General features: G+C 41.5%; 1 protein-coding gene and 1 pseudogene across 2 annotated transcripts; one reads left to right on the forward strand and one right to left on the reverse strand.

Moving 5' to 3' along the window:
* Positions 1-22,049: 22,049 nt before the first annotated feature.
* Positions 22,050-22,583, forward strand: LOC148802508 (uncharacterized). The gene has a single exon (XM_088897912.1). It carries the CDS (start codon positions 22,050-22,052, stop codon positions 22,581-22,583), a length of 534 nt encoding a protein of 177 aa, XP_088754038.1.
* A 19,774-nt stretch (positions 22,584-42,357) lies between these two features.
* LOC104590057 (UDP-glycosyltransferase 88F3 pseudogene) lies at positions 42,358-44,623 on the reverse strand (annotated as a pseudogene). Its single transcript, XR_016082926.1, has one exon. The product of XR_016082926.1 is annotated as a UDP-glycosyltransferase 88F3 pseudogene (transcript).
* Positions 44,624-72,089: the final 27,466 nt, after the last annotated feature.

Consider the following 72,089-nt stretch of genomic DNA (forward strand, 5'->3'; position numbering starts at 1 on the left):
ATCATTGAAAATTGGTTTTTGAGTTAGGTCTAGTAACATAATCCCAGTGGAGTCGCCATCTATGGCTATTTGAACCAAAGGGGGATGATGGATGGATGAAGTCCCCACCTAAATTTTTGGAAAATGGGAATTTAAGAAAAGCCAAAATTTTGCAAGAAAAACATTTTTTCTTGGTGATTCATTTTCTAATGGGATAGAAATCTTTAGGGTCTAGGGACCAAGATATGGTGTGAGAAGTTGTTAAACCGGCCTCTACTTCACTAATGTTCCAAAGAAAATTTTGATGATCTTAGGCATTAATTGAAAACACACATTGGAACTAAGTAAATGAATATAAAATAACTAAGAAACTTGGGGTATCATGAAATGAAAAAGAACTTTATGTGAAATTAACAATAGCATGAATACAAAGAAACTTTAGGTATTGAATTAGTGCAATAGTAAAAAATTCTAAACACGACTAATATTGAGATCACCTAACTGCTATGCAATTTAATTACAAACTGAAACCAAATGTATAACATGTTTACTATTGGGAGGAGTTATCATGGAATCAATCCCATAATGAAATGCTTTAGCTTTCTAATGTAGGAACTACAGAAATAAAAGAAGATGTGCAAAAAAATAGTGCACAAGGGACAATGTCAAGAGATATCTAAAATGGATTTGGCTTTTAAGAGACCTTTCAATTAATAGGATTGAATTTCCAATGAGAACCACCGAATTAATAAAGGTTGACCATTAAATGATAAAATTGGAAAGACATCATGAAAATAAACTAAAAGAGAAAAGATATATCATACAAATCGACTAGTTAAGTGGAATACATGGATGACATATTTGATAAATTGTGTTGTTTGTGATTGTGCTCTTAAACCACAAGATTTTGACATTCAAAGACTACTATGGAGCCCACTTAAGGCTTAACTACTAGACTGTAAACAAAATAGAAAGACTAAAACATGCCTTTTGATGTAGCACAATCTGGAAGCTCCCTTGTGTTTGATGACTCGGACTCCGATTTGGATATTTCCTGGTCAGGGCTGAGCTGTGCTAGGCCGAGATGAAAGGTGGCTGAGCTGATATGTATTGCAAGAAGAAGAGAATTAGAGTGCCCGGGTGTCTTTTACCTGGGGAGAGCACTTTGATGCTTAAGTCAATGAGTGTTCGAGAGTTCTTTGAGAGGTTGAGAGAGGTGAGTGCCTTTTATAGGCACCAGTGATCTGAGCCCTCTTGTAACGGGCCTGAACTTCTCGTAGAGCTATTTCTGCTTTGTTAGGCGCGTTAATGTGCTGGTTGTGAGATCCCCGTGGAGGTTACGATCTACCCAAGTATTTCTGAGGCGTGCAATATGGTAGGCCGTTCTAATGGTTGAGATATCGATGCTCTTGGTAGCGTTCTACTAGAGATGGTTAGCGAGCTCTTCCATTCTGATCGTCTCGAATCCCTACAGCTCGGCCGGTTCCTAGGATAGGTCATCGTAATCTTACGGGGTCTACTAGTTTGGCCTTGTCGAGGTGGAGGTCGGCCTAGGCAAGGTGCTCCAAGCTAACCTACTGAGCTAGTTTTCTAACTCAGCGTCGAGGTGTCATCCAAAGGTTACGTGTCACTATATGATTGGGATGACCAAATTACCCCTCACCAATTGCCCCCCACTCTCGAGTTGGCATTAGCTTGGCGAAGGGAGTATCTCTCAAAAAAGGTAATTGCTCCGACTAGTTCACTCTTTCTTGACCCAGACCGAGGTAGAGCTGGTCTATAGCGGATTTTCAAATTTCAAACTCCAGGAAGGGGTGCGCTTTGTGAAACTTTTGAAAAGACGCATGTGAAGGGCGCACTAATTTCAATTTTTGAACAAAAGGAGCATACCCTTGAGCTGCGCAAATTTCAAATTCAAATTAGGAGCGCACTCCTAAGGTGCACAAATTTCGAATTTAAAACTCCTCGCGCACATTGTCGATCATGGATTCATTGTAGGTGCATCTCCATCGCTCATTTCCTTGTCCAATGGGTTATAAGTAAGGGGTCCCCTATCGAGGTCCCCACTTGTACTATTTCTTTTTGGAACTTTCTGGAGTGGTTCTTGATTGGAGGAGGTCAAATTTCCCACTTTGTTGTAGGTGTTAGACAGTTTTGTATGCCCTTAGCTTCAATTAGAATGATGTACATTATGAGTTTATTGTAAATGAATAAAAACACATATTTGATTCACGTTCCCTTGGTATGTTTCTGTGTAATACCCTTAAACTGGACACTTAATGAGACACGTGTTGGTTTAGAATGTTCACAGCCAGTGGGTCGGTCTGGGGAGACCTATCCTGATAAGATTGACACTGATGTGCCACCAAGTCGGTTGGGGTGGCCTATCTCAGCTGCCAGGGTGAGACCCTAGGCACATACAGTGTAGGATCAATTGAATCTTTGAACTGGACTAGATTTTCAGTGTTGCCCAGGACCTTGGAGATTAATGAGCAAAACTGGAAAGTTACACCTGACCCCTAGATTCGATTATGATACTGCACTAGGTGTCGGATTGGGCTGTCTTTGATGTACCAACCAGTGAGATCCTTAGCGGGGGTCGAAACCTGGGTATGTTGGGACAGTTTGAGAAATCATCTGAGTGGGTGATCATAGTGACAGGATCAGCCCCTTTGTCGGACAAAGGTAATGATCGGGGATGCACTCTCATTGATGGAAACCAAGACTACCGGCAGCCGATTTCAATCGTTGAGATTTGTTTTGCAAAATATATTTTATATGAGATATAAAAGTATACATATATATATATAATATATGTTATGGTTTCGAAATGATTTGCGAAAGGTTTTAATTCCTGGGATCCATGTAAGTAGAGAGTGCAACACTGTTCCTTACAGCCGAGGGAGAGGTCCTCTCTTGTCGGGCAGTGTATGATCATTATGGGCTGAGAGGTTGAGTGTAAGACCATTGAGGATAATACCTAATGGGCTAATCTTGCATCTGCCCACAGTCCTTGAGTGTTACTTAAGGTAAGTGTTGGGCCCATAGAGCCCATTTGATGGGTTTCGGGGGGTGCACTATCCATAATAGTGTATTTGACCAGGCCTTGTAACAAAGGCTGGGCTGAACCCATGTGGCTAATGTGTAGATCAATGCTTGGGTCCCACGCCATATAAGGAAACCCAACTAGGCAGCAGTTAGGAAGGCTAAGTGAGCACATAACCTTAATAGGCCTCAAGCCCATTTCGAACTGGGCTAATTTAATGAGTTAAGGATGGGGCGAATTCTGAGATGGATTAGCAGATAGGATATGGTCTTAATCCTATCCACTCAGAGAGTCCAAACCTGAATGTGATTCAGATATGGAAACCTCCTAATGAGATTAGGAGAAGGTTGATCTAATCTGCAGATAAGATAAGGGTTTATCCTTATCACCTAAAGGGATGTCTGATCCAAATATGATTTGGATCAGAAACTCTTAATTGGATTAGGGACTGATCCTTTAGGGTTACAAAGGAAGGAAGGGGTGGCAGCCTTTAGAAGATAGATATTCGCATCCTCTTAGTGCTGAAATCATAGAAAAAAGAATTAAGCAACCCTACAGAATCTTTCTTGCCGCCTCCTTCTTCTTGCCACCTACCTTGCCAGTTCGATCTCCAGACCAGTGGGAGAAGTCAAGATTTGATCTTGATATCAGTTCTTTGTGAAAGGACTGATAGGAAGCTGTGCTCACGTGCCATTCTGTTGTTTCTTGCGAAGGACTTGGTTCTTGGAGAAGAACACTGTTGATTCTACTCCATCCTGTACTACGCCATCTTCAGTGGAAGCAGTCTTTGGATCCTTCCTTGGGCGTGAATACCTCCATTGGGAGATATTACTTCTCCGTATCAGGTATAATTCTCTCCTACTGCTTTTGTTCAGATCTGGTTCAGTTTATAATTCAAGATTGATCCTTGAAAATATGATTTTCTAAATAGGGAAATCGATTCCCAATTGAAAGGGAAAGAAAAATGTTTGTAATTCGCCTACCTTATTCCGCAAGATTTGGGCATCCATACAATGGATCTCTCATCCCTTCAGTAGGCGCATCTACTCTTTGTCTGGATTCCATAGTTGTCGTCACCGGTCTTCTATTACTTTTTCAGTGAGTATTATGGTTTTTTCGATGTCCCACAGTCCATATGAGAGTAGGTCATCCGACTAGAGGTTGGACAGTGAGGTGAGCTCCTCGGGGGAGGACTCCTACAAAGAGTATTGTGTTGGATCCTTAGTTGGAAAAAAGCACGAAGTTGAGCAGGTCGTATCTATGTTTGATCCGACCGAGTTGTCTAGGGAGTGGATAATCGAGCTGTGTCATATGTATTAGATCCTGAACAAGTACAATTGTGTCGAGCAACGCGCCAATCAATACCCTTGGGACCATGATCGAGATGCATTGTGTGTTTATGAAGAGGCGCTGGTCGCCGGTCTCCACTTCTCCCATCACCCTTCATCATTTCTACTTTGAGGCATTACGATATATCTCTGGGTCAGCTCGGCCCTAATGCAATCCAAACTCTAGTGGGGTTGATCAGCTTATGCCACCATTGTAACTTCCCACTAAACCTTAAGGTCTTCTCCACTTTAGTTCATATGAAGAGAGTTTCCAGTCCTTTCTGCTTCTATCTTCCTTTTCGTAACGGGTACAAGGTGCTGGTTGACTTCCCCAATATGGTTAAGGGGTGGAAAAACAAATTTTTCTTTCTTGCTAAGGACGACGGTTGGGATATGGACACCGTCTGGTATAGCAAATGTCGCGGCTTTGTTGAGAGCCAAGATGATGAACTGTGCACTGCGCTTCAGGAATTTGTCTGTGAAAAGGTCCGGGTAGAAAGTGTTCTGACCGAGCCTATGCTTATACAAGCCAGCCTGAGTCGCGTAGGTAGGTCAGTCATCAAGCCATCTATGTCTGCACTTTTTGTTCCGCTGATGTTTAGCTCATCTAACTGTTTTGTTCTTTTCTTCAGATATGGCGAGCATGGCTTCTATGTTGGCGCTTAACGTGGAGAAGAAAGCTTCGATGAAGAAGAGAAGGGCGGACCGCCGCTCCTCAATGGAGGGGACCCCAGCTAGTGCTGAGGTGAGGTCACCGCACCTTGCTCCTCATGTCGTAGACCTCGAGAGAGGTGGCGAGCCAATGAGTACCGACCAACACTCATTTGGTCCTTCTATCTTCCAACCTCAGGTCGGCCAGGAGGAACGTGAGGCCAACCCTTATGTCTCAAACATCCTTCCCTTCGTCCCCAATGTTGTCAATGTTTTTGTACTCGATCGCGTATTTGACCCTCGGGTGGCTATCTGGTTGGCTAGGGGGATGTTGCTCCCCGAGGTCATTCGCCACTTCCTCAGTCTGGACCCCAATGAAGCTGGAGCCCGTATGACTCACCATGTTGTTCAGGTTTGTCAATTTACAGCATTTTGTTTTTTTGTTTCTAGAAAATCTGTCTTGATCATACTTATTTTCTTTTGGGTAGGCGAGCTCCATTGGGCATGTCTTGCTGGACCATGTTCATGTGAGTGAAAAGGAGAGAGGTGAGATGTGGGTGAACATCAGCTCACTACAAGCCGAGATGCAGAGGATGCAACTCAACTCAGAGGAGGATCACCGCCAGTTTTATGAGTAGAACCAGAAAATCCAGCACGATTTAACTAAGACTCAATGTGAGTTGGCCAAAGCCCAGCGACAACTGGAGGAGAGGCGATCGAAGCATGCGCAGTACATCCGCTAAGCTGAGGAGGCAATTGTTGCCTGCTTCTTGAAGTCCCTGGAGTATGACAAGAAAAAGGCGGAGGATGGTCTTCCTATTATGAAGAGGGGCTTCAAACTTTGTCGTTGTTACCTGAAAATGTTGCATCCTTCTTTTGATGTTAGCCCACTCACTATGGGCAACATACCATTGGAGCTTGGTATGTCCGGAAGCGTGTCGTTAACCACTTCGGAACACCAGTTTTAATATTTATAAATTTTTCTGTTTCTCATAACAATTACAAACACAGTAAATGGTGAGAACGGGTCGTATCCACAGGGAAGCGAGGGAAAAATCGTTATGAACTTTAATCCGGATAAAAGAACACAAAGGGAAGTTGTAGAATCACAAAACTTTAATTAATTAAATTGGAATTCATTAAAAGCAAAATTCGAAAACTGTTAAAAGTGACAAGTGCATACAAATAAATAAATAAAAGAAATTAAATAAAAAAGTTTGTAATCCGATTAAAGGTAGTAGTCTCCAGATCTCTCCTTTGACCCTCAAACTTCTCGAGCTAGGTCTTCTGTCTTACCTGGCCGAATTCCATATCTGTAGAAAATAAACAAAGAAAAAATTAAACTAAATAAAAGTAAATTTGTAGGAAGGAAAAATCAGACTAGAAATTAAAGAACAAAAGTTAAATCTAAAACTGAATTAAAATGGTTGGGATCGGATTCAAGAGGTGGCAGTAGTGGCTTTGGCGAACTGCAAGAGAAACCCCTCCTCTTGCCTGGGCATTCTCTTCTTCCTCTACCCTTGAACTTCTCAATATCAGCCTTTCGTCTTACCTGGGAGCAGAATCCAACCCCTTCTCAGGAGCCCTTGGGTCTTTTTTATATAGAAGGGTGGATAAAACTAGGATTAGAGAGAAAGAGGAGGGTGGTAGATGGGTTTTAGCAAAAATATGGGTAACCTAGGGATTAGAATGAAGGGTTAGGATGGTTCTAAGGTGATCCTAAGGTTGAGAAGAGAAGGAGAGGGCGCCTAATATTATGTAGGGGTAAGATTTGGGCGCCCAGAATTGGATGATGGAGATTTGGGCGCCTAAGGCTGAAAGGTGGAGATTACAAGGAGTGGGTGGCACCATAGAGTGGATGGCTGAGATAGAGAATGGAATGGAGAGCTGAGATCTAGTGGCTAAAGGCTGAATTGTGAGGATTAGAAGTTAGGTGGCTCCCTAGGGTTAGAAAGATAAAAAGAGAGTGCCCTAGAATGAGTGGTGGAGAGTAAAAGAGATGGAAGGTAAAGATTAAGCAGTTAAGAGCGGCTAGGGTTTGGTAAGGATGAAAATAAGGAGTGGAAAAGCGCCCTAGGGTTTGCTAGGGAGAGGAGAGTATGCTAATATAGTAGGTGGGGCGCCATTCTGGGTTTAGCAAATATGAGCACCCTCTTGTGCTAAGTTTTTCACAAAAACATCCCCTCTCTCAGCTGGACTTCATACCAGCTTCACAAAAACTGCATTTCATCCATGAAACTTCCCCAGTTTTCCACAAGATTTGCAAAAAAACCTTCAGAGGTCACAATATTGAATTTAACTGGTAAAAAGGCGCATTTTGACTATTCTAAGGCCTAAAATACCCTTGAAATGATGCCCTTAAGGCATCAAAATACAGAGTTATCAGAGCTCGCCATTCAGGTTGATGAAGAGCCTCTAATGCCGAAAGAGGATAAGGAGAATGACGGTGAGTTTCAGGGCAGTGACAAATAAGGGGACGAAGAGGGTGACAATGATGAGGAGGTCTAGGATTGTAATGTTGAGTAGGCCGATCTGTCTGCTAATAACAACTACTTGATGTTTTCGGGAGCCTTCGGGTTCCTGTAAATTTCTCTTGGGTCTGTGTGCCCTTTTAACATCCAAACTGTTGAGAGTTTTTTTCTCATTTTTTGAGACACATATGTATGGCCATGGGCCTTTTTATTTCAATCTTAATGAAACTTACCTTTCGGTATTTGTTGCTTTGTTTTGGATGAAGCCCTTTCTCGCCTTTGTCGCTCAGCTCAAAACACTTTTCTGTTTAACTCGGCTAAATTGCTGCTATACCGGCCGAGTACCTTAGTAGGTTGTTATAGTTGTAGCTCGGCGAGTTTGCCTTTTGTGCTTCTTGGTTGAGTTGTTGGCCGGTTTGAGTGCCTTGGAAAAATTTAACAAACTTGTGGACGTGGCTCGGAACACTGTTCTTCAAAGATAATACCTATGTAGGTTATCTATATTCCATGCCCGGGGTACTACCTCCCTTTGAGTGCTTCGAGCTCGTACGCATTTCCACCTATAACTTTGGAGACCCTATAGGGGCCTTCCCAGTTCAGGCCAAGCTTTTGCATACTGGGCTCTAGCACCATAACTTTCTTAAGTACCAGGTAGGAGTGTAAACGGTTCAAATTCGATTTGGATTAGGCAATATCTGAATTCGAATCCGATTCAAAAATTTGATATCCGAATTCGAATCCAATTAAACATTCGAATATTCGATCCAATTCGAATTTGATTAATTAATTATTTTAGATAATTAATAAATATATAAAATAAATATTTTATTGATATAAAGTATATAAATATATAAATTATATAAAATATTTTATATATTATATATAAGAATTAAATAATTGATCAAATTCGGATATTTACCAAATCAAATCAGGTGATATTCAAATTCGAATTCGATTAACTATTCGGTAAGAATAGGATATCTGAATTCGACTGATTAGATATTCGAATTATCTGAATCCAATTCATTTATGTCAAATGATGAAATCGAAACCAGATTTTTGAATATCGTTGACACCCCTAGTACTAGGTTGCCAACTCTAAATTGGCATCTCTTCACTCGGGCATTATAATACTAAGCCACCCGCTATTAGTATACTGCAGTTTGAATGTAGGCTAGGTCTCTCACTTTTTCTACCGAGTCGAGATTTGCTCGCTGATCTTCTCTGTTGGTCTCTTCGTCAAAAGCTTCAAATCGTAGTGTCGGGACTTCCATTTCTATCGGTATTACAACCTCAGATCCATATGTCAGGTTAAAAGGCATTTCTGTCATCGTTTCAACACTTGTTTGGTAGGCTCATAACACACTGGGCAACTCATCCACCCATAAACCTTTAGCTTAGGATAGCCGAGCTTTAAGGCCATTGGCTTGGGGATGAGCGACCGAGGTGAAATTTTTCCTTATACCCATTTGCGTACACCAGTCTTGAAATTTGATATCTTCGAATTGTTTTCCATTGTCCGAGATCAATACCCTGGGCAGCCCGGATCTACATACGATGCTTCTCCAGAAAAAATTTTGAACATTGCAAGTTGTTATGGTGACCAGTGGCTTGACTTCTACCCAATTTGTGAAGTAGTCGACTACTATCACCGGAAACATCTTCTGTCCCTTCACTCATGGTAAATGGCCCAGCAAGTCTATCCCCCATTGTATGAATTGCCATGGACTGGTCAAGTACTTCAACTTGGCTGTTGATTGGTGTAAGTGAGCGTCGAAAAATGATTCACTTGCCACTTGGGCTAGAAATGGAGTCGCCACCCGTCAGTTTAGGAACTAGAGGTGATGGGACCTCCAACAATTATTTTCAAAAACGTTTTTATATTAGTAGTGACTCCAATAGCCCAAGGCACTGGATAAACCAGTCCGGGTAAGACTCGGATGGGAGAGGGAAGGGGTTAGTCATTCCTCTCTTGGGTCCAATAGGTGGGACCCATATGGGATCTCAATCAAGCACGATCACATATCTCAATCAAGTAAAATATTCTTATAAGAAATAAAAGAAACAAATCAAGCGAAATATTCTTATAATAATAAATAAAAGAAACAAAGCAAAAGATAAAAAAGCAGCTCAGGAGGGGCTGTTTATATACCTCAACGAATATAGTATGAAAAGCTAATATCTCAAGCATCAATAGACTTAACTAAATATAACATAAACATGAGATCGTATAAACCAGATTTATCTCTAGAACAAGCAACTTAGGATGATTAACAGAATCAAACTATAACTATTCTATCACAATATTCAAACAATGGAATTGATCTCAGATGTAAAAAAATAATAAAATAAAAAAAAACGGTCAAGCAACAAAAATTTGCATGATTAATTATGAAATTCAAAAGTAAAACAAATTTAAATCCCAAGAGCAGAAAATAAAAACCTAATCCTAAATCTGGACTGGTACCGAGAGGTACCTGAGCTGAGATAGCCCATTCCCTTGCTCCAGACGTCGATAAAACGCCAAGAGGAAGAAAGCCAATACACAGAACGAGAGGAATTACCTGAGGAGAGTGTGGCCTGAGAACTGTCTACACAGGAATACTGACGATGCCTGACGTGTGACAAAGAAGCGAATGAGATTGATCTTCAAGCTAGCGATGACTGTTGAGGTCGAGTTCAATCTAACATGACCAGATGGGGAATCTTCAACTGAGTTTCAGCCTTCCAAGCACCAATGACAAGCTTCTGGAAAACAACTTTCAAAAAGGGGATATTGAGAAGCAGAAAGACGTCAATCTGTGGCACTGATGAGCGAACTGATGATGAAGATAGAGGTGAAACATCCGATAATTGGACGTGAAACATTTTGTCACCGGTTTAATGAGTGGAGATGGCAAAAAAAAAAAAACAAAATTAAAGGAACCACAAAAAACAGGGGAGAAAACAACGAATCGTAAGAAGAAGAAGAGAAAGGAGAAAAGGAGAAAAACGATGGAAGAAAGAGAGAGAGGGAGCAAAGGTTAGAGGGGGAGGCGCCGATGGTTCAGCGGTGACAGTCCCTTCCCGCATGAAGAAATATATCTTCATCATCAGTTTCAACCTTCTAAGCACCAATGACAAGCTTCTGGAGAACAACTTTCAAACAGGGGATATTGAGAAGCAGAAAGACGTCAATCTGTGGCACTGATGAGCGAACTGATGATGAAGATAGAGGTGAAACATCCGATAATTGGATGTGAAACATTTTGTCACCGGTTTAATGAGTGGAGATGGCAAAAAAAAAAAACAAAATTAAAGGAACCACGAAAAACAGGGGAGAAAACAACGAATCGTAAGAAGAAGAAGAGAAAGGAAAAAAGGAGAAAAACGATGGAAGAAAGAGAGAGAGGGAGCAAAGGTTAGAGGGGGAGGTGCCGATGGTTCAGCGGTGACAGTCCCTTCCCGCATGAAGAAATATATCTTCATCATCAGTTTCAACCTTCTAAGCACCAATGACAAGCTTCTGGAGAACAACTTTCAAACAGGGATATTGAGAAGCAGAAAGACGTCAATCTGTGGCACTGATGAGCGAACTGATGATGAAGATAGAGGTGAAACATCCGATAATTGGACGTGAAACGTTTTGTCACCGGTTTAATGAGTGGAGACGGCAAAAAAACGAAAATAAAGGAACCACGAAAAACAGGGGAGAAAACAACGAATCGTAAGAAGAAGAAGAGAAAGGAAAAAAAGGATAAAAACGATGGAAGAAAGAGAGAGAGGGAGCAAAGGTTAGAGGGGGAGGCGCCGATGGTTCAGCGGTGACAGTCCCTTCCCGCATGAAGAAATGTATGGTTAAATATTAGGGAATAAGGGTTGTTTCTTAATTTTTGGGAACTTCGGGGGTATTTTTATAATTTCGAAGAACTTTGGTCAAACTGGGTCAAAGGATGGTCAAACCAGCGTTCTAGATGGATAGTTGAGATCTTGGCTCAGAAATTGGGGATTGAGATGGTTCTGAGTGTTGAAGAGGTTTGTGTGAGTGGATTGACAAGATTAATCAAAATGGAATCTTTTTAGATGTACAGGTAAATGTGGGTATTTTGGGCTAAAATTTAGCAAGGTGGGGTTTTCGAGGATTTTGGGTTGATTATTGGGGTCAGATTGACCCAAATGGGCCCTGATCAAGCTGATTTAGAAAGGGTTTGATTTGGCTAATCTAGAGCCTCATAATGAAATCTATACTCAATGAGGAGGTAAACGAAGGTAGTATCGGGTGAAATTTCATAGGGTAGGGTTTCTGGATAGTTTGATGTGATTGGTAAGGTTAAATTAGGCCAACTGAGCTGGGATCGGGTGGATTTGGAATCCGGTCAATTTGGAGCCTTAAAATGGAACCATGATGCAATAGAGGGGTAAGCAAAGGTGTTTTGGGATGAAATTTTACAGGTGGTTGTTTTTGGAGGTCCTGGGTCTAATGGTGGGGTCAGATCTAGTGGTTGAGGTGTAAGTAGGGGTCAATTGGGGCCACCGGATTGGTATCATACAGGTTTAACGGTGGATCTAAGGGCTCTCAGGGTGAAATTTGGGTTTGCTGGATTTTTGGATGTTTCAGAGAGGTCGGAAAGGTCTGATCGGGTGTTTGGAGTGAATTGAAGGCTCAGGCGGTGGACCGAGCAAAAATCGGGTGCTAACGGCGTAGTATGTTGGTGCCTGCCTTCTTGGTGGGCCAATAGTACCCTTGTTGCAAAGCTTTTTTAGTGAAGGACCCGCCCCCCAAGTGTCTTCCACAACGTCCTTCGTGGATTTTGTGTAATAACCAATTTGCTTCAGTTCGGCGTAGGCACCGCAAATAGGGCAATGTGAAATACCTTTTGTAGAGTTGCTTGGCTACGATCACGTAGCGAGATGCTTGTCGTTCTATTCGTCGAGTTGTGTTTCGTTCATTTGGCAATATGCCTTGGTGTAAGTAGTTGATGAGTGGATCTATCTAGCTTGGCTCTGTTGGTATTCCGGTGACCTCCTCTACCGCCTTTTCTCTATTGAAGGGCAATGGAAGCTAAGCAGGAGTTCCCTTACCTTAGCCAGATAGTCCAACGTTGTGGGTTCTCATGCCTCATACTCGCTATTCACCTGGTTTACCACAAGTTATGAGTCGCTACAAACCACAAGATGCTTGTTCCCAACTTCCTTTGCTAATGACAGCCTGACTATGAGCGCCTCAACATACATTGTCTAAGGACATACACTGTCTAACAGGACCAAATTACCCCTCATCACCTTTAAAATCATATTAATCTCTAGCTATGCAATGATGCTGCATGAAATTGAAAATTAAAGACACTATTTGTTATTCTAATTTTATAAAGATATGAGTGTAAGATGGTGCTACAAGAAATGTACTTACAAAACTAAAAACTAGTATTCTTCATGGTCGTAGGGGTGTCAATTGGACTGGATTTAGTCCAATCTGATCCAGTCCAATGTGAGTCCATTATAAATGAACCAGGTCTAATCCAATCCAATGAATGTTTTGGACCAATTTGGTCTGGTCTAATTCAATGTCTGGACCGTCCAATCTATTCAAATTCATTTTGATTTAGATTGGTTTCAACCCAAACCCGATCCATTAACACATATATTCTTATCTTATATCAAGGGACTAGATATTGGCTTAATCCAACCCAATCCAATATAAATTTGTTACGGATGGACCAGGTCCAATCCAATCTAATAAATATTTTGGACCGGATTGCTCCAATTCAATAATGTCTTATTGGTCTATCCAATCCATTCAAATTGATTTTGGACTGGACGGGACCTAATCTAAAACCAGTCCAGACACCCTTACATGTCTACTAGCAAAGATGAGAGAATCAAAGTATTCATACGGGTGTTACCACGTTTCTACTATGCACATGAAAGATTACACTAGTTAATAACTAGTGCATGTAATAATCTACTAATACCTGAAAGAACAAGCCTATGAGAATTCCAGAATAAGTATGAGTCATGAACATACCTGAGATATGCCTTAAAAGTCCAAGCATGATCCAAACAGCCTTTAATGTTTGGAAGTTCCCCTAGGAAGGATCTTTGGTCGTTGTTGGATTGTTATTGGGTATGGTAGGTAGCCCAAGATATGAGAAAATCTGCTTCATGGTGCATCATTTCTGCTATAACTATTTGAGTTCAAGCATGCTTCACGCTTAGCTCCATGGTTTCCAAGGATGATTTTTGTGTTTCAAGGACGTGTGGAGCTGAAGAAAATATTTTTTTAGAGTGAAGTATGTGGATGCGAGAGAGAGGGAGCTTAAGGACGTGATAAGGAGGTTCTAAGCTCATGTGTGTTCTCCCTTTAGGCTAGAACGTCTCTCTAGATTAGAATGTGTGTTCTTTGTGTGAGTAGGGGTGAGTATTTATGGATTTTTGGCGAGGATTCTAGAGAGGAATGGAGGGCTGAGATTTGAGATTGGGGAGATCAATGGATGAAATTTACAATATTTTTGGAGGGAAATTGATTAAGGGAATGGGTCATTGAGATAGCTTTGGGAGAGATCCTCTCAATCAATTAAGACAATAAGTGGAAAATTTCACTAATTTACTTAAATTGAACATTCCAAATTTAGGTTATCTGGTTGTGTGGGTTCCAAGGTTCGAAGTTGTAGTGAAGAAAATTCCAAACAAACGATCTAAATGGAGTCTAGCTTCGGGTCTCAAGATGGAGGGGTTAACGACATTGGAATTGAATGGTCTTAGTATCATTACACTTGTAATTTCAATCCCTGTAAATTTACTAGGTTGGATTTTTTATTTTCATTGAGATATGGTTCAGGATAAAAAATGATTCCAATTGAATGATTAGAATCAGTTCCGGTTTCTGGTCTTTAGATGAAGGGATAAACGGTGTCGGATTTGAATAATCTTGGTGTCGTCAGATTTGGAACTAAAGGCTCTATGTGCTTATGGTGTTTGGTTTTTTATTTGACATGAGATAAGATTCATGATCAAAATAATCCTAATCAGACAATTGGAATTAGCTTCGGCTTCGGATCTTAAGATGAAGGGGTAAACAACATCAGATTTAGGTGACCTTGGTGTCATTAGATTTAGATTTTTGAGCTCTATGTACCTTTGGTGTTGGATTTCTACTTTGACTTAAGATAAGGTTTAGAATCATCAAAATGATCCTGATCGGAAGATCGAAATCAGTGTTGGAATTGGGTCTTAACGTGAATGGGTAAACAATGTTGGAATTGGGTTTCATCGGATTTGAATTTTTGGGCTCTATATGCCTATGATATCAGATCCTAGAGGTCCAAATGTTTGAAAAATCTAAGAATGCCTCCAAATTGGCTGAATTTGCTAAACCATACTTAAAGCTTGAAACGTTACAGAAAGAATAAATGGCACAAAAGTGGTCTAAAATCCAACCCACCAAACCCCTATTCACTCTCTCCCTTTCCAACCGGTAGTGACGAATGGCATCACCGGTGATTGTTTCCACCGGTGACCAACGACAAATCACATGTAATTCTTCCGGTTTACTTCCCTAAAGTAGAGGGTGATAACCCATTTATTTGCACTAACCGAAGCCGTACCAATAAATCCAGGACCCTAACCCTTGCATTTGCTCTCATTGGAGCTCATATCTCATGATTGTCTAGAATTATTTTATCACATCCGTAGCTCCTTCTACCTTTTCTATCTACCAAACATCAAGGGAACAAAGTGTCCATTGTCTTCAGGTTTTTGCATTATCTTCAGTTGATCATTCTCAACAAAAGTTGGGTTTTTAATCGGTGGTCTGACTTCATTGACTAGTGAATGCACCTGAGGAAAATTTCATGTCTACTATTTTGAGGAGGGAATGATAGATAAGAAATGCCCTCTGTCATAAATTTTGCTAACCCCTAATTCCCCCACTTCAATGCAGGATTCCCTTTTGCTTCTTACTCTGCCTAAAAATCGAAATTTGTCTACCAATTATGATCTAGTAAATGACTAGAAGACCCACTTGTAGGCATCGCTTGCCTAGCCAGAAGACAAGAGTTTCTTGGCAAGGATACTTTATGACTATCACTGGAACCACCGCTTGGTGTTGATGAATCCGAGACTTAAGGTTCACCCAAGTCCTGCATCCAGCTTCACTAATAGTTCATTCGAAGGGAGCGTCAGATGAGGATGTAAACGTCACTTGTAAGAGTGCATGGAGAACTGCTTTTGGCTTTTAAAGGAATCGCTGCTCATTCAACATGACTCGTCAGTGGAATTGGAACCCCACCACGATGTACTAGTGCCTCACCGCAACCCGCCGGTGAGGATTCAACTGAATGCCGGTGATGTTCCGGTGAACCATGAGCTTCGATGAATAGCAAGGGCAGGGGTTATGGTTTTGAGCTTGGCTTTGGTCAGTGCAAGCTCCTTGCTCACATCGTTTACACATTACGAGAATGAGCCATGTGTCCATAGGCTCGCAGGTGGAAACAATCGCCAGCAATGCTGTTTGTCACCATTGGTTAGATAGGGAGAGAGTGAACAGGGGTTTGGTGGGTACGGTTCTGGAGAGAGTGAAGCGGGAAGGGAACCTTAACCAGGCCCCTCATTTTCCATATCATCCAGCTCTTAGCCTCTAGGAATGTCACCTTACCTCCCATTTCAATTGATATAATAATTAAAATATAATATGTGTATATTTTTTGTGTTGAACTCTTGATTGATGCATTATCTATAAAATTATATGATTTGTGCATCCTGACATATTAATTGTAATATAGTTGTTTTATATATATCATTAAAATATACATTTTCTATGTATTTATACATTATTAATTTGTGGCTATTTGATTTTTAATTTAGTATTATTAATATCTTTATGGAATTTGTTTGTGCTTCCCTAACATTGTTAAACATTGTATACCCTTAGCTCTAATCAAATTGATGTACTGATACATTTATTGTAAATGAGTAAAAGTACATAGATGTTTCATGTTATGATTAGTGTGTTTCTGTGTAATTACCACTTAAACTCGACACTTATGAGACTTGTGTTAGTTTAGAATGTTCTCAGCTATTTGATAGAATTGAGGAGTTTATCATGCCAAGGCTGACACTAATGTATTGTCAAAGAAGTTGGGGCAACTTGTCTTAACTGCTAAGGTTAGACCCGACGCACATGTAGTGTGTGTTTGTTTGAAACCCTGCATCCAGACCAATTTCCAGTTATGCCCTGGACCTTGGAGACTAATGGGAAAAACTGAAAAGTTACACATAACTGCTACACTCGATTATGGTACTACACTGGGTGTCGGATCGGGCTGTCTTTGATATGCCAATCAGTAAAATCCTTTTGGGGTCAAAACCTAGGTATGTTAGGATAGTCTGAGAATTCACTCGAGTGGGTGATCATAGTGAAAGGATCAACCCTTTTGTCGGACAAAGTGAACAATCGGTGTAGGTACATACAACTCAATCAGACCCTTAGAGGACATCCAAACATCATGATTAACACCATAGAAGCACACATGAGCAACTCACAATCAACCCCCATGTTACGATGAACCCGCGGCACGCCATCACCCTTGTGATGAACTGGCATTGCATACCACAAAACCGCGATAAACCCACGGTTCACTGAATCTAGTTAGTGCCCAAACCTAAAGAAACCACAACCGTACCCATCCGAAGGTCACAAGCCCACCTAAATGTGCGATGAACTTATAGCCCACGAGCCCGCTTGTGATGACAGGTTAGAAGTGACATAGGCCGACTCCATGGCGAGGCCCGTGGGATCGGCAAAGTGCCAACCGCTGAACGGTGACATCACTGACGCCACATAGGATTAGTTATAGCACGCAAAAAGGTAGTAGCACACGTGAGTAATGAGGGATCTCAAGGATAAGGAAAGCCAATCCTTGAGAAGATCCTCACAAGACATGTGACGATACCCCAGTAGCGCATCCAATAATTGATAGTGAATCAAATATTCCCCTTTCCGATACGGAGTGAATATCTTCATCTCTTACCTTTTAGGATCTCAGGACCTCCTCCATAAATAGAGATCCTCCTCACATTAGAACTCATCCGATCCTAAGCATTTTGTCACCCAATACTCCTAAGTACACTCTAACTCCCCTATTGTGCAAACCCCGACCTAAGAACCTCGTTCTTCCTCTCTTTCTTTACGGACCTTCCTCTGTCTTTCAAAGAGACCGCTCCTCACCCCAACCTTACATCTCCTACAGTAGAATCTTTGGTTCGTCTTTGATCACAGAGAATGGCCTCAAGAAGAACCAACCTCACCACCATCCTTGAGGAACAGAGCAACACTTAACACAACACCAACCTCGGATCTGAAAACCAGCTCGAAATGCAAATGCCCATCCAAGCGGATATTGAGATCTTATCAAATAAGGTCTATGGGTTTGAGGAGCTCTTCGAAGAGTGGTTCAAGAAAATCGAAGAGAGCCAGGAGGAAACAAAGAGCGCTCTCCAGATCCTGCTTAACCGTTCGGCTCAAGCCAAACAAACCCCTGCCACTACTATCCTTGATGTCCCAAACTCCAATCCGAACCCTAGTCGCCACGCTTCTAACCCCACAGCTGACATCCCAGAAAAGTCGGCACAAGCTGAGGGAATATGTCTAGGGGCTGGTAGTCAAAAGCCGCAACCGGGTTCACGATTCAGTCGTCTTGCAAAAACCCTACTCCGATTGCATCCTATACAAGCCCTACCCTGTCGGGTACACCCCTCCCCAGGAATGGTCTTAGTACGATGGACAAAGAGGTAGCCCATAGGAGCACACCAACAAGTTTGAGGACATCCTCGGCTCCTTCGCTCTCGACGGAGACCTCAAAGTGCGAGAATTTTTTAATTCGCTGACTGGCCCAATGTACACATGGTTCATAAGTCTCAAAGTCTCACCCCTAGTAGCATCGATTCATGGGGTGAATTAGCTAAGAAGTTCTTGTCAAAATGGTTCACCTTAGAAAGGAAACATACGATGGTTGATCTACAAAACACAGAGCAAGGGCCAGGAGAAGATCTCTTGGCCTACACCATGAGGTTTCAGAAATTTACTCATTCTATCTTCGATGAATATGCTACTAAGAGAAGTTTTGTTGAATAGTGCATCCAGGGTTTGCGCCCTACCTATTGAATCGGCATTGAAAACATCGAAGTCAAAACCTTCAGCCAACTCTGGAGGTGCACAGAGAGAACAGCGCGAACTGTCAAAGACTCATCCCCGTACAATAGAAACAAGGCGTATGCAGTTGACAAGAGACCCAGGAACAGTGGAGGAGCCAGACAAGGACCGTATCAGCGAGACAGTGCCCAAGGGAAGAGAAACTCACCGCCACCCCCTCCCTTCTCTTGCACAAGAGAGGAGGTGGTCATGATCATGAACAAGCTAGTGGAAGACAAGGTAATCAGCCTGCCATCGCAACCACTAGGAGTAGACCCAAAGAAAGACAAGTGTGGAGGAAGGTGGTGTAACTACCATCAGACACCAAACCACGACTTAATGGATTGCTTTACCTTGAGAAGGATATTCAGGCAGAAGGTAAAGTTAGAACAATTCATAAAGAAAGACCCAACCTGCGTTGAAACTGATCCCCTCCCAACCCATACCTAGGGCGGCAGCATCAACATGGTCAGGGCATCTGGACAGTACCAGGCTAATGCTCTCATAGAAAAACTAGAGCAGAGTGATAGTTCTTCACCAAACAGGGGGTCAACACAACAACACAAAAGTTGGCCATCAGAGCATTGGCAGAGGTATTCTGGCACCCTCTACAACCCTACAGTCGTGACCGTAACAACGTAGAGTTCATAGCGGAGGACATGTTCGCCATCGACCCTCATCACAACAGACCCCTATAATTCATGGCAAAGATAGGGGGTTTTGACATGAGAAGATCGACGGTTGACCCAGGAAGCTCTATTAATCCCATCTTCATCCACACACTAGAATTAGTGAATGTTCGAAAGGAGGACATCAAAGGATTTCCTTTAGAGGCAACAGACTTCAACGAGAACCCATCTATCACCAAAGGGTCTATCGAACTACAGGTTGTGATCCGACCATTTACCATAATGCAAGAGTTCCAGGTAATCCCAGGAAGGACCTGCTATAACGCCCTCTTGGGGCACCCACTGATCCACGAACTCACCCTCGTCCCCTCGATGTACCATCAATGCATCAAAGCCAGATACCGAGGGAGATTGATAAGGATCCCAGCCACCAGGGCCCCGTTTGATAAGTCTGAGACGCAACTTCAAGGCACCATCAACTTCATGGAGTTAGCAAAAAATGGCGAAACAAGGATAGCCAAGGTCGAGGGAATAAAGTTGCCGCACCCACCTGAGAACGAACCTGCGGGAACGTCGGAAGAGAAGCAGATGTGTCCGGATGATAAGGGACAATGGGAAGGAGTATTACACCATCATCGAGGACCGTGAGGACGACAAGCCACCCGCAGCCAAAAAGATCATTCCTGAGGTATGACTCTATCATCTGTTTATTTTAGCCTTATTATACCATGCATCAAAAGCAAAGTCTATTTTCCAAAAAGGGGATTTAACCTGGATTTATTATGGGTATTTTTCAAAAAAAATACACATTTATTTGTTAGAAAGCCATCACATTTCTCTAACATAAGACTCTAAGTAATGTTTCAACCAGTACCATTGCACTACATCACAAATCAATGTCGCTATTGTCACACCATCAAATAATAATCCAACTATCGAACACGGCATAAAGGTATAACATTCAAAACGCATACCCATATAGACATGAAATTCCCAGAATTTGAGACAAATAATAACTTGAACAACCTTAGGAATCGAAAGAGGATACATTGGAATACTGTGATGAGGTCAGAGTACCTCCAAGGTGCATGACGGATTTGATCGACACGATCGAGAAACCATTGGAGGAGATCAACCTAGTGATGAACGAAAAAGACAAAAGACCTTTATACATACCCGCTAGGCTAGTAGCCGAGGACAAAGGAAAGCTCATCACACTTTTAAAAGGTATAGAAGTGACCTAATCATAGAAACTTCAGAGCCTAAAACCAGTCTAACCGCATCTCTCTCTCTCTCTCGCAAAATTTCAAGATGTCGGGACTAGATTTAGAATTTGTCAGCCACTCCTTATGCATAGATCCCAAATTCCAGCCAGTGAAAAAGCCACAAAAGATCTTTAAGCTATAAATAACTATAAAGATCAAAGAGGAAGTCGAGCGGCTTTTGAAAGTAGGCTTCATCAAACGTATAGTACATCCTTAGTGGCTCGCCAATGTGGTCCCTTTAAAGAAGAAAAATGGACAACTGAGGTTAGTACCTTCCCACTTAGTTCCTTAACAATAGTACAACACTCGAACACTAACTCCACCTTATTGCAGATGTTGCGTCGATTTTAGGGACCTAAACAAAGCCTGACCAAAAGACGAGTTCCCTCTTCCTAATGTGGAGGTATTAATAGACTCAACTGTGGGACATGAGCTCTTCTCCTTCCTAGATGCCTATAGTGAGTACAACCAAATTTTCATGGACCCCGCAGATGCACCCCACACAACCTTCAGGACACCCAGGGGAAACTTTTATTACAAGATGATGCCCTTCGGCTAGAAGAATGCCAAAGCCACATACCAGAGAGCGATGACTAGTGTCTTCCACAACATGATTCACAAGGAAATAGAGTGTTACGTGGATGACATAGTCGTCAAAGCACAAAGAAGAGATGAGCACTCAGAGGTTTTGAGAAAGGTGTTCATAAGATGCAGAGAATTCAAGTTAAGATTGAACCCACTAAAGTGCACATTTGGGGTATAGTGCGAAAAGTTCCTATGATACCGGGTAGATTAGACCGGGATACATCTAGATGAAAGCAAGGTCAAAGCCATCTTAGATCTTTTTCCACCAGTGAATGAGTCCCAGTTAAAAACATTCCTAGGATAAGTCTTGTATTTAAGAAGGTTTATCCCCAGCCTCGCGCACACAACTCTGTCGTTGATGAAATTAGTCAAGAAATCTACTAAATTCAAATGGACCCAGGAGCATCAAAATACTTTTGAGCAACTAAAGGCGACACTGGCTAGGGCACCGATGATGTCACCGCCCAAAGACGTGCGAAAATTCAGAATATACATTGCAACAGGGACAGAGGCCATAGGATGCCTACTACAACAAGAGGATGAGGGCAAAGTGGAACTTCCCATATATTACGCCAGTAGGACCCTCAAACCAGTTGAGAAGAACTATTCCCACATAAAGCAATAGTGTTTGGCCTTGGTTTTTGCTACACAGAAATTTAGACATTATATCCTAGGGAAAATGGTGAGGTTCATCGCACGAAACAACCCAATCAAGTTCGGACAAACCTCCTCTTTCCAGCAGACTTGTCAAATGGATGATGCAGCTCGGTCGGATCTACTGGCCATCTTCCCATTGACACTTCACTTTCCCATATCAAAGGAGGTCCCCGGAGACACACCCATGATTGCCCTAGCTGAAAATCGATAGTGGATCCTAACCTTTGATGGGAGTAGCATGAGCACCTCAGCCGACACCGGTGTAACCTTAATGTCCCCTGACGGACAAACATTTACTTACTCATTTAAACTTCAATTCCCCTATTCCCATAATATAGCATTGGTCCTCAGCCTGATAAAAGCAATAGAAGTTGAAGCAAAGAAGATAAAGGTAATTGGTGATGCCAAGCTGGTGATTGGACAACTCGACGGAAGCACGACGGTGAAGGAGCTAACCATCCTACCATATAGGACCCTGATCCAGAAGCTAGTCCGCAACCTGGATGTAGACTTCAAACATCAGAATAGAGCAAAAAACAGGTTCGCCAATGCATTAGCTACTTTAGGGTCCAAGATGCAAGTCTGTCCAGAACCAATATGGATCACCATCCAATCAATTGACAAACAATCAACTTTCACCCTGAGGGACCAAGTGGAAGATGAGGAACAAATAGCAGTAGACGATTGGAGGTACAAAGTAATACAGAAGCTAAAAAGTCAAGCCATAGAGACACAAGACATTAGGCTAATCGCAAAGTTCCAACTAGTGAATGGGGTGCTATACCACAAGAATCAAACAGCATAAGGACAAGGTGCCTTGGCAAGTTAGAGGCAGAGATGGTGCTGAACGAAGTTTATAAGACCAATTGCGGAGATGTCTCAAGTACCCTATTCCGTAAACTGCAGAGGTTAGGGTATTACTGGCCTACGATGAAGTGGGACTCTACTAAGATACAATGAGAATGCGACAAATGCATCTCGCAGATAGCCGGTAGAGAATGTTTAGTAGTCTGCAACGAGGACTGGAGGAGGATGTACATAGAATACCTATGGGAGCACACACTCCCCATCGACATCCAATTGCAGAGGAATCTATTATCTAAGGCCAAAAGGTTCTACCTCCAAGACGGAGTGTTGTATAGGAAATCACATGCACAAAAACCCCTGCGATGCATAGCCGGTTAAGAAATCGATGATGTACTAGAAGTAGCCCATAATTCTGAACCTACAGCCCACCAAGGATAGCTTGCTCTACATTACCACATCCTACACCTCAGTTTCTATTGGTCAACTATGATGGAAGACATGCAACGGCATGTGCGCCGATGTCACAAGTGCCAAATCCATAGTGAAAGAATCCACAAGCCTGCAAACAACCTTTACACGGTCATCACACCCTGGCCCTTTCACACTTGGGGGGTAGACCTGATAGGAAATATACACCCACCCTCTAGGGAGTACTTTTCATTATCGTAGCTACAAATTACTTCACCAAGTGGGTAGAAGCCATTCCCCTATGATGAACCTGTGCAGCCAACATAGCAAATTTTCTAAGACAAAACATATTCCACAAATTCGGAGTACCAATGCGGTTATTGACCGATAACGGCCTATGCATCAAAAATCAAGAAGTCTATGACCTCCTAGGATAGTACGGGGCGAGATTAGGAACGTCTACAACATATTACCCCCAGGGAAACGTTCAGGCAGAGGCCACAAACAAGACACTACTAAGAATGTTGAGCCAAACAGTGGACACTAATCAAAGGGATTAGGCAGACAAGTTATCGAAAACACTTTGGGCTAAAGAAACTAAGTTTGAACAACTCCCAGTAAAGGTTCCAGTTGTCCCCAGCGGAGTCGCCAGCTGTGAGCTCCGGGAAGCTCATGGCCGGCTCAAAGGAGTTGGAGTCGCCACCCATTTTTTAGAGGAAATTGACCCTCGTTTTCAGGTTTGAAAAACTCAATTTAGGTCTTTGATAGTGACTTCATCCTCCATGGGAAAGGCACACAACCAAGAGATTTTAGGTCCCAAGGATTGGGAGAGAGAAGGTATTAGGCATCCCTCTCTCCAAGCTGCTTTAGCAGCCCGATACGGGTGTTATTCAGGCTCAGTTTCTTTTGAAGAAACACAGAAATGGTTGCGAATTTCTTAAATCTAGAGGAACATGCTTTCAACTCCCCCTAAGACTGATTTTGAGGTGATGTTATCGGGTCTTAGGTACTGATTTCCCTAAGACCCTCGCCTCTCCACCTCTACTCCCAGTCAAGAAGAAATTTAAAATGATGGTTCTCCAACATTTCAGAACCTCAAGCAATCCAGAAAGACTAAAGAAGACTTACCTTTCGTATGTTCCTTGACGGGAGTTTTCCGGTAGCTAGGGATGCGACAAAATGAAGTTTAGATGGGTTCTTGAGATAGGGAGTGTTTCTGGTTGTAGAAACCTCCGTGGGAAGGTGGAGGATATGAATTTAGAATCTGATGTTCAGAGCACCTCCGGATTTTGGGTGAACAAGAGGCAGCATATGGTCTGGAAGAAAGCTCTCTTCTCTCTCTCTTTTTCTCTAAGAGCCTCTCTTGGGTTTCCTTCCTCTCTTTTTCTCTTTTTTTTTTCTGATCCCCCCTCTCTCTCAGAGTTCCTTTCAAGCTCGAGCTAAGCCTCTATTTATAGAGAAAATGGAAGGAGATGAGTCTGAAATTCACTCAGCTACAGTGTTTGTGACTGAGCAGAGTTCTTTTACTGAGATAGGAAAAGATTCTTCAAAGAAATAAGTGTCCAGTCAAGCTTTCTTGTTTGGTGAAACATTTTTTTGATTTGGAGATGGTTTTCACGGGATTTGTGCATCCAATGGGAGCTTGGGGCGTGCCAAACATTGCAGTCTCGTATTTGGGTCTGGCAGTGGCAAAAAACATAAATTTGATTAACTTTTAAATGTGGTTTTGTCTTTTCTTAGTTTTAAGTGGGGGTCTATTTGGTATTTTGAGTTTCTTAAGCCTATTAGGCATTGTTTCATTGGTCCAGGTGTTTTAATGAGTCAAGAGTGGGTCTGAAATCAGCCACCACCCTTTTGAGGCTTCAAGTTGGGACAGATGATGTAGCAATTTAATTTGGTGCATCGAAATGGTATTTTTCTAGTTTATCGGTCAAATGGATTAATCTAGATGTGAAATTTGACATGTTGGGGTTTTTCGGGTCTCTGAACACAGTGGTGATGTCTGATTGGTCAAATAGGGTTGGAATGATTGAGATCTATTGCTGACATACTCAGACCAATGAGATTAGCTAAAATATAATCTTTCTTTGATGAAGGGTCAATCGGGGGAATTTTGTGATGAAATTTGGTGGGTTGTCACTTTTGAATGTCCTGAATCTAATGGAAGTGATGGATCTTTGATCATAGGTATAGATTAATTGATTAAGTTCACATCATGGTCTTAGCATATGGTTCTCCAATCAACGAGAGGACTCAAAATGGAATCTTACTTTTTCAACAGTCAAACAGAGGTGTTTGGTCGTGAAATTTAATGTAGTGGGGTTTTTGGGTCTCTGAACATAGTGGTAAGGCCTGATTTGCCATGTGAAGTTGGGATGATGGATGGTAGACTCTAATTAATGAGATTTGTTGGAATAAGATCTAGGCTTGATAGGGGTTAAACGAGGGAATTTTGAGCTACAACTTGGTAGGTAGGCATGGATTAGGGTAAGGAGTCAAGCAAATGGTTCTAATATATGGTTGACCTTGGTAATCATTCAGGGCCACCAGAATGGAATCTTGTTGTCTTTGTGGTTGGTTATCATAGATTTGTGGTGGGGTTCGCTAGTTGATTGTGTCCTAATGATCTTAGGGTGATGGATATGTTGGATTTGATTTTGGAGGAGTTGGAATTTGAATATCACATAGATCGGGGCCGTTAGAAAGGAAGTTGATGTGATGAACGGTGGATCTTTAGAGTTTAGTCATGAAAATTGATGTGTAACTAAGTTATACTTTTTCAAATCTAAGGATGATGCCTAATCAAGGTTTTTGTTTGTCCTGTGAATTGTGTCAAAGGAGGGTTTTTTTTGGGTTTGGAATGTCTTAAGTTGATCTTGTTGTGTTTCAAGTTTTTGGAGTGCAAAAGGAGAGTACAAAGAGGTAGGGTGAAGGGGCCGAGCAAAAATTAGGTGTTAACACCATCTCCAAGATCTAATATCCACTTACAAAATTAATTTAAAGAATTTGCATACGATTCATCTGGGTGTCTATCTTGAAGCCTCATATTTATTGTTAAATGGAAAACAACACATTGGTACCAAAGATTTGATATATTAATTGCAGATGAAACAATTACTCCCCACGTTCCCTTATTAACAACCGGTAAAATTTGTTTGAAATCTCCTCCAAAAGAGCGGGTTTCCCTCCAAAAACCTTTTCTGTAAAACATGGATCCTTTACATATATAAGATCTCTAAGAGTTTTATCTACAACCTCAAATGCATTTCTATGAGTCATGGAGATTCATCCAAAATTATTAAATCAGCAACTTGGATCAATTCAGTGAGATGTGATATTTGTATAATTGGACAACATGTGTTGTCACCAATTCCAAGGGGAATTTTAAATCTTGAACGGGTAGTTCTACCTCCTGGTAGTAAAAGCGTTGCAATTCGTGATGATGCACACACTAACACAATCCTTCTTTCAGACCTTAACAATGCAATTATTTCTTTCTAAAGATAAGCTTTTCCCGTACCTCAAATTTTATGCACAAAAAATAAACCTCCTGAATTTGTATAGACTACTTGTAAGATTGCGTCAAATACAATTTTTTTCTCCATATTCAATGAATATATATGCAATCCTTGAGGAATTCCATCATATTTAATTTTTGTTGAATTAGTCTATTTTCAACCCAAGTTTGGAATGACATATCTAAAAATAGAAGTGTTGGAAAATCTCTATGAGAACTATTACACTTGTTTAATATCTTTTCAATTTCATGTAATGCATAGCTCCTTTGTTACTCATATGATAACTGAATTGAGTTTTCTTCTACTATTCATCTTTGACGATGTAATATATCATCTGAAAGCATTCCCAAAGTTTATTCCACAAATCGTTAGGGTCTAAACCTCACAAAATAATAGAATTGTAACAAAAAATTCACGTAGTTGATGACCAGTAGACCACAACTCGGCTTGTTAAATAGCTTCATGCCACTCATAATCATCATATAATAATCTAAGCATTGAACAAGCTAACTTAAAGGTAGGGTAGACAATTCCATTCACTGTTCTGATTTCCTCAAAACTCCTTAAACCTCTTACAATATTTAAAAGCATTCTAAAATAAGATCGTTCACCTAAAGTTGGGTGTACATCTCCTAATTGATTTATCCAACTTTCTTCTTGTTCAGATTTTTTTTTTTTATTCCAGACCCACTTTATAGGAAAATCAGCATATGTCAATTCCTTTACATCATCATATATACTATTTGCATACATCAATTGAGAAAACTTAGTGTGTTCCAAATTGGACCTATTCAAAACCTTGACTAAATTGTCATTATCTTTAAAATTAATAGTTTTCTCATCAGGCAGATGAAATGATAATCTTTCAACACTTGGGAATCGGAATTGAATATCAAACATGAATATTCTCCAACAAGCTTTTGATGCCTTAATATAGCGACAATCCAAATAAGTTTTGACCTCATCAACCTCTTTTACCTCACGAATTTGATAGTGATTCTCTTCTACATCTTTCTCAATAACAACAGTGACCCTATCTTGTCATTTATTAACATACTTAAATAAGTACTTAATAGATCTTGAATGATTGCACGATTCTATATTGATATGTGCTTGAAACTGATAAAGTAAATCAATATTGTATGGAATAATCCATCTATTATCCATAACCTAACCATTCTTTGTTGCAATTCATCCATTATTTCTTCTCCTATATATAGGATAATCATTTCCATCAAATGTGGTCTCATTGCAAAAATATTTAAGATAATGCTTAGAGTATTTTCCATTAATCATGTAAGGAGAATTTGGGTTTAATTCTCCTCATGAACCATGAATTATAAATTGAACCACTGTTTCATATGCCTTAAGATCTTTATCTTTATCTGGAAGCTCAACTGAAATAATTCTATCAACTTATGTCGGTGTTGAAGGTTTATCATCTTAATGCATGAATAACAAAATATGTGCATGTAATAACCCTTGTTTTTGAAATTCAATGGTATAAATTGCTGAAAAAATTATAAATATATTAAATTATTATAATTAATAAAATTATATGATTTAAATATCTATGAATAGAATTACCAACCAATTATAATACCTGTAATGACTTGTCCCAAATGTAAGAAATTCTTCTTCAAATCTCTCATGCTCTAGTCCAATTTTATCTTGAAGACGTGAGCAACAATATCTGGTCTTTCTTCTTTTTTTGCCCAGGTATAATCTCTACAAATATCTTTCTTTCATTCCATTTAGGCGATCTAGCCATCTACAGATTTCCATTACATCCTGATAACTTTGAATATTTGACTAGTTATTCCTGAAATAAGTCAACACATTTTCTTTTGTACATGTCTATGCATCAACAACAAATTGATGGAACAAACATCCACCTCGAATTAATGTTTGTCCTTTATTTGTTGTGATCTAAATGCATAATATTCACGCATGCTCATCTTTGTATGTTTAATTTCACATCCATTTTGAAGATTTGTTAACAACAAATCAACTCTAAATTCATCCTCTGCATATAGAAATAATTAGTGGACACTACATTGCCATAAAATTTGAATGCAATTTATTAATTCTCTTGAGACCACCTGATCTTTCTTCAATAATTATATCAGGGTGTGCATCGTAGTCATTTCCATTTCCAACTATAATTGATGCAATCTCATATGCAATTGGTAAGTTGTATTGTCGGTCATGTTTCCGACGATTACCAATGGGTCTTAGTCGAATTGGAATCAAATTTTCTTCATTAAATCTATCTTATGTCATATTCCGAATACCTTTGAAAGGGCATAATGTTCATCCAACATACTTAGCAAACCTTCAACAATTTCTCTATCCAACTCATTGGAACCTACAATACCATTTACTTCATTTATCCTTTTTTATACTTCATTGGATGTATTATATATGTAGAGCTATGCAAATTTTGGTCCTTTTCCATGCAATGGAAGTAAAGATTGAATCTTGTGGTGGTTTTGCCCATTTAAACAAAATGCATAAGGGCCCCTACCATCATTGATCTTATTATCAATTTTTTTCCCATGGCAATAAAGGCAAATAAGGAATTATAAGCTCTAATATTCTCTCTAAAGTTTTTTTATGTGTTTCCTCATTCACAATCTAATAACTCTTTCAAAAACCCGGGAGTTTCTTGTAGGTAAGGTAGTTTAACTCTTTCAACTTAGTAACAAATTGAAATTTTGGAAGTAGAAGTTGTACATGTCTTCTTATTCCTTTCTTCATACCAGACAATTGCTCCACAGTAATAAATACTTCAGTTGGAGGTCCAAAATCCCAAATTTATCTTATATTTCCTATAGAGTAAAATTCAAGAATTTTAAATGGATATCAATACTGTTAAAATGGTGTATATATCTAATTTTTGTAAAATACTTACTATTTTGAATGTCCTCAATGACATTTTCCTCTTCATCATCGGACATATCGTATAAAGCTAAATGATTATCCTCTTTCTTCTTCATCATTTATCCTCTCATCTAAAGATAAATGGTCATATCTCCTATTATCATCTCCTGTATATCTTAAACAATTAGTAATTAATTTATAAAGAATAATTATTATTAAATACATTGTAAATATTATTTATGTACCATGTTCATCTTCTTCTGAAACTGTATTTGCTACCATTCTACGTTCAGTAAATATAAAGTTCCTCTAAATTTGATAATTCCTAGCTTGTTCTTGTAAATTTATCGATAAATACTTCATTAGTTACAATTCTAAAAAAAATGTACTAATATTTAATGTGAACAGTCAAAACAATATACCACTAATATTATGATTAGGAGCAGATAGTCTATGATTGGAAGTAGATGAAGCATCATACAATTTTCTTCTATTTCTACGTTGGATCAAAATAAATCTTCTTAATTTTTGAGCTTCCTTATCCCATTGTCTTTCATTAAAATCCATTACAACTATGCATGAACAAAACATATGAATATATATATATATATATATATATATATATATACATATATATAAATATTGCATCTCAATAATATAAAATAATTGATACGTCAATAAATGCAAAAAAATGTTATTACAGTGCTATATCAATGAAATTTAGATTGAATTTTATATAATTTAGCAGTGCTATATCATGTACATAATCTAATGGTATGTTTGAATTATGGGAATTGGGAGATAGAAAAAGGAAATTTAGATTGAAATAATAATTTTGGTTATGTTGATGTTCATTCATTTTGTGGTAATTTGAATATTTTTATTCCATGTAGTTATTGAATAATATAGCAACCTAACAATAAAGACACCTCTCTTTCAAAAAGTTGACTCGCCGTCATCGTCATCATCAATGATAACAACTTGATAAATACATAATTTGATAAAAATAGGTAAATATCATTAATTTCTTTTCTAATATTTTGGACAATTAAACTAGAGAAAAATAAAATGGTTAGCATTGCAAACAAAAAATTATATGGATTTTTGCAAAAGAAATATATATTTATTGAACATAAAAAACCAATTATTCAAAAATAAGATCATTAACCAAAGTGTAATTAAAATTATTTAGTAAATAACAATTTTAAGAAATTAAAAATAATAATTAATTATCAGTCCAAATTAGAACAGGTAATTTCAACAAATAATTTTAAATAATTAAAATTTTCTACTAACAGTATATTAATAATAATCAATACTATTAATAGATTAATAATATATGAATAATTATGAAATCGGTAATAAAATAATTACTATATTATAATTATTAAGTAACTATATTATTATTATTATCATTATTATTATTATTATTGTTATTATTATTATTATTATTATTATTATTATAATAAGTATTATATTTATATTAACATCATTATTAATTCTTAGTATTTAATTAAACCCAATTAGGTTTGAAAACAAACAAAAGTAAGTAATTTTAATTACGATTAACATTTAATAATTAAAATAATGTGTATAATTATAAATTATACACATAATGTTAATGTTATTAATTATCAGTATTTAATTTAATCGGGTTTGATAATAATAGGTAAATATCATTAATTTATTTTTTTATCTTTTGGAAAACTGAATAAGAGACAAATAAATTGGTTAGTATTGAAAATGAAAAATTATTTGGATTTTTGCACAAAAAATATTTACTGAACATAAAATACCAATTATTCAAAAATAAGGTTGTTAACCAAAGATTAATTAAAAATATTGAGTAAACAATTATTGTAAGAAATTAAATTTAATAATTATTTATCTATCCGAATTAATGTGTGTAGTTTAAGAAAATAAGTTTAAGTAAGTAATATTTTATTCTTATTAAATATTACTTAATAATATTTTAATACTTATTAACTGAGAATAATAAAATTAATTATTAACATCGTTGTTATTTATCAGTATTTAATTAAACTGGCATAATTATTATTATTATTATTATTATTATTATTATTATTATTATTATTATTATTATTATTATTATTATTATTATTATTATGATTACTATTATTATTATTATTATTATTACTATCATTATCAGTATTATTATTATTATTATTATTATTATTAACTAAATAAATTGTTATAATTAAGATTTTTAGTTAATTCACGAAATAATAATTGTCTTAATAATTCTTTTAGTTTAACAACATTGAAGAATTCAAAGTTTTATAATTTAACTTTCACTAAATGAAATATTGATTGGAGAATAATAATAGTATTAATTATATTTACTTATAATAATAATAATAATCATAATAATAATAATAATGTAAATAATTAACACTAAATTTATAAATATATTTATATTTATATGAATTAATATAAATTTAAAATTATTAAATCCCAAAAATAATTAAAATTATTAAAATACTTATTAATTATCATTAATTAAGTAATATTACGAAGTAATAATTATCATTATTATAAGATATTAATTATCAGTAAGTAATTATAATAAAAATTTATTATTAGTAATAATAATTAATTATAATTATTGATAATAATAATAATAATATAATTAAATTAATTAATATAATAGTATTAATTATAAATAGTGATAATAATAATATAATTAATTATTTCATCTAAGTGTCTGAATTATAATTTCTGATAATAATTATAATATAAATAATTAACATTAAATATTTATTTTAAAAAATATAAATGAGTTTATATAAATATAAAATGATTATTTATGAATTATTATGTACCTTTATGAAAATCGATATTAAATGTCATTCCGAAATAATAAGTAGCAATATTATCAATAATAAATTATCAGTAAATAATTAACATCAACAATTAAGTATAAGCAATAATTATTATAAGAAAATATTAACAGTAATTAATTATTATCAGTGAGTAATTAGTATTAGTAATTAATATAAGGAAATAATTAATTAGTAATAGTTTAATAATTAATAGTAATTAATTAGCGTGTCGAATTAATAACTTCCTATTTAATGAAACAGGTTTGATTTTAAATGAATGAAATCGTGTTGGCTACTTAGTTATCAGTAATTATTTATTTTTAGTGATTAATTATTATTAGTAATTAATTAATTATTAATTATTATTAGTTTATTAATTAACAGTAATTAATTACCATGTTGAATTAATAAGTTCCTACTTAATTAAACCGGTTTGATATGATTTTAGTTAAACCGGGTTGGTTACTGAATTAGTGAACCAATTCGCAACATTCTTTTAAGTTAAATGAATTCGGACTATTTTAATGCTCGACCCGATAACCCGTTTAAAGTAACTTTCTTTACCTAGATTCCAATTCATTCGCTCGTTAAAGCGATGAATATAGAGGACAAACAGAGATTACATCAACAGCCCAAAAATTGGTGATTTACCACCATTTGAACAAAAAAACATGTAAAAAGATATAAAAAACATAAGATAAATTAAATGGAACAACAAAAATTGAAGGAAAAATATTTTTTTTAGTAATATGAAAGTATTTCTGCCAGAGGAGATTACAGTACACCAAAAAAATATATATAAACATAAAAGCTTCTATTACCGTCGAACGAGAAAGTAGTACATCGCTGGTGGTCACCAATGGTTTCTAAAGAATATGAACATGTAACTAAGAACAAACTACAAATATGAAAAAGAATCGACTAAAGCCTAACTCGTGAACAATAATGAAATACAACAAACCAAAAAAATGACAACTAACTGCTCTAACATTAATAAAATACCAAGGATGATAATTTAATTAACCTGATAGAATCAGTTTTTCTGAGATTGCAAGTTTGTATGAGTTGCAGACTCTAAAGTGGAAGAGTAATCTAAATGTAAAGAAAGATTCAAACTTCACTTGTATGACATCTAAATGGGAAGAAACATGGATTCTTGAGAGATGATGCACTAATGGAATGAAGGTTTACTGAAGTTCTCTGAGATTCAAATATCTTTCAACTGTAGAGCTTTGTGCAGAAAGTTTGGTATTTTCGATTGCCTTAATTTACAGTTTGTTTGTTATTTCATGAGTTAGTTATTTTCTGAAGTTATCTACTCAAATCTCCACTTTCCTTTTTTTTTAGGAAATGATTGAGAGTGGGAGTTTCCCACTTCACACGACTCTACACTGTGAAGGGCTTAACTATGCATTTTAGTGGGCTCTGTTATTGAAAGACCACTAATCAGAAGAAGACACATGTTTAATTTGTTTAAGACTTTGAAAGTACAAATGTCAGAATGGAGGAAAGCCATGTGTCTGACTGGGGGAGGCTTTCCTTTAATATATATATATATATATCTTAGATTGGATTTGGCATTTTGGGCTATATTCTAGAAAACAAATCCAAAGAAGAAAGAGATTTATAAATTAATTCATTTGCTTTTTAGTAAAAGCAATCATACTTGTAACCAACAAATTGAAATCCTACCAACTGAGTGGTGGCTCAATTGGCATGTTAGCTGGGTAGTCCCAGTAAAGATGTCAATTCGAAACCTGCTATTACCACCTACATTAAAAAAGTTAGTGTGTGTTGTGTTAAGTATAAAAAAAAACAAATTGAAATCCTTAACGAAACAATAAAACCCCTACCCCACCCAAAAGTATCAATGTTCAAATGGATCAGGTCTAAAAGTGCTATAGTATATGAGCTTACAAATGGATCAGGTCTAAAAATGGATCAGATTAGATTTTGTTGCTTCCTAGAATGGGCTAAGGGCAACACTATCAGCCGAGGAGTGGCTAAGTGGTCCAAGGCCTAGAATGGCCGAGGGCTAGACCAGTCCTACAAGGAGCAAAGGAGAGAGAATGTCAAAGGCCCCAGGTTTATACCCGAGGCAGAGACTCTGACGGTCAAGTTAGTGTGGGTGCAACGCAAAGTGGACAAGGCCTGAGGAGAGAACACTTAAACAAGGTCATAAGGGGAACTGGAGAGTTCTAGGTAACCTTGAGTCTAGATTCCAAATGTTTACCTTGAAGGGTTTGCCCCATATTTATACTTGAGTCCACTTGGAAGTAGGTGGGCTCGGACGGTCAAGATGCGGTCCTTTCTTGAGGAGAGCGTCCATCCAAGGCTGTCGCGTGCGGCCACGCCATTAGTTTCGGGTAACGTGCTGACCTCTATTTTGCACCTGTCCTCATTGGGTCCACCTTGAACATCGTCGCCTGCCACGTGAACGCGTGCTATTGGTTAAGGCCAGGTGCGCCTACATCATTTGCCCCCCACTCTCGAGGTCATTGTGGAGGTCTGAGCTAAGGACCTCGGTTTCGGCTGAAGAGAGTGTGTTGCCTTTGCTGGGAGGTGCTGCTGGACCTGCATGATAAGGGTTTCAGCCTCGTCTAAGGAAAATATCTCGCCTTCAATGGGGGGCACCGAGGACCTTCCTTTATCAAGGGCCTCAGCCTCAGCTTCGGCTTGTTGGAAATGAACTTAGCAATGCTTGTGGTGGCATTGACTCGATGCATGTAACCTTGGTGAAGGTTGTATTCTACGGCCGGTCGCTCAAACGAGACGAGAACATACACACTAAGGACATGAACCAAGGTGAGAGAAACTTGCTCGCTTTATTACAAAAAACTTGTTTACATGGTCAATAGTACATTGTGAGGCCATTGGAGTTCTTAGTGCGAGGCACAGATGAGCAAAATGCTGGAGAGTCAGGTGCTTCTCAATTCTTTTAGGTCGTAGCCGAGGCCGAGCCCTTGATAACGATGTCTATCACTCCTACCAGCTGCTACTGCTGTTGGGGCGAGGTTGTGATGTCGCTTTCAACCTATTCTTTTAGATACACACGGAGAATGAGGGACTCGATCTCGTCTTGGAGCTCATAATAGCCTTCGGTGTCATGGTCAACGTCGCGGTGGTACTTGCAGTATTTCCTTGGGTTACCCCTCTTGGGGTTCCTCTTCATCTTCTTAGGCCACTTCATGTACTCCTCCTTCCCAACCTGCATGAGGATATGCACTCAAGTAGAGTTGAGTGGTGTGTACTTGTCGTAGGACGGGGTCGACAACTTCTTGTCAGTATCTTTGTTTTTGTTGTTGTCATTGTTGTGGCCGTCTCCATTCTTCCTCTTCTTCTCTAAGCCCCCATGGTTGTGGTCAATCTCTCCTTCTTGGCGCTCGCTAGTCGAGGCCTCCTCGGTGGCGATGTACTTCTGAGCTTTTTTCAAAAATTCCGTCTTTGGGCAGTGTCTTGGCAACAGAGCACTTGAGGGCCGACCCAGATAGGAGGCCATGGATTGCTGTGTGCATGGAGACCATGTGGTCGAGGTCCCAAACCTCAAACTCTTCTTTCTTGAAACGATCAATGTACGACCGTAGACTTTCGCCATACCTCTGCCAGATGGTCATGAGTGAGACGACACCCTTCAGCATCGTCAGCTGCCAATGAAGTGGGCGAGGAAAAGATTGGCGAACTGCTCCCACGAGCTAATAGAGCAAGGTGGGAGCCCAGAGAACCATCGGCAGGCTGCCCCCTTGGAGGTCGCTTGGAAAGCCCGGTACGTCAAGGTGTCGATGAAGGCATCCATTCTATTGGATGAGGGATTCTGGCTTGCCGAGGCATCACCTCGGTCTCCTTAACTTGTCAAAGTTCATCTTTCACGGTGTCAAGCTACAACTGTAGATCAACAATCCTATGGTCGACGGGGGCCTGGGCCTCGTCCTAGTCCTCTCGGACGTAGAACCAGTAGGCCTTGTTCTCTGATTACTCTGATGCAAGCGCATCCTGGTTCCTTTTGGCCCGTCAGTCATTAAGGAGTTCTTGGAGGTCTAAGATGCAAGAGGGAGAGGTGCGGCATTGGCCCCTAACCCCTCGGAAGAGGGATGTAGTAGCCAGACCACCCGCCTTCGTCCCGGGGGTTATCCAGTCGATGGTGTCATCCTTGGTCTCGACGGTAGTCGTGAGACCATGCTGAGTCGTCCCCTCGTCAACTAGGGGGTCGGGAAATCCTCGACGGCTGATTGGCACGTCAGCTACTGCCATACCCCGAGGGGTCGGCCCTGTTGGGTCTGACTAGATGCAAAACCGGTGGAGCTTGGGATGAGTGTCCGCTGTGGCGCCCCAGAATTCCAACAGGCCGGCCACCCTAGAGGTGGCCTCCTGCTAGTTGCCCCACCTTGTCCAGTCTTTGCATGATGTTGTCGAGTTGGTCGAGGACCGCTTGGAATTGGTTCATCGTGACCAAGTTCTGAGCATTTCTAGTGTTTCTTGCCATATCAATTCAAGCTTAGGAGTTAATTCTTTAAGTTTTTTAAGGTGTGAACTTGATTGAAGTCTTAGCAACGTTCCCACAGACGGCACCAATTGTTGTTGCCTAGAATGGGTTAAGGGCAATACTGTCAATTTTCTTCCGAGCCGATGAGTGGTTGAGTGGTCTGAGGCCTAGAATGGTCGAGGTCTAATAGGCTGGACCTGCGAGGTGCAAAGGAGAGAGAACATCAGAGGCCCCGGGTTGATACCAGAGGCAGAGACTCCAACAGTCAAGTTAGTGTGGGTGCAATACAAGGTGGACGAGGCCTCAGGTGGGAACACTCAAACGAAGCCACAAGGGGAACTAGAGGGTTCTAGGTAACCTTGAGTCTAGATTCCTGATGTTTACCTTGAGGGGGTTGCCCCCTATTTATACTTGAGTCTGCCTAAAGGTAGGTGGGCTCGGACGGTCAGGATGCGGTCCTTTCCTAAGGAGTGTCGTCCATCCGAGGCTGTCACGTGCGGCCGTGCCATTGGTTTCGGGTAACGCACCGACCTCTGCTCTACGTGCGTCCTCATTGGGTCCACCCTGAACGCCGCCGCCTACCACGTGCACACGTACTACTAGTTAAGGTTAGGTGCGCCTACATCAAATTCCAATAAGAGTATATTTAATTCGATCCAATAAAAAATCTAATTGATCTGAATTCAACTATTGGATTTTCGAGAGTATGATTCGAATTTGAATTTGAATATTTAATTCAAATCCGATTCAATTTTAATTATAATAAAAATTTTGATGATATAATATAAATGATATATTATATTATTAATATAATAATATACTATAATATATAATATATAGGGAAAAGCTATGATGCGGAAAAGATATGATATGAAAAGAGTTTTGACCAATCAAAATCCACCCATAAATTTTGATAAATAACATCTGATTGGCTACCACTTTTATAATGTCAATTTACTGGTTAGAAGTTTTTCGGATAGTATCAAGTTGGAGTATATGTGCCAACAGCTAAAAACTGTAAAGAGAGGCTTAGAGTTTCGTATTCCAATGACAAGCTACACGCAAGTGTTCCCTCATAAAGTGGGCAGAGTAAGCTGTCTTGCGTTTTTTTTTATAAAAGGTTACACATGGGCTCTTATTATTTTTGCAGCCAATTTAGACTTTTTTTTGGGTAAATTACAAAGACTGCTTGTATTAAGGGGTCAATGACAAAGAACCCTATACTTTAATTTGCGATAAAGGCCCCCTTAATCTTTAGCTGTTAGACAAACTCCCACCCCCCCCCAACCAATTGTTAGTGTTCTTTGAAAAAGATTCTCAATGACTATTTAAAGTTTTAAATGCCCAAGATATCCTTTTCAAATTTATTTTACCTTTTTCTTTCATTTATAAAATCATCATCTTATTTTTTTAAAAACTAACAACTTAGCGGTTATGAGATCCACCTAGAAATTCATCTTTCATTTCCGAAGTTAATACGAGAATAAAAACTAGCTCACAACCTTTCTCCATCGCTGACACAACCTAAAACTGCTACAAAACACCAACCACCTACTTCATTTGCAAGAATGTCATACCCTTTCCAAATCCTATCTTGAGTCACTACTTAGTAGGGGTGAGCAAAAACAACCTAAAAACCGAACCGAAAAATCAGTTAATCGAATCAGTCGGTTTGCTTTCAGTTCAGTGTTTTTAAAAAAATCGAAGGTACCAGTTAACCAATATAGAAAACCGATGGTTAACCAACCCGACTGGTATACATATATTTCTATATATTTATATATATTTATGTATATTATATATATTAGATTTGTTATATATTATAAATTAATAAATATGCATTATATATATTTATAATATATTATATATTATTTAAAATATAATATTTTATATATTTAGAATTTTTTATTATATATTTATATATAATTTTATAGTATAATTAAAAAACTAAAAAACCGATGAACTGAACCAATGGTAAATCAAACTAGTCAACTAGTTAACTGACTAGCTTCAGTTTGGTTCTGGTTACCAGGTTTCCAAAAACTGGTAGTACCAGTTCGGTTCCAACAAATGCCCCATGGTTTGGTTAACCAAACCGTGAGCACCCCTACTACTCCGGAAAATATGGCTTAGTGCTTAGTTGAAATGAAATTTATCTTTGCTCGGATTTGGTGGAATTTCTCATGTTGGGAGAGGTTGCAGTGATGTGTATCAAAAGTTCTTTCAAGTGGAAGAAAGACCCCAAAACAAAGAAAACGTTGGAAGATAGAATTTGAGAACTCAATCAAAATCTCTTGGGTGGTATGAACAATGCTATGCTAATTTTAGGAGCTGATCTTTGTCCCTCTTGATTTTGTTCAATTAATTAATTGTTTTTTTTTTCTTTTATAACTTTTCATAAAATGCAACGAGGGTCTAGAAAACATAACAAGAGCTTAGCAAATAATCTATTTTAGATTGAAGATTAAATGGAATTGTGTTATTTTTTTCCAACATTTTCCTAAGTGTCTTGATGTTCTCAACAACTAGAGTTTTTTCACTCAGGGATTGATGGAATTCAAAATATTGTTCCTTTTACAGATGCCTCTATAAACTATGCAAAAGCACAAGTGGTTAAAAAATTTTCTTTTGGCCAGATGTCGATGGTTGAGGGATTTGAATTCTTATAAGGAAACTTGAATCAGTGATAGACTATGTCAATATTTGACTACAAAAAACTGAGGTCATAACATGTCCTACAACAAACCCAGTTATCACGTTGCTCCCAGGAATATCAGTGTCTTCCACAATCACACTTTGATCACTGGTGATGTTAGTGGTGTCAACATATCGTTTTTTGTACTACTTTGAAAGTAGGAAGAATGAATGGAGGAAACTTCATAGCTTTTGATCGATTAACTACAAATACCCATTATTTGATAGTGAAAATTTTATTGCTTATATTTTGATAATCGCTCATGCCAATCATAAATATTTTGATCTCTCCACATAAGGCCATACCATATAGTGTCATATACCCACAACGTCACAACTGTCTTTACTAACTAAATCATCTCTCTTGTTCTTGATCGCCGCCGACTACATCAGAGAAGTTGGACCTAAAAGGATGGTAGGATTCATCGTATGGACGTCATAAAGATTGCGGAATGGGTGGGCGAATTTCAAAAAAAATTTCCTACCTTCTTTCAACTGGGAATCGTATTCCCTAATTTAAGAATACAATATTCAAGGATCCTACTTGAACCATAATCGAACCAGATCTAAACCAAAGACAAGGGAGGGTTATACCTGATCCAGAGAAGCAGTATCTCCCAAAGTTGGTGTTCATGCCCAAAGAGGACACCAAGATCCGCTCCTACTGAAGATGACACAGCAATAGGTGGAACGGAACCAGCAGAGTGCATCCAACACACTGAGTCATTCGCAAGAACCCTCTGGAAACTCTGAGCACCAAATCTTTTCAGTCTTTTCTACAAAACTGATGTCAAGAACTGATTTCTTGATTTCTTTCTTCTTCAAAGATCGAATCTTGTCAGAAAGAATGGCAGCAGCTGGAGGAGAACTCCTGAAGTGAAGATGGCTGAAATCGCTTCTCTTCTCTCTAGAGTGTGTATGAGATCCAATCTCAATTCGCAGGATGTTCTCTTACACACAAACCCTAGGTTCGAATTCTGATTATTTTTTCTTAGGGTTTTTCCTCTTTTCTTCTTGATTAAGAAACCTCCTAAGGAGGAGTTATACCAATCCAAATCAGTATTTGGATAAGGATGATCTTAATCCTATCTGCAGATTAGGTTAGCTTACTCCTGATCTTATCAGGAGGTTACCATATTCAAATCTGATTTGAATATGGTCTCCCAGAGTGGATAAGGTTAAAGGCCCAATCCTTTTGCTAACTTTAATCCCAGATCTGCCCCATAGATGGGTGATCATATCAGCCCAGCTTGAAATGGGCTTTTGGCCCATTAAGTGTTCAGTGCTTAACTAGTTTCCAATCTGCTGCCCAGTTGGGCTTCTTTGTATGGCATGGGACCCAAGCATTCATCTACACACCAGCCACATGGGTTCGGCCCAGCCTTTATTACAAGGCCCAGCCGAATTCACTGAAAAGCTCAGTGAACCCCTGAGCCCATCACATGGACCCTATAGGCCCAACACTTACATTAAATGGTCCCTGGGCCAAGCCATCTTATAAAAACCCAGGGACTGTGGGCAGGTGCAAGATTAACCCATCAGGTACTATCCTAAATGGCCTTACACTTAACCTCTCAGCCCATGATGATCAAACACTGCCCGACAAGAGAGAACCTCTCCTTCGACTGCAAGGAATAGTGCTGCACTCTCCACTTACATGGATCCCGGGAATTAAAACCATTTGCAAACATTTTGAAACCGTACACACACACACACACACACACACACACACACACACACACACACATATATATATATATATATATTAATTTTGCAAAACAAAATTCCAACGATTGAAATCAACTGCTGACAGTTTGGTTTCCATCAGAGAGAGTGCATTCCCGATCATTACCTTTGTCTGACAAAGAGGCTAATCCAGTCACTATGATCACCCACTCAGATGAATTCTCAGACTACCCCAACATGCCTAGGTTTTGACCCCCGCTAAAGATCTCACTGATTGGCATATCAAAGACAGCCCGATCCGACACCTAGTGAAGTATCATAATCGAGTCTAGGGGTCATGTGTAACTTTCCAGTTTTACCCATCTGTCTCCAAGGTCCAGGGCAATACTGGAAATCTGGTCTGGTTCAAAGATTCGAATAATCCCATACTGCATGTGCCTTGGGTCTCACCTTGGTGGCCGAGACAGGCCATCCCAACACTTGGTGGCACACTAGTATCAGCCTTGGCAGGATGAATCTCCCCAGACTCATCCAATGGCTGTGAACATTTAAAACTAACACGAGTCTCAATAAGTGTCCAGTTTTAGGGTCTTACACAGAATTATACCAAACAACATTAATCAAATATGCACTTTATTTATTTACACTAAATATCAAAAGTACATCAATTCAGATTGAAGCTAAGGGCATACAAAACTATCCAACAGGACCGCCTTTCTGGGTCTATCCAAGCACTAGGTTTTCAACAAGACTGCATTGTAGTAGCATCTTTGGGTAAAATGGATTTATCCACAAGCTCATCAGAGACAGAGAACACATCCCCATATGTGATCGGCTTCTTTTTCAACAACAAACAAGGTATTTTTAGGTCGGTTAAGTTTTAAGAGAAAATGGTAAGAAAAAGAAAATAGGAAAAGTCTAAAGGGGTACTATGGTAATTTAATACTTTCTACATCAAACTTAACGACCAAGGATTCTTTGTCTAACGACTAAATTTAGGAGATCTTTGTTTCAAATTCAAGTATAGGGGGTCTTTGACTCTTTGTCACCGACCCCACAGTTTGGGAGCTCATAGAACCTTGACCGGTGGTTGCAACGGCTTCCTTTGAGCAAGCCGTGGCCCGGTCTGAGTGTTTAGTTTGCCGTTTCGGAGGAAAGAGGGAAGAAGAAGAAAAAACAAAAATGGGGGAGGGAGAGAGGGAGAAACCGGTAGGGAAGAAGAAGATAAAACAAAAACACTCTACTAGGCGAGTGTTCAAATTTTTACAAAATAATAAATTATTTATTTTAGGCCAAAAAGGCCGTTAACTATGACCTTTCCACCCCTCCGTTACAACACGTGACGTGGTGGATTGTTATTCGAGGTTGCAGATTTTTTTCTGCAACCTCGATGCAGAGGATGTGAACTCTTTTTTTTGCTTTTCACACAGTCTCCAACCCCACGAGTAAGCTCCATTAATTAATAGTGTTTTCTCCAATCTTCCTTAGTTGCATCGCCTCTTTTTCTCACCATAACATCCTATTTATCCTTATCCTAGTTCTAACTTCTAACGCAATGAGTTAATATCAGAAAATATGAAAACAGAACAAGGTGGTCTCCTATAGTGCACGGATCTGATGAAAGAGTCGTCCTCTCCGTCACTTCCATGACTCGACGAGTTTATTAAACGCCGCAACAGACGAACCTCCCTCAGCCCACGCAGCCTTTGCAGCCTCTTTCATCTCCTGACTACGTTCTCTAAGCACTCTCCCATCTTCCGACTCCATCAACGCCCTCACTCGTTTTTCAACCTCGGCTGCACTCACAAAACCATCCTCAGCTTGATCCAAAGGCATCACCAACTTCATCTGCTCTACCAGTACAGTCCTGTTCATAAACTGCTCCGCATAGAGCGGCCAAGCCACCATTGGCACCCCTGCACATACGGCTTCCAACACCGAATTCCAGCCACAGTGAGTCACGAACCCACCAACCGATTCTCGACTCAAGATCTCTTGCTGGGGAGCCCATGACTTGACCACCAGGCCCCTGTCTTTGGTCCGATTCAAGAACCCTTCAGGAAGTAGAGCCTCCAAATCGAGATCGCTTTGTACTGCGAATCTCAATCCCTTGTCCCTTTGAATAGGTGGAGGAGGCTTCACCACCCATAAGAATCTCTGCCCACTCTTCTCCAACCCATGAGCTATCTCTTTCAACTGTGCCACAGAGAAGGTACCACGACTGCCGAAACACAAGAACACTACGCTTCGACTAGGCTGAGCATCAAGCCATGACAAGCAATTAATCCACGGCACGTCACCTCTTCTTTCATTGGCATCAGCGATTAATGGCCCAACATAGTGAACAGGCGGGATTGGAGCATCAGGTAGGCAGACCCCATCAGATATAACTTTGATTGCTATTGTCTCTAGAGACTCAAAGGTGTTAACAATTATTCCTTTTGATTTAGGGAGATGGGCAGTGAAGTACATAAAGTCATCATAGGCCGGGTCGGTGCGTTCCAGAACGATTTCCACCATTTGAGAGCCAAGGATAGGCGGTAGGCCTGGAAAATGGAGGTAAGTAGTAGTGAGGTTTTTCAAGCTTGGGGTTGTCTGAGTGTGAATTGTGGGGAGATAGAGGAAATATGCAAGGATGGCAGCACCAGAAGTGAAGAAGTAGTAAGTGGGAATATTGAGATCAGAGCCGATATGAAAGGCAGAGGTGCAGAAAAGGTCAATGACGAAAGATCGGATAGTGGAAGTTAGGGAAATGTATTTCAGCGCCTGGAGGACGTTTGGGTCACTAAGGCGGAGGAATTCGAAGAAGATAGCTTCTTGGCTCCGAGTGGGAGATGTGTCTAGAGGTGTGGAGAGTGGGGGGAATTGGTGGAAAGAGATGGAAGGGTTGGTTTGAGAGACATGGTTGATGTACGAAGTGGTGGCGGGGTTGTCGTAAGGTCCGGTTGCGAGGAGAACTGCGAGGGAGATGTGATTGTGGTGGCGGAGGATTTGTTTGCCTAGCTCCACCATGGACATAAGATGGCCTATCTCAGGAGCTGGATATAGAACTATAGTTTCCTTCATTTTCTTGCCTAGTAGAAGTATAGCAGGAGGGAGACTGGAGTGGAGAGGTAGAGCTGCAGATTCTGGATTTCCTGGCTACTATCTAAACTCCACTGTCCTGTGCTCTCTATTATTATTCACTATTTACTAACCAGTCTAAACAGAGGGCTAGTTGTTAGTTACATTGTCACATGAGTCGGAACGGTTAAGTGTTGAAAGGAGATATGGGTGAGACCTCGCCGTCCAAGCACAGGAAAGCCTGGAGTCTGTAGAGCATACATTGGAGACAACACAAGCTGGTGGATACGTCATTATTGGAACATGGAAATTCACGGGTCCGGCTGTAGAAGGCCCGTTAGGTAAGCACAATGCTTTTCATCCAAACATTTTTGTTTCGTTATATAAAAATTATTTATTATTTTATTATTTTTGTTAAAATAATTAAAAAGAAAAAACAATATAAAAGAAAAACGTAAATGAGTCTAACTCTCAATACGTTTAGGTTTTTCTTTTTCATTATTTTTATTTTTAAATACTTTGCCAAAAATAATAAAATAATGACTAACCGAACAAAAATTTGGATGAAAGGCACATTAGTTGAGACATGTGTCTATTACGTGCTCAGTCATTGTATTTACCTAACGTGCCTACCACATACAACAAAACAAAACAAGAGAGTAATTAATCTAAAATCTCTAACAAGTAGGGGTGTTTGTTCACGGTTCGGTTAACCGTGTGCCTTTTTTTGTAACGGAACTGATATTATTGGTTTTTGAAAAAAATCTGTAACTGAAACGGAATCGAAACCAATCAAATAATCGATTGACCGATTCAATCACAAGAAGAGAGTCTCCCTCAATGAAGATGGGGAGACCCCTATAGTTAAAAGCAATATTGTGGGCCTCCCACGCAGCCCAAGCCTCCGCTACATTAATTGAGGAATTCTTGATAAAATAAGACTTGGTCTCAAGAATAATCCCCCAATGATTTCTTGCAACGCAACCAATTGCGTAATCACCTTTATCATTCCTGGACGCGTCAAAATTTATTTTGGTAAAACTCCCTTTTTGAGCTTTCCATTTGATTGGCTTCCAATCTTTATTCTGCATAGTATTGGATTTAGAACAATTTTCAACATTGTAATTAAAATATAGAGACAAAGCTCTATCAATGATGACCGAAGGGTGGTTACAATGGTTTTGGAAGGTATTTTCGTTTCTATTCTTCCAAATGTTCCACAAGATAAACCAGGATTTCACAGGGATCGTAGAATCACTCTGATTGAAAAACAAGCCATCCCACCACTCCCAAAGTGAAGAGTCGTTTTCACTAGGCCCCTTAATATTTGGGTCTAAGATATTCCAGATTTTTTAGCAATAGAACAATTTTTAAAAATATGATCAGTGTTCAATTCCATCACAGAAATTGCAACCAACATCAATGGAAAGACCTAAAGACCTTAAGAAGGTTTTAGAAGGCAGCCTAGAATTAAACAACAGATATAAAAATGTTTTGATTTTAGGAGGAATTTTAAGCCCCAAATCTTGTTGACCTGAAGGTTAAAATCACTCTGACCCCTGTGCATGATAATAGCTTCTTTGTATGCCGATTTAACAGTAAAGTGCCCTTTGGAATTCAACCTCCAAATCAACATATCCTCATTTAAGTCAGAGGGGATAAAGATGGTTCTAATGCCATTCCAAATATTGAGGGGAACTAAGTTACAAATCTTATTATCCTCCCAAATGTGTCTCTCATCATTAATAATATCATTTACTAGCAATTTCTCATGCTTAATTTCAACCCCCGAAGGCACTATATTCAATAGGCCTTCAATTGGACCCGATTCCAACTAGATATCTTTCTAAAATTTAATATTCCTTCCATTGCCAACAATCCAACCCAAACCCCTTTTGAGTAAGTCTCCAGAATTCAGAACTCACCTCCAAGTCCAAGAAATTCCATTTTTAGGCTTAGCATTCCAAAAAGATTTATTTAGAATATATTTGTGGGAAACCACTCAGACCCATAAATTATGTTTGTCTTTTAGAATTTTCCAACCTAGCTTTGCTAGGCAAGCCTCATTAACCCAGTGAAGATTTTTAAGGCCCAAACCACCCCAATTCTTGGGGAGGCAAATTTCCCCCAACTCATTAGATGAATGGGCTTTTTATCATTGCCTTTGGACCAAAGTTCATTTGTCTCTTATCAATATCCTCAAACACGTTATTTGGAATTTTGAATGAGCTCATGATAAAATGATGCATAGAGCTAATAGTAGAGTTAAGAAGAGTGGCTCTACCAGCCAAAGAGAAAGTCTTACTCTTCCATCCAGTCAATTTCCTATTAACTTTATCTCAAAGATTGTTGAATACTTCCTTTGACACTCTTCCATTGATGATCGAAGCACCTAAATAGGTGGTCTTTTCTCTCAATAGGGATTTTAAGCATTCTTAAAAGAATCTTCAACAATCTAGACGGGATGTTATTAAAGATTCTAAGAGTTGATTTCGAAAAGTTTGAACTTTGACCAGAAGTTTCAGCAAACTTATCAAGTATCTCCCTAATCTACATCTACCAACTACGCAACAGTGTCTTCCTCCTTTTGCAATTCAGGCAAGGATTCATTCCCTCACTTAGAGGTGTAAAGTGGATCATGCCGGGCTGGCACGACACAACCCGCAAGCGGCCAGCGAGCCATTACGAGCCATGCCGTCCTCCCCGATGAAAATTTTGGGGGTCAACCCGGCATGGCCCATGGCCCAAGCCCGTATGGGCCTGTGTCATGGGTTGGGCTGGCCCGTGGACCAAGCCTTGGGCCAAATTGAGCCATTCATCGGGCCAAAGCTATTTATTTAAAAAAATTGATAGAAAAACTTAAAATTTTAATTTTATATGAATTTTATGTATACAATTGCTTATATATACAATAATTAAATAAATTAGTATAATAAAATTAAAAAAAATTATATATTTTATTAATATATTATATACTATATATTATTATATAATATTATATAAATATGTATAATATATATGGGCTGTGTCACAGGCCATGCTGGGCCGGCACCTAAAACCCCAAGCAGCACAGCCCATATCATCGTGTCGGGCCACGAACGGCACAGCCCGATTTACACCTCTACCCTCACCGCATCGGGCCGTGATGTCATAGCGATCTGCAAAACGGAAAAACACTCTGAACTAGGTGGAGGGACATGGGATTCACGGTTCCCTGCAACACCCCTCTATGGGCCTTTTAAGGTCTCGAGTTTTTGCCAAATAGTCTCCAAAGGGACCAGAAGTTGAGAGGTCCCAGCCAAAGTGGGCTTCAAAATGGGCTGAGGAGAGCCCAACCCATGATTCTGATCAAAGCGCGGGCGGAAGTCTTGTAAGTCCCTTTCCCCTGCCTCTCTGCTTCCACTGTGAAGCTGTGACCACCGTCTCCTCGCCTAAACGAATCGCCTTCGATGTTCCCAAAAATAGACCCCAGCATCTTACCAAAGATCATTTCTTCCGAACCTGCTTGCGGTGCCATAGCAGGTGGCCGCTGATTCAAAACCCCTTCGTTGCAGCTCGAAGCTCACTGCAATCCGCAAAATATACCTGATGCCAGACACTACAATTTCTAAGCATTTTGGTATATCACGAACCGCCATGCTCCACACCAGAATACGGAGGGCTTCGAGATTTTTCCAAGCTAGGTTGTTCGGATCTACAGAGATGAAACCCCCGATTGCATCGCTGATTTCCTTGAAAAACGTCGCTCACCAAATTGAAAGTGGAAATGTGGACCTCTGAACACTCTGACCCACCACCTGCCGAAGCCGCGGCTGTCTTTCCAAGCAACCTAACTGGGTCCAACGCGTCAAGGAGAATCGCATCCCGTTGAAGCAGAGATTTTGGGATTGAAGAGCTCCGCATGCTTCTTCCTCTGAGGCAAAAATGATGAGCCACTTGCACCATTCGAGCCTTCGCACAGCCGGGGTCTGCAGGTTCCGCCACCTGAGGGACGTCCAACGATCTACCTCTCTTCACTTGAAGGGCAGTCACCAGCAAAGTGCATAATCAGGCATTTGCGCAGGAAGGCTTCGCGGTCTCGAACCCCAACCTCGGCTACCACGACCTTGATCTCTCCTCCGATCACACGTACTGTAGCTAGACCATCCTCTGAGATCCCGAACTCCACCATTGATCTCAGTTAGCAATACTATGCAGTCTAGTGAAAGCCGTGCTTATCAAACAGTGTTGCAATCTCTTGTAAAAGTGTCCATCGAGACCCAATTCAGTTAGGGTTACTTTTGTCCTTTAAAAATTGACTTGCCAATCAGGTTTTATTCGAATCCGATATAAAGATTCGACTGGATCTTATAAACATTATTTTGATCTGATTTGATTTTTTTTTTTGACAATTATTGATCTGATTTGATATAATTTTTAAAAAAATATAACAATTTAAGACACAAAAATATAAGTATCATTTCAATTATTTTCGTCATATATATACATTGGAAAAATCTATGATGCGGAAATGGAAAGAATTTTGACCCATCAAAACCCACCTATGAATTTTGTTAAATAATACCTTATTCGTTACCACCTTTATGATTTCAATTTATTAGTTAGTTGTTTTTCAGATATCATATCTTTTCCATGTCATAGTCCAACCCATATATATTATATATATATATCAATTTAAATATAGAAAGACACAAAAATACAAGTATCATTTCAACTATTTTCATCATATAAATACATTATATATAGGGTAAATTTCTTAAACTATCCTTAAGGTTTAGCTGATTGAAATTGATTAAATACATCATATAAATACACAAAAATACAATGTATCCTTACTGTTTAAAAATTGATTAACGCTACCGCTACTGTTTTCTGACAATTGACTAAACATTATCAGGGTCATTAAACATGGATGGAAAAATATAAAATGACCATTTTACCCTTAAACTCAACTAAATTTCTTCGTCTTCATCCCACTAGGAAACCACATCGAAAATGGTCTGAACCATTTTACCCTTAAACTCAACTGAATTATTATAACAAACTTAATTTGTTCCTCAAACTCAACTGAATTATTATAAAATGGTCTCAACTGCCATTTCAAATATAAATAGATGTCAAAACGCACAAAATCATCAATCATTTCAAAATCTATTCTTCCATTATTATAACAGAACCTAGACATGAGCCCAAAACCCTCTGCCCCTCTTGGTAAGTCATGGAATATGATTCATAGATTTAGAAAATAATTTTCTTAACCTACCCGAGAATGATGAAATAATTTTCTACAAGTACCTAGGTGAATGAATGCGCACCTCCGATGATTTGCCGCAGTTTCACGTCGTTGTTGCAACTTTATGAAACAAGGGAAAAAGGGAGAGAGAGGCCAACTGTGGAGGAGTCCGCTAGTGGTGTCCTTGGTGCTAGCGATGGATAGGTGATTGCCAAGATGGTGCTTCCATCACACCCTGGCCAATGCTTATTTTCTCAATAGTTCTTTCTATTAATTTTAAGTTTTTAACATCTTGATATTAGGTTTCACCAACTTCTTCGTCCCATTTTAAATGATTACAACTTTTTGGTCTTGCATTTTGTATACATTAGAAAAAGAAATGAATGCCACAACTCAGAGAATTTCCAGATCAGGAATGTAATGGCAATCGGGAACTTTCAGATGTGATGGAGTTGAGCCAAAGACGGACACGGAAATGGAGATGATGATGAGAGGGATTTACAAAGATTTCTTGATTTTCTAGAGGAAATCCAGATTTGCTCTTCCGACCCTAGGTAAGAGAGAAAAATAGAGAGAGGTAAGAGAGAAGAGACCAAAGGTCTGAGGAGGAAAGGGTTGTCAGTCTGAGGAAGGGGACGAGGGAGGGGTAATATTGGGTTTTAAAAGAAGTTTAAACGTCACATGGTCTCACGTGTATGTGGGTTTTGACGGATATTAATGGAAATGGTAGAGTTAGTCAATTGTTAGAAATAATAGGGGTAGTGCCAATCAATTTTCAAATAGTACGGATACACTTAGTCAATTAGTTAAACCACAAGGGGGTAGCGTCAATCAATTTTCAAACAGTAAGGGTACACTTAGTCAATTAGTTACCCTTATATATACATTAGTCAGAACCTTAATGGGCTTTTAAAGAATCCTAAATACTTAATAACACCTTACCACAAAATTTTATCATAGATATCCCCCATTTAACCCTTCATCTCACTAAAATTTTAATTCGGGCTATCTCATTGGCTAATATATTTATTTCTTAAATGCCCTTGATCATACCATTTATGGACCAATAAAACCCCACCAAATGATTCAAGAGACCAATACCTATAGAAACCACATTGTCAACACTTGACTTTTATTCAGTTCACCATCGAAACCCCAATTTACCTTGAACACCCAATTAGAACGTTTTGATTCTTTTGAAGTACATAAATATCCCCAAACATTATTGATGTTACGCAATCTAACTACTCCCAGCTGGAGGGTGATCTGGCTTCCAATCGAGCAGCGAGCTGGATCAATCTACAAGACGATGGATCAGAGAACCCAGGGGTGGCTAACCCGGCGAGGTCACTCCGATGCTTAAGTTAGTATCTACGAGCTGAAGGCTTGGAGAATTTGGGAGCTTAAGAGCTAGAGAGTAGAGTTATCACGAGTACTTGGGCCCTGGAGGGGTTCTTGCTCTTATATAGCTGAGATGCCGTGGGTTTCGCAAAACGGTTCCAGGATCTTCGGCCTGAGTGGATGAGATCCGTTTCTGCTTTAGTGGAGGAGTAACTTATCAATCAATGAAATCTATCGTTTCTGCATGATCCGGGCGGGGAGAAGATAAGGCCTGCCGTTACGCGGCGTGATACCGTGAGATTCAGACTCTACTAGAGAAACTTCTGGAGTCGTTACATGGTGATTCAGATTGTTAGCCCCAATCTGATACTCCGGTTCTTTAGCTCCAAACTGGATTGAATGCCGAGGTGCCCCGACGTCGAGATGAGTTTTGGGCCGAGGTGGCTAAGTACCCGAGCTCAAACGTTGCGAACTAGGCTTGCCAGGCTGAGCTGTCATCCCTTGGTTAGGTCATGTCAACGTGTCCCCTTCTCGCTAGGTCGGGCCAAATCACCCTTTATCAATTGCCCCCCACTCCCCGATCTAGGGGTCTCAACCCGGTGCGGGGAGTTCATGACAAGTCTAGGTGGATTTGGCACGAGGTCTAGGCGGCTTGACGAGCGAATCATTGGTTGGACCTGTTCGGCTGCCCGACTCAACCAGGAATAACCCAGGTCGCATCTAATTTATGCGCGGACGTCACACCGTTTTATAAACTTCACGGATGTCAAAACACACACTAAATCGATTTCAACCTCGGGGGTTGTGCAACCGGTTTTCCTAGGAACCATTGGATCATGTTGATCTAGATCATTGATCCCCGGATATACTAGCTATAAATAGGGGCCAAGGAGCTCATTTTCTACGCCACAAGTCTGCTAATCCGCAATTTGAGGTCGCGCTCAAGTCCTTCAGTTCGATGTCTTTCCGAGGTCGCCTTCCTTTCTTCGGTCTTTCTTTTGGTGAGTCCCCCTTTGCTCTCTCTTTTTCGATTTCGTGTCTTTCGATCATGTCTAGTTTCAATTTCAATAGCCTCTTAGACGGGAGCGGTGAATCCATTGGAGTACCTCGGCTCAGGCCGTAGATCCTCGTCTTACCAAGGAAGTCACTTCGAGTCCGGATGTGGTCCACGGTCCTCCCGAGGTCGACTCACTTCGGTGGGAGCGAGAGGCCTCTGGTAGCCTGACTTCCACCTCACATCGAGGTCAGTTGCCAAACTTCGGATCGTCGACAATGACGGCGGACAGGCTCCTAACCCTAGTAGCCCAATATATACTTCCCAACGACCTTGTCTACAGTATCCCTTTTGGTAACTTCCCTTGGGAACACAGTCATGACGAGATCGTGATCTTCGATGAACAGCTCGCGGCTGGTCTTCATCTTCCACTTCACCCTCTTATAGTCGAGGTAATAAAGTTGTTCAACATCACCATAGACCAGTTGCATCCAAATTCCATTCGCAACGTCGTAGGGACCATTTCTCTTTTCCACGACTACAATCTTCCTCTTGACCTCGATATTGTTTCTTCCATCCTTTCTATAAAGAAGAATCTATCTTGTGTTCTGCCCGAGCACAGGAAAATTTACTATTTGTCCCCTCATCCTAGCTTCAAGCTTTTGCACGAGCTCCCGAACAAGGCCCCGACCTAGAAGAGGCGCTATTTCGTGGTTCGCAACACTAAGGGGTTGCCTTTCCCGACTCATTGGAGGGATGCCATCCAGGACCCTGGTGTTAGGTTGGACCTAAAGACAAGGGAGGTGCTCCGGTCTTGGGCGGAGCTCGGCCTGAAGTTCAAAGACTTCGTGACCGAGGAAAAGCTTGTGCAGGCCGGTCTAAGTCCTGGTAGGTCGTTGTTTGTTGTATTTTCTCTCTGCTTTACTTCGGTATGGTATCTGACAGCTTGTTTTTTGTTGCAGCTATCATGGACATCCCCACCAACGAACTCTTCGAGAGTATGAAGAAGGGGAAAAAGAAGAGAGCCTCAAAAAGGGATCGCATTGAGTCCGCACCAGCCGCTTGCGTTGAGTACCCACCAGCCGCCGTTCCAGAGCCCGAACAGCCATCAACTCCCGATCAGCCTCCAGTAATAGACCTGGTCGAGGAGGACTCGGGCAAGCTCTCCCCGCCCCACTTGCCCGAGTAGGCTACGTCTTCGGAGCCCTCCCCGGTAGCTACTGCTTCTTCAGGCAGTGATGACGCAACTCGGAGCATTTTGACTCTAAAATTTGGCCTCCTCAAGAGCAAGGGCACGGTATTTGCTAAGGAGGTTTCTAGCTGGGCCAAGCTGCCGGTTGCTTAGCTCGGAGCCCGAGTGGCTACTCACTGCATGGTGGTAAGTTTTCAGACTTGTCTTCTTTAATCTGTCTTGTACTTGTTATGAGCACCCACACCACGCGGCAGCAGTTGAGGCAGCAACACGCGCACGGTAGGCACCGCGCAGCGGCGGCACCATGAGCCACGCACGGCACCGCGCACGGCACCGCACGCACGCACCGCGCAGCACCGCACGCACACACCGCGCAGCAGCGGCACCTTGAGCCGCGCACGGCACCGCACGGCAGCGGCACCACGCACAACACCGCGCGCACCACGCGACGGCAGCACCACGAGCGCGCGCACGCAGCAGCAGCAGAGCGGGGCCCACACGACAGCTCATAGGGTGGGCCCACCCTTATCCAAAAAACGTCAAGAGAACGCATGTTTCCCTCATCCCTTATCCCATTCGTCCTTATCTTATCCCCTTTTCTTAGAAGGATTTTTAGTACCATTAAAAGCAAGTAGTTTAATTAGGAGTAGGAGTTTGAGTCCGTTAGGACTAGTCTAGCCGAATCCAACAAGGAAACCTCCTCTTGTAATCTCCTATTTAAGGAGACGCTATTACTGAATGAAGTATCGAATTTTGCAGTCAAGAAAGGAAGTAAGGAGAGTTCGGTGATCTCTTGGACAAATCACCCCCCACGACAGTCAAAATAGGGCCTGTACGCAAGGCCAAGGGCAAGGAAAGGTCCGAGGCTCTGACGGCGGAACGACCCGTGACACGATCCTACGCTCGGGCCCATAACATCTTGGGCCGGAAGACGTCGTGGATTCTGCTGTGCTCCGGAAGCTCGAGTTGATAAGCTACCTTTCCTATCTTCCTTAAAACCTTGAAAGGCCCGTAGAATTTGGGGGCCAGCTTAGGGGGCCCCCGGCGCCTGAGGGACAGCTGCCTGTATGGTCGGAGTTTCAGCCAAACGTACTGCCCTGGTTCGAAGGTGACTTCGCGGTGCTGCTGATCATAGGCATTTTTCATACGCGTCTGTTCTTGCTGTAAGTGCAAGGAGACCTCGGCCAGGAGGGCGTCGCGAGCTTGCAAGCTGCGGTCCACTTCTTCCAGCCGCGTTGAGCCCGGTTCGTAGGACAAAAGGCGCGGAGGGTCTCGACCATACACCAATCTGAAGGGGGTCATTCCAAGGGAGGAGTGATAAGATGTATTGTAGCAGTATTCAGCCCATGGGAGGTACTCCACCCAGCGCCGCGGCTGGTCTCCCACAAAGCAGCGTAGGTACATCTCAATTGTCCGGTTCACCACCTCTGTTTGGCCGTCTGACTGTGGATGGTAGGCTGAGGAGAAGGAGAGGGCCGTGCCTTGTAATCTAAAGAGCTCCTTCCAGAATGTGCTTGTGAAGATTGGGTCCCGATCACTGACGATGGACTCAGGGAGTCCATGTAAGCGGAAAATGTGGGTGAAGAACGTATGGGCGACCGAGACTGCGGTATAGGGATGGGATAACGGGAGGAAGTCAGCATATTTGGAGAACCGGTCTACTACCACGAACAGTACTGACTTCCCTCTGACCTTGGGCAGCCCTTCGATGAAATCCATGGCAATATCGGCCCATATCTGTGTTGGGAGGGAGAGGGGTTGGAGCAGGCCTGCGGGGTGCAGATTCTCCCATTTTTGTTGTTGGCACACCGCACAGTTCTGGATAAAGTCCCGTACCGAGGCCCTCATGGCTTGCCAGTGGAAGTCAGTGTGAATGCGATGCAACGTTTTCTGAATGCCCTCGTGAGTCGATTGGTGTATGCTGGCGATGATGGAGGGGATGAGGGGGCAATCGGCTGGTAGGTATATCCTCTTTTTGTAAAATATCAGCCCATCGTGGAAGGCCCAGTTTGGGTTAGCAGACCCTGACCGTATTTGTTGGACTAGGTCGTTCCATTCGGAAGACTGCGGCAGTGCGTTCCGGATGTCTTCTAGCAGGGTGGCTCTTGGTTGGGAGATTGCATGGAGGACCATACTGTCTTCCTCTCGTCGGGACAGGGCATCTGCTGCGCCGTTCAGGGATCCTGCCTTGTAGTCCACTCGGAAGTCAAACCCCAAAAGTTTCCTGACCCAATGTTGCTGTGGAGAGGTGGTCAGCCGTTGTTCCAGCAAGTACTTGAGGCTATAGTGGTCTGTCTTGACGACGAAGGGTCTGCCTCACAAGTACGGCCTCCAGTGTTGTACTGCCTTGGCTAGGCCAATGAGCTCGCGTTCATAGGCGGGTAGTTTGAGATGGCGGTCAGCTAGCTTGCGACTGAAAAAGGCTATCGGGTGCCCTTGCTGTTGAAGGATGGCTCCTATGCCCGTGCCAGAAGCGTCACACTCGACTGTGAACTCAAGGTCGAAGTTCGGTAGCTGGAGGACTGGTGTGGAGGAGAGGGCTTCCCTTAGGCCTACGAAGGCTGCCTCGGCTGTGCTATCCCAGTGGAATGCGTTTTTCCTGAGCAGGTTGGTAAACGGGGCTGCTAGCAGGCCGTAATTCTGGACGAACTTTCGGTAATACCCTGTTAGCCCTAGGAACCCGCAGAGGGCCTTGGCGGACTGTGGCCGGGGCCAGTCCTTAATGGCCTGCACTTTGGAGCTGTCTACCGATACACCTTGTCCACTGATTACATGTCCAAGGTAAAGAACTTGGTGTTCCCCAAAGGAGCACTTGGATCTTTTAAGGAAGAGTCGGTGTTGCTTAAGGAGCTCGAGCACGATCCTTAGGTGTTGTATATGTTCCACCCACGACTTGCTATAGACCAAGATGTTGTCGAAGAAGACTAGTACATACTTTCGGAGTTGAGAGTGGAAGACTTCATTCATCAGAGCCTGAAATGTGGAAGGGGCGTTGCAGAGGCCGAATGGCATAACTAGGAACTCGAAGTGGCCATGATGCGTCCTAAAGGCTGTCTTCTCTACATCCGCAGAAGACATCCTGACCTGGAAATAGCCCGACCTGGAATGGCATAATGGTACTAAAAATCCTTCTAAGAAAAGGGGATAAGATAAGGACGAATGGGATAAGGGATGAGGGAAACATGCGTTCTCTTGACGTTTTTTGGATAAGGGTGGGCCCACCCTATGAGCTGTCGTGTGGGCCCCGCTCTGCTGCTGCTGCGTGCGTGCGCTCGTGGTGCTGCCGTCGCGTGGTGCGCGCGGTGTTGTGCGTGGTGCCGCTGCCGCGCGGTGCGTGCGCGCGGTGCCGTGCGCGGCTCAAGGTGCCGCTGCTGCGCGGTGCCTGCGCGCGGTGCGTGTGCGCGGTGCCGTGCGCGGCTCATGGTACCGCTGCTGCGAGGCGTGTGCGCGCGGTGCCGCTGCTGCGCGGTGCGCGCGCGCGGTGCCGTGCGTGGCTCATGGTGCCGCCGCTACGCGGTGCCTACCGTGCGCGTGTTGCTGCCTCAACTGCTGCCGCGTGGTGTGGGTGCTCATAACAGTACTTGGCGTTTTATATGCTGACGCTCGCTTTCTTCTCTTGACAGGTGAATTCCACCATCCATGACTTGGCCTATCAGTCTGAGGTAAACTTGAAGTGGGCCTTTGCAGCCGAGGAGTCTTCCCGTAAAGCTCACGCAGAGCTGAGCTTAGCCTGCAATGAAAATAACCAGCTGAAGAAAAACGCACGGGCTAAGGAGCTGCTCACATTGCTGATGTCGAAGAAGAAGGAGCGAGAGGAGCGAGAGGCAGCACTGAAGAGGGAGGTGGAGAACCTCGAGGCTCATGTGAAGGAGCAAACTGAGATCCTTCTTTAGGCAATGGAGGAGGCCAAGGTTAAGGTTGCTGAGGAGTACAAGTCTTCGGCGGAGTACCAAAGAGAGATGGTCAAGGTGGGGACGGCGAGCTACCGCAAGGGTTTCAAACTTAGCAGGTGGTTGACCCGAACTGTCGAGCTAACAAGCTGGACTCCGAGTAGGGATAACTTCGCATCGTTGTACGCCGAGGTGGGTGGACACTGTAGGGTATATACCCAACCTGTCTACAATCGGACTACTCATTTAGGTATCGATTATCCTTTAGTGCTAAGCCATCGGGCCTGACTTCAAATGGGATTAACCTGTTGTTATACGCCGAGGTGGGCTAGACGTTGTAGGGTTTGTACCCAAACTGTCTATGCCTCAGGCATGAGGATTGGTTTCCTATGCTGAAGAGGCGACTAGGTCTTATCATAGTGCCAAGGTCTTATGTCAGCTCGGCACCATGGCCCTTAGGCTTTTGGGAGCAACTTGCAGTCCTCTCTCCAGTTTGGTGATCCCTTTTGACCAGTTTTGTGGTCACGAGTAGTACCTTTTTAGGTTGTCGATATTCCACGCTCGATGTACCTGCTCCCCTTCCAAAGTCTCGAGCTCGTACGTGCCTTCCCCAAACACCCGTCTTACTCGGTACGGACCTTCCCAATTTGGTCCGAGCTTACCAACGCCGGGCTCAGGTACCATAATCTTCCGAAGAACTAGGTCACCAACATGGAAGTGTCATTTTTTGACCCAGGAGTTATAGTACCGAGCTACTCTCTATTGGTAAGTTGCAGTCCGGATGTAAGTCTGGTCTCGTACCTCTTCTACTAGGTCTACGTTAGTACGGAGCTCAACACCATTCATCTCCTCGTCATAAGCTTCCAAATGTAGTGTGGGCACCTCGATTTCTACTAGGATCACAGCTTCTGTACCCTAAGTGAGGTTGAAAGGGGTTTCACCTGTGGCAGTCTTAATGGTAGTTCGGTAGGCCCAGAGGACACTGGGCAGTTTGTCTACCCACAACCCCTTGGCTCGAGCTAGACGAACTTTCAGTCCGCGAAGTATTGCTCTGTTAGTGACTTCTACTTGCCCATTCGCCTAGGGGTGTGCCATCGAGGTGAAATTTTGTTGAATTCCCATTTCGGCACACCAATTTTGAAACTTGATATCCTCGAACTGCTTTCTGTTATCAGAGATGAGTACCCGAGGTAGCCCGAAGTGACATACTATGTTCTTCCAAAAGAAATTATGTATATTGCGGGTTGTAATTGTTGCCAAAGGTTCAGCTTCCACCCACTTCGTAAAGTAGTCTACTACTACGACCAGAAACCTCCTCTGTTCTGTCGCTGGCAGGAATGGGCCAAGAATGTTGATTCCCCACTACGCGAAGGGCCATGGGCTAGTGAGGTATTTCTGATCGGCAGCAGGTCGATGGTGGATGTTGGCATGCCTCTGACACCTGTCGCACTTCTTGACGAGCTTGAGTGCATCTGCCTTCATCGTGGGCCAGTAATAGCCTTGCCACAACGCCTTCTGTGCGAGTGCCCTGCCTCCTAAGTGTCCACCACACAAGCCTTCATGGGTATCACGGTGTACGTACTCGGCCTCTGAGGGTCGCAAACAACGCAGGTAGGGGACCATAAAGGACATTTTGTACAGTTGTCCATCTATAAGGACGTACTTAGCCAACTGGAGCTCTACCCTTTGGGCCGCATTGCGTTCTGCAGGTAGGGTCTGATAGCTATAATTATATAACCCTATCAAGTGCACTAGTTATCAAGTAGAATAAAGATATCGTTCCCATGAGGATTTAACAAAATAAGTATTAGAACTATAGCTTCCCTCAATTATTTGGACAACCGAGTTTTGGATCTAACAATAGGAACTACTAAAAATTAAAGATAGAAAAAGAAAAGAGATAAAAACAAAGGCAATCAATGACTAAACTTGCAACGATTTAACTGAAAGTGCCAAGACTATTGGTCCACCTAACCTTTCCAATGAACATCAATTTATTAAATTAACCAAGATAATTTACTATTTTCATAAGCTGAAGTTTTTCCTAATTTATTTAATATTCCCTTCCAGGATATATCAAACTACTTCTATCAAGTAACCCTTCGATTCCTCGATTAGAGCTCTCGAGATAGAAAGTGCATTATGTTCTATGAAAAACCTGTATCATCAGATGAATCATGTATATATATTCCTATATACCATTCAATTCACACTATGAGTTATTTAGTCTATTATATGAATTCCCCTTCTGATTCATTCACATAAACCAGATCAACTAAGAGGTGGCCAAGCTCTTAATTGCATTACGCATAACAACTCATAGACAATATGAAAATAAAAACAGCTTGATTGAATTTTATAAAAATCAATCCATGGTCGTGGTTAGGCTTTCCACAGCCCCAACTATAAATAAACTAGTTCATGATAAAAAAGATTAAACAGACAAGGTATAAGAAAGAACTCATGATGTCGCCCTTGAAGTTGAGATCGATGAGCTTGTTTTCTCCTTGCCGCCGCCTTCTTCTCCTCCTAAGTTGCTGACTGCTTCCTTGAAAGCTGAAGCTCTCTTGGAGGACTTTTGATTGCTCCCCAGATTGATTTGATGCCTTGGTGCTAGTCCCCCCCCCCCCCCCCCCCCTTTATATAGCTTTAGGAGGAGGGGTTGTTTCCAACTCCTTTTTGGAGTTCTTTCTCCAAAATAGAAAGTCCTAATTCCTTTTAGATCTAATCCTATCCTATCTCTTATCTGGTAATCTCAATCTCCTTTATCTTTCTAGAATTACATCAAAAAATTAAATCTGATAGGACTCTTTGCAGTTTCCTTATTCTTGTATTCATATTGGGCTTCTTCTGCGAATTGGGCTTCTCTACGAATTTGCTCATACTTTGGGCCAGATTTTAACTTCGATGCAGCTTGAATCTATCAAAACTCAAAACATGAAAGTTGTAGAGTTCTTCCTTATATTTCTAATGCATCTTGAATCATCTCAATCGGAGCCTGGATGGAAGAGTTATGCCCAGATTACTACATGGCGCCGAAATTGTGCAAAATTACCTGATTAGCCTTGTTTTTCTCCTGACGCCTTCTTTCATGCCCTAAATCAAAATACAAGAATAATGAGTCCAATTGAGTACTAATTAAGTATAAAAGACTGAATATTTAGGGATAAAAATTGTGTTATAGGGTCCCATGAAGCAGGTAACTTACGAGTGGGTCAATCCAGCTCAGTTTCGCTTGTGCTATGGGAGCGACCTTTCCTGCCTAATAGAGACAAGGTGTCGGCCTCAACGTTCTCGGACCTCGGAATATGTATGATGAAGTAGGAAACAAAACCACACAAGATCTCTCTAACTTTGGCCAAGTAAGCAGCCATAGTGGGGTCACGGGCTTCATATTCACCAATGACTTGATTGACCATGAGTTGTAAGTCACTGCATATGATGAGGTGCTTTTCCTTCATTTCCCTTGCTAGGGTTAACCCGACAACCAATGCTTCGTACTCTGCTTCGTTGCTTGATGCCGCGAACCCAAACCGGAGTGCGTATTTCAGCTTCACCTCGCTTGTGCCGTATAGAATCAGTCCTACACCGCTTCCCTGCTGGTTAGACGAGCCGTCAACGTGGAGAATCCAAGGCTCCTCATCCTAGGTCGGGCCTGCTCTGACTGGGACCGGCGCTGCACTGGTCAAAGATTTCGTCGTGTGTTCAAGCTCGGTCAGCTCGGGATTTGTGGTACTGAATGTGCATTCTGCCACAAAATTGGCCAAGGCTTGGGCTTTGATTGTCGTCCAAGGTTCATACCGGATATCGTACTCGCTTGATTGGATAGACCACTTCGTTAGTCTGCCAGATACCTCGGGTTTGAGTAGAATCTGTCTCAGAGGCTTATTGGTGAGGGTTAGACCTGTTCATGGGCCGGGAGGCCCGACGGGCTGGCCTGGCCCGACCCGACCCCCGGACGGGCTTGAATATGCTTATAGGCCCGCGGGCTTAAGTATGCTTATAGGCTCGCGGGCTTAAATTCGGGCCAAAAATCCCGGCCCGACCCGACCTAATATTAAACTTAAAATAAGTTATGTGATTATGTCCATTTGAATAATTTTTTTGATTTAAGAATGTAAAATTGTGTTTTAAAATATAAAAGAAAGGGAAAAATACCATCTTGTAGGCCCATTGTTCATTTAAATAGAAAAAAATACTATCTGAATTTTTAATTCTAATTTGAATAGGGAAAATTGTTTTTTTTTTTCAATTAGGTCAAGCTTCGGGCTCGGGCTCAGGTTTCAGGCTTTTTACCAGGGCCGGGCTCGAGCCCAAGTTATAGGCCCATTGGTCAGGCCGGACTCGAGCTCGGGCCTAGTATATTTTCATTAGTGACAAGTAAAAGCCCGGCCCGAGCCCGGCCCAGCCCGGCCCATGAATAGGTCTAGTGAGGATGATGATAGTGTGGGCTTGGAAGTACGGATGAAGCTTGCGAGCTGCTATGATTAGCGTGTACGCTAATTTCTCGATCCCTGGGTACCTGGTTTCTGCGTCCTACAAAACTTTACTAACGTAGTGGATGGGTCGTTGGACCCGATCTACTTCTTTGGTTAGTACCGAGCTGACCACCTCGTCAGTCACGGAGAGGTATAACTTTAATACATCCCCTTCCTCGGGTCGAGTTAGAATTAGGGCGGTACCTAGGTATCTTTTCAGCTCATCGAAGGCGAGCTGACATTCTATAGTCCATTCAAAGTTCTTACTCTTTTTTATGGCTTTAAAAAATGGTAGGCAGCGATCTTCCGACTTGGACATAAAGCGACTCAGGGCGGCTATCTGGCTAGTCAGCCTCTGAACCTCTTTTATTTTGCGGGGCGGTCTTATATCTAGGATGGCCTTTATTTTTTCTGGATTGGCTTCGATGCCACGTCGATTGACTATATAGCTTAGGAATTTACCCGAGGTGACTCCGAAGACACACTTGTTTGGATTTAATTTCATATTGTATTTTCGCAAGATTTGAAAAACACTTTGTAAATCATTCGACAAGAAGTTTGAAAATTGGGTCTTCACGATCATGTCATCAACATAACATTCGATTTTATTGTCGATTAATGGCTCGAAAATTTTATTTACAAGGCGTTGAAAGGTTGCCCCAGCATTTTTTAGTCTGAAGGGCATGACCTTGTAGCAATACAACCCGAGCTCAGCTATAAAGGCAGTTTTCTCTTCATCGGCAGGGTCCATCCTAATTTGGTTGTAACTAGAATAGGCATCCAGGAAGCTCAACAACTCATGCCCACTAGGCGATCGATCTTAGTCAGCGGGAAGCAGTCTTTCAAGCAGGCGCTATTCAGGTCGGTGTAATCGACGTACATGCACCACTTTTCGTTGGCCTTTCTTACCAGAACTGGATTAGCTACCCAGCTCGAGTAATGGACTTCCTTGATGAAGTCTACCACCAGGAGTTTCCCGACCTCTTCATTGACTACCCTCCAGTGTTCCGGGGCGAGGTTGCACTTCTTCTATCTTACTGGCATGACTAAGTGGTCGATATTCAATTTATGAGTTAGAATTTTGGAGTCTATTCCAGGCATTTTTTCCACGGACCAAGAAAAAATATCTATGTTTTTGAGTAAGAAACTTACTAGCTGGGAGCGGAGTGGCTCCTTGATCAAGGCACCGATCTGGAGAGTCTTCGCCGGGTCATCGGCTAAGACCGGGATGTGGACCGTCTCCTCAGTTGGGGCAGCTCACTCATCGGCATATTCCGCTGGTCGCTCGAGCTCGACATCATCCGTTAGCTTTGCTTTCCCCTAGAGAGCAACTACGTAGCATTTGCGAGATTCGAGCTGGTCACCTTGCACAACTCCTACTCCATAGTCCATTGGGAACTTCATCGCTAGATATTAGGTGGATACTATTGCACGTAGGACGTGCGTAATGGGTCGATCTACTATGGCGTTATAGGGAGAGGGAGTCGTGACCACCAGAAACGTGTGCTCAAACCTCGCGATATTTGGCCACGTGTTAGCCTCTACGGATACTGTGACTCGTCTGAGAGGTTTGACCTCCTCACCATTGAAGCCTACCAGAGGAGCGTCTGTCGGATTTAGATCGCTTTGCTGTAGCTAATGCTTGTCGAAAGTTTCCTTGAACAGTATATCCGTCGAGCTACCTGAGTCCACCAGGATGCACTTGAATTCGAAGTCATTGATCCTCAGTTTGACCACAAGGGCATCATCACGAGGATACCGTATCCTGCATGCATCATCCTCTATGAAGTATATTGGTTCTTCAAGTCGAGGTCGCTTTGGTAGGTTTTCCTCTTCATTTATTAGCCCGCGGACTGAGGTTTTTCCGGCTACTGATGTACACCCTGCAATAATGGATCTGCCAATAATCATGTTGATAACCCCGTGGATCGGTCTTTCCTCAGGCAACTGTCGCGGCGGTTGCTCATTCTACCTACTGGTCTCGGGGGCACTCCTTCTCTGGTCCCCCTGTCGATCTGCTTGCCAATCTGCTTGGCCTCTCTCTTCTCGCTGTATGAAATTTCTTAAGTATCTGTGGCGGATGAGCTCCTCGATCTCGTCACTAAGGTTCCTGCAATTTCTGTACTATGCCTGTGGTCTTTTTGGAAATGACAGTAGACATTCCCATTCCTTGTTGCAGGATCTCCCTTTAACTTGGGAGGTCATTTGACAAAGGAGGAGTCCTTAATGGCCATTAGGATTTCTCCTCGCTTAGTGTTCAATGGCATGTAGTTCGTTCTTTCAACAGGTGGAGTCCTGGAGAGCCGACCTGATTTGCGAGTTCGTGAGGGAGATCGACTTCTGGATTTGTTTCTTCCCCTGCTCGAGGACTTGCTCTTTCTTCTTTTTTGTCCGCCATTACCTGTTTCTTCATTGTCTCTTTTCCCTTTTTCTGTTGGGTTGTCGGCCTTCTGATTGATTTCCTCTTCGGTACCAATGAACTGATCAGCTAGCTTAAGGAATTCGGTAATGTCCTTTGGTTTGTTGGCCACCACATTGTTAGACAGTTTTGTATGCCCTTAGCTTCAATCAGAATGATGTACTTTATGAGTTTATGAATAAAAGTGCATATTCGATTCATGTTCCCTTGGTATGTTTCTGTGTAATACCCTTAAACTGGACACTTAATGAGACTCGTGTTAGTTTAGAATGTTCACAGCTAGTGGGTCGGTCTGGGGAAATCTATCCAGACAAGGCTGACACTGTGGTGCCACCAAGTCGGTTGGGGTGGCCTATCTCAGCTACCAGGGTGAGACCCTAGGCACATACAGTGTAGGATTAGTTGAATCTTTGAACTGGACCAGATTTTCAGTATTGCCCTAGACCTTGGAGATTGATGGGCAAAACTGGAAAGTTATACCCGACCCCTAGACTCGATTATGATACTGCACTAGGTATCGGATTGGGCTGCCTTTGATATACCAATCAGTGAGATCCTTAGCAGGGATCAAAACCTGGGTATGTTGGGACTGTCCGAGAATTCATCTGAGTGGGTGATCATAGTGACATGATCAGCCCCTTTGTCGGACAAAGGTAATGATCGGGGATGCACTCTCACTAATGGAAACCAAGACTGCCGGCAACCAATTTCAACCGTTGAGATTTGTTTTGCAAAGTATATTTTATATGAGATATAAAAGTATATATATATTATGGTTTCTCAAATGTTTGCAAAAAGGTTTTAATTCCCGGGATCCATATAAGTGGAGAGTGCAACACTATTCCTTGCAGCCGAGGGAGAGGTCCTCTCTTGTCAGGCAGTGTGTGATCATTATGGGCTGAGAGGTTGAGTGTAAGACTATTGAGGATAATACCTAATGGGCTAATCTTGCATCTGCCCACAGTCCCTGGGTGTTACAAGGTGGCTTGGCCCAAGGACCACTTAGGGTAAGTGTTAGGCCCATAGAGCCCATTCGATGGGTTTCAGGGGGTGCACTGTCTTTAACAGTGTATTCAGCCAGGCCTTGTAACAAAGGCTGGGACGAACCCATGTGGCTGATGTGTAGATCAATGCTTGGGTCCCACGCCATACAAGGAAGCCCAACTGGGCAGCAGTTAGGAAGGTTAAGTGAGCACATAAGCTTAATGGACCTAAAGCCCATTTCGAACTGGGCTATTCATTTAGTTAATTAAAGGGGCGAATTCTGAGATGGATTAGCAGATAGGATAGGGTCTTCACCCTATCCACTCAGGGAGTCCAGATCTGAATGTGATTCAGATTTAGAAACCTCCTAATGAGATTAGGAGAAAGCTAATCTAATTTGTAGATAAGATAAGGGTTTATCCCTATCACCTAAAGAGAAGTCTCATCCAAATATGATTTGGATAAGCTGCTCCTAATTGGATTAGGAGCTGATCTTTTAGGTTAACAAAAGAAGGGGGCGGCAGCCTAAGAATGATCATCATCAGATTTTCTTTAGTGCTGAAATCAAGAAGAGAGAATTCTGCACCCTGCGAATACTCTCTTGCCGCCTCCCTGTTCTTGTCACCCTGTTTGCTAGTTCAATCTCCAGATGTGGGAGAAGTCAAGATTGGATCTTGACATTAGTTCTTTGAGAAAGGATTGAAAGGAAGCTGTTCTCACGTACCATTCTACTGATTCTTGCGAAGGACAGAGTTCTTGGGAAGAACACTGCTGATTCTGCTCCATCCTGCACTGCACCATCTTCAGTGGGAGCAGTCTTTGGATCCTTCCTTGGGCGTGAACACCTTCGTTGGGAGATATTACTTCTCCGTATTATAACTCTCTCCTACTCCTTTTGGTTCAGATCTGGTTCAGTTTAAGGTTCAAGAATGATCCTTGAAAATATGATTTTCTAAATAGGGAATGTGATTCCCAGTTGAAGGGAGAGAAAAATTTTTGAAATTCGCCCCTTATTCCGCATTCTTCGGGCGTCTATGGGATGGATCTCTCATCCCTTCACACATGCTAGTTAAACTCCCTGTGGGTTATTCCTTTCTTCGCTGCCGTGAGTCTTACTGCTAGGTCTAGGTCTGGTATCTGTAGGCAAGTGTTGTTAAAGCGCTTAATGTAGCTTCTGATCAACTCTCCTTCTCTTTGAACTATGCTGAGAAGGATTTCCTGTGACTTCGGACACTTCTTGCTAGTGATGAAGTGCGAGGTAAATAAATTCGCAAATTGCGACCAACTTTTGATCAATCCCGGCGTGAGGTTCCGATAGCAGGTCCGAACTACCCCTTTAAAGGTAGTGGAGAAAGCTACACACATGCAAGAGGTATCAGCCCCAGCTAGGTGCATTTGGGACTGGAAAGAGTCCACATGGTCATTAGGATCGAAAGACCCATCGTACTTGTCTAAGGGAGGCATCTTGAAGTCTTTAGGCATCGGGGCCGCCAAGAGCAAGGGAGACAAGGGAGACGACCTGGAAAGTAGGGGAGGAGTGGCCTTTGTAGCCGCCAAGCTCGTTTCTTTCTTACCTTTGGCTTGCCCTTCTTGCTGGCTCGGCTTTGCTAGCTGGCTATTATGAGCCGAGGTACAGCGTGCCTTGCGACGTCTCCACTGTTGCCTCTTTACTGGCTCGGCATTTGTGCTGCTAATTTTGATGTGGTCCGGTACCACTCTATCACGAGGTAACTCCTGGTTCCTTATGGGATTCTGGGGCTGGCTATCATGGACGGAGAGGCCCTGTCTCGAGTTCGCACCTAGAACCCCGAACTGATTACCTGCTAGCGAACTGTCATTTTCTTGCTGTGAATGCCGAGGATTGGTCCTGTTAGGCTGATTATCCCCGGACCTATTTATGAGGTTTCCTTGTGAGGCAGGTGGAGTAAGCTACCTGTCTCTTCTCCCACGGGGTGAGACCTGACTCCTAAGAGGAATCAGGACTTGGGAGGTCTCTTCGCCCTGGTAGGGAGATCGGCTGATATACTGGTTGATCCGAGGCCGATTCTGATTCTGATGGCCCTGGGGTGCCAAGGTGGAACCGGCTGCTAGTTCTACGGCAGTAGAGGGAATTGATGCTAGTACTGCTGGTAGAAGAAATACTACTAGTACTGTTGAAATTGATGGACCTGTTGCATCTGGATCTGGATAGCCCGGACACACTAAACCAGCTCATTGAACTAGGACTTCCCCACTCCGGGGGGAACCACAGAAGGCTCAGAAAAAGTTGCGCTTACCACTGGGGGAAATGGAATGCTTACCTGTGTGGTGTTTGGTGGTGTGGTTAGCGTTGGGACTCCAAACGCAGTAAGCAGGATGGTGAACTGGCCGATGCACACCGTAGGAAGTTGGGGTTGTCCCCCGGAGATGTTCATCTCGCTGCTTTTCCCGGCATGACTAGAAGATGCCATTGTCGTAGAAATAAGTTGGTAATGTAAAGAATGTGGATGACTTTTCGGTCATTTTCCCACAGATGGCGCCAATTGATGTTGTGTGATCTGACTACTCTCAGCTGGAGGATGATCTGGCTTCCAATCGAGTAGCGAGCTGGATCAATTTGCAAGACAATGGATCAGAGAACCCAGGGTGGCTAACCCAGCGAGGTCGTTTCGATGCTTAAGTTAGTATCTGTGAGCTGAAGGCTTTGAGAATTTGGAAACTTGAGAGCTAGAGATTAGAGTAATCATGCGTACCTAGGCCCTGGAGGGGTTGTTGCTCTTATATAGCTGAGATACCGTGGGTTTCGTGAAACGGTTTTGGGATCTTTGGCCTGAGTGAATGATATTCGTTTTCGCTTTACTCGGGGAGTAACGTATCAATCAATGAAGTCTATTGTTTTTGCCTGATTCAGGCGGGGAGAGGATAAGGTCTGCCATTACACGACATGATCCCATGAGATTCAGATTCTGCTGGAGAAACTTCTGGAGTCGTTATGTGGCGATTCGGGTTGTTAACCCCGAGCTGATACTCCGGTTCTTTAGCTCCGAACTGGATTGAATGTCGAGGTGGCTGTGTACCCGAGCTCAAACATTGCAAACTAGGCTTGCCAGGCTGAGCTGTCATCCCTTGGTTAGGTCGTGTCCACGTGTCCCCTTCTCACTAGGTCGGGCCAAATCACCCTTCATTAACTGTCATCAAACCTAAGACCTCCTAAAATATTTTGCCCTCAAAATTTCAACCCAAGATTCCCCTCCACTTATTCTTTTAGGCCATGTTTTGTTTGAAGGAAAAAGTAGGGAAAGGAAGGGAAATGTAGGGAAACCTTTACAAACCCTATATAGGTTTGCCTAGGGATGAGCATTCAGTTTATTCGATTAAAAACCGAACTGAATAAACCGAAATTTTAAAAACTGAACTAAAAATAAAAACCGAAACCGAAACTATAATATTTAGTAATTATAGTTTGCGTGCACACGCACGCACGTATATAGACAGATTGAATACTTTGCTATATAATATTTTTAATATTTTATTATTTATAATATTTAGTTATTGAAATTTCTAAATAATATTTTTTTAATTTAAAATTTTTATTATTTGAATAATATTCAAATTGAATAATTCATAAAACTATAATTTATATTGTTAGTATACCATTTCGTTATGACTTTCATAAAAGTATAAAATTATTAATAATATGAATATTATTAAATCTATGATATTTTTTATGTTTTCAGTAAATATTTAAAAGTTATTACATAATTTTATTAATATTTAAATAATTCTTAAATTTTTTAATTCAAACTTTCTTTTGATATATATAGTGGGGAAGAGGATAAATAAAAATTAAAGATAATTTAGAAGATAACACTATAATAAAAGCTGGATAAGCTGGCGATGTTTTAAATTGCCGGTTCAAATGTGTTAAATAGGGTGATGACTTAATTGGTCTAATTCGACAATTATTTGGGTTAATCCGGTCTAAGCAACTCGAGTTAGAAAATTGGTTTCACTATTTGCTATTTGACCCTTTCTCCATTTCACAAAAGAGGGAGGAGATTTGCCGCCAAGCTGCTTCTGATCTTGCTGTCTAGGAGACAATAGAGGATCTCTCTCTGATCAAGTTGCAGCCCAGTCAGTAGTGCAATTCTAGCCCCAAATCAGAATCCCATTAAGTCCTAGTATGTAAAAAACACCACTACAAACTTTACTTTCGGCAAACTACTCTTAGAAGCCAGAAATAAACGCTAAAGATGATTTACTTGGGCGGCCAATGTACAAAGTTATTCACGTTCTTTCTGGATTTAAAGCTTCATTTCTTTGCTGCTACTTTGGCGAGTTGAAGGTTTAATGAGTAGGGTAAGTGTTACGAGACTTAATGTTCCAGCGGGATGAAAAGCTTACTACCCTTACTACTGCTGAAGTGTACGGGTCTGGCATGGGTATTTACGTAAAAGCCATAGACACTATTAGAGACCGTTAGAGTTGATGAGAGAATGGAGAATCATTTCCGTTACGATCACTAATTGTAATCGTTGCTGATGGGACGCAATCTGGCTGCTCTTAGGTGGTGATGTCTTGGCTTCCAGTAGACAACAGACTTGATTAATCTGCACAAGGAGAATCAGAGAACCTGGGGGCTAGCCCGACGAGGTCACTCCGATGGTTAAGTCAGTATCTAGTTGCGAGCTGATGAGAGCTTAAGAAAGCAAGAGAGCTAGAGAGCAGAGATTACGCGTACCTTCACCCCTGGAGGGTTGGGGCCTTTATATACTGGAGTCCTCGTGGGTTTTTCGGAGTGGTTCTGGGATCCTTGCTATGATGAGGCTTGTTTCCGTATTAACAGGAGATAACGCCGCTAGCCGATAAGGCTTATCACTGCCGCCCGAATAGGACGGGGAAATAGTGCTAGCCGTTACGAGGTGTGATCCCGAAGAGTACGAGATTTGGTGGTGAGATCTTCGGGGTTTCCCTATGGAGGTCAACCTGACTAGGTAGCGAGCTGCCTGTGAAGTGTCGGGCTGCTTGGTGGCGAGCTACCTAGTGGCGAGCTGCCTAAGCTCGTGTTCCACATACCTCATCTGATCTGAATGCCAAAGTGCCTTAGTACCGAGGTAGGCCTGTCCCGAGGTGGCCTCTTTTTAGGGTGGTTCATCTGTCCGAGCTCAATGTGTAACGGACTTGGTCTCTATACTGGTCGCGATCTGGTATCGAGGTGATCTTAACTCGAAGTAGCTTTGGTTCGGGGTAACAGGGTACCCGAGGTCGCTCTGTAGCGAACTGATCATGCTGATCTGTCACTCGCGTCAGGTCACGTCCACGTGCCGATCTGATTGTGTTGAGTTGTCAATTATGTCGAGTCATGTCCACGTGTCTCCCTATTACGAGGTCGGGCCAAATCACCCTTCATCAATTGCAAATCATTTCCTTGTAACGGCCATGAGCCTATATAAGTAAGATAAACCAATAAGGAAGGTATTCGACATTTTATCCAAATTCTTCTTCTTCTTCAGTGGTCTTGTGATCCTGAGCCCTCTTTGAGCGGTGCTCCGGCATTATTGCTCGAGGGAGTTGTGTATCCGTTTCCATCTGTGAACAATGATGTTATGATCCAGTTGTCTTATGTTGGTAGTAAGGGATTTTAATGTGAGGTATCCCATATCGGTAGAATGGGATGTTGTTGTGGGGTATATATTTGCTTGGGTTCCCTCCCTCTAACAACTAGCTTTTAGGGGTGAGTTCTCCAAAATCATGTATCAAATGGTATCAGAGCCTACACTATGCCTCCCAATTACAATCGTGCGGCGCAGGTGGTGATGTCGGTATTGCAATGTTCGGCCGGAACTAGGTGGACTAGTGCAAAGCCAGCCTGCATGAGCACCAGGACTGTGGAAGCGTGGTGGGATGTTACGATCCAGTTGTCTTATGTTGGTAGTATGGAATGCTAATGTGAGGTATCCCATATCAGTAGAATGGGATGCTGTTGTGGGGTATATATGTGCTTGGGTTCCCTCCCTCTAACAGCTAGCTTTTAGGGGTGAGTTCTCCTAAGTCACGTATGAAATGGTATCAGAGCCTACACTATGCCTCCGAGTTACAATCGTGTGGCGCAGGTGGTGACGTCGGTATTGCAATGTTCGGCCGGAACTAGGTGGATTAGTGCAAAGCCAGCCTGCGTGAACACCGGGACTGCGGAAGCGTGGTGGGATGTTACAATCCAGTTGTCTTATGTTGGTAGTATGGAATGCTAATGTGAGGTATCCCATATCAGTAGAATGGGATGCTGTTGTGAGGTATATATGTGCATGGGTTCCCTCCCTCTAACAGCTAGCTTTTAGGGGTGAGTTCTCCTAAGTCACATATCAGTAAGATCCATTTGATGTTTCTTCTTTGCTCCGAATCTCAAAGAAGCCCTAACCAACTGGTATGGCTTTTACTTTTCTTGGTTTTTCCAATTTATTGTTGCAGTTCTTTTTTTTTTTTTTTTGATGATTTATGATCTTACTTCAGTTAGTTCTGTGGTCTTGTTCCTTTTGATTTCCTGTTTTGGAATTTAACAGGTTTATTTTGGTGGTTATTACTTGGTGAATTTATCTTTCGTTTAGTTGCTTCCAACTGCCAAAATTATATATTTTTATTATCTTGATGATTTTTCTTCCCCTTGATTTTTGAGATATTTGCTTGTTAGGCTCTTTGAAGGTCAGCCTTCTTTCGGTATTCAATCTAGTCCGATGGAGGGCAAGAGGGAAAAAAATCCTCGTAATAAATATTCTAAACAGAAATAGAGAATGCGCCTGCAAACTGTTCGAGAAAAGGCCAAAGAATGAAATCACCTGCATGGACTCTAGAAAGGCCACCTCCATCCATTTAGAAATTGACAGCAAACCACATCAAAAAGGACACCCATCCACAAGGGATTAATAAGACCTATAGAGAGCAAAGCTCTTGGACTTACAAAATTATAAGTTTATTCTTAGAATTGGGATTATAAGCTTGGTTGTGTTCTCAAAATCAGTTTTTTTTTTGTCATCATATCAAAGGATTAGGATCCAACCCATCCATGCTAATCCTTTAAATAGCAACATGTGGTAAGTTATGGAAGCCCTAGACCCTATTTGTGGGCCCTACAACTCCCCATAGACATGTCCATGGGCAAGAGATCTTCTGCACAACAGATCATAGCTTATATTTAAAAAGAAACATAGAAGCTTCAAATATGTTTTTGTTAAATTGAACTATTTTTTCTAAGTTTACCATTTGGACCAAATTATAATATTGAGAGCTAAATTAGCAGAATAGAAGTCTATACCTAATAGGTATGCCTATAATGACATGTATTGTGATCATTTGAATAAGAATTTCAAATTTCACAATGGCACATTTACAGATTACTGGACTATTAATTCTTTTTTTTTTTTG

Source organism: Nelumbo nucifera, chromosome 2 (assembly GCF_055504915.1).
Source record: "Nelumbo nucifera cultivar China Antique chromosome 2, China Antique-T2T, whole genome shotgun sequence".
Classification (NCBI taxonomy): Eukaryota; Viridiplantae; Streptophyta; class Magnoliopsida; order Proteales; family Nelumbonaceae; genus Nelumbo; species Nelumbo nucifera.

Coding starts and splice junctions, on each gene's coding strand:
- LOC148802508 (XM_088897912.1), top strand. CDS start 22,050: ATGTCCCCTGACGGACAAACATTTACTTACTCATTTAAACTTCAATTC.